The sequence below is a fragment of the Symphalangus syndactylus genome, chromosome 2 (genome assembly GCF_028878055.3).
Source record: "Symphalangus syndactylus isolate Jambi chromosome 2, NHGRI_mSymSyn1-v2.1_pri, whole genome shotgun sequence".
In the NCBI taxonomy this organism is placed as follows: Eukaryota; Metazoa; Chordata; class Mammalia; order Primates; family Hylobatidae; genus Symphalangus; species Symphalangus syndactylus.
The window spans coordinates 115,713,823-115,778,973 of NC_072424.2; the positions used below are offsets into that span (position 1 = coordinate 115,713,823).

General features: G+C 39.4%; 1 protein-coding gene and 1 long non-coding RNA gene across 4 annotated transcripts; one reads left to right on the top strand and one right to left on the bottom strand.

Moving 5' to 3' along the window:
* Positions 1-17,150: 17,150 nt before the first annotated feature.
* On the top strand, positions 17,151-54,823 carry LOC129474213 (uncharacterized). 3 transcript variants are annotated; one of them, XR_008654487.2, is made up of 4 exons: positions 28,131-28,211; positions 42,087-42,304; positions 51,462-51,563; positions 54,160-54,823. XR_008654487.2 is itself a non-coding variant. In XM_055265251.2 (3 exons), exons 1-3 carry the CDS (start codon positions 17,262-17,264, stop codon positions 54,358-54,360), a joined length of 336 nt encoding a protein of 111 aa, XP_055121226.2. In that variant the 5' UTR covers positions 17,151-17,261; the 3' UTR covers positions 54,361-54,823. The 3 variants fall into 3 exon arrangements, 1 of the variants encoding a protein (XP_055121226.2); XM_055265251.2 differs by lacking the exons at positions 28,131-28,211; positions 42,087-42,304 and adding an exon at positions 17,151-17,294; XR_008654488.2 differs by lacking the exon at positions 42,087-42,304.
* LOC129474219 (uncharacterized) lies at positions 44,509-60,724 on the bottom strand. Its single transcript, XR_010116896.1, has 3 exons — positions 60,541-60,724; positions 48,694-48,843; positions 44,509-48,144 (listed from the first exon to the last, which is right to left on the bottom strand). It is a non-coding gene; the product is annotated as an uncharacterized lncRNA (long non-coding RNA).
* Positions 60,725-65,151: the final 4,427 nt, after the last annotated feature.

Below are 65,151 nucleotides of genomic sequence, written 5' to 3' on the forward strand. Positions count from 1 at the left end.
CCAAAATATCTCACTCTCCTCCCACCCAAATTTATTTTTTATGTTCCCTTTTAACAACATTTATTGAGTGCCTCATATATTGCAAGCATTGGAGATGCAAAAGTAAATAGGACACATCCATGCCTTGAAGAGCTCTCATTCAGGGAAACAAAAGTAAATGTAGCTGGGCGCAGTGGTTCATGCCTGTAATATTAGCACTTTGGAAGGCCGAGGCGGGAGGATCACGTGAAATTAGGAGTTCGAGACCAGCCTGACCAACATGGTGAAATCCAGTCTCTATTAAAAATATAAAACTTAGCCAGTTGTGGTGGTGCAGGCCTGTAATCCCAGCTACTCAGGAGGCTGAGGCACCAGAATCTCTTGAACCCAAGAGGCGGAGTCTGCAGTGAACTGAGATTGTGCCACCGCACTCCACCCTGGGCAACACAGCCAGACTCTGTCTCAAAAAAAAAAAATAATAACAATAAAATAAATGTAAAAAAGATAAAATCATGGGGAAAATATGATAATCAGTTGAAACTGGACTGGGGGAAAACAATACCATGTTAGAAATTCTAAGCAGGAAAGGATTTTTTATAGGAAATGTGATGCTAAGATAACCGATAGACTTGCTGGGCAAGAGAAGCTCAGAATAAATTGCTGATGATTTTCGAAAGTATGAAAACTCAGGAATTACATTTGATGACATTTTCTTCCTGCCTACATCCACTACCTACAGCTGTCATGAGAAGATAATGGTTTCTCCTCCTTTGCTTTCCAAATCTCTGGTGATTTTTTCTTGGAGGTGAGCTGTAAACAAGAACTCTGCTAGAAACACAGGTCAGGCAATATTGTTTCCAGGCTTTCAGCCCTAACAGAGGAAGGGAAGCTGGGAAGTGCTCTTGAAGGTGGTGGCAACTAACACTGCCATGTACTATGTATATTGGGGTGGGTGACTTCTCTACTCTGAAGTAGCCAAGCCAACTTTCAGTCTGCAGAAAGGCTATAGGATGCATATTCCAAAATAGCTAGAAGATATTTGAAATGTTCCTAGCACAAAGAAATGATAACTATATGAGGTCACAGATATCTTAATTATTCTGACTGGGTCACTACACGTCATACACATGTATCAAAATATCACACATATCACATATATATGTGCAATTATGTTTCAAAATAACAATTAAATTCTTTTAAAAAAGAGATCCTATACAGAGCTTTCCCTTTGATAGGTATGTGCCTAGCTAAGAAACATATTCTCACATTGCTCAAAGGTCCTTTACATCTACTGATTTTTTTTTTTTTTTTTTTTTTTGAGACAAAGTCCCACTCTGCCCGCCCAGGCTGGAGTGTGGTGGTGTGATCTCAGCTCACTGCAACCTCTGCCTCCTGGGTTCAAGCAATTCTCCTGTCTCAGCCTCCCAAGTAGCTGGGATTACAGGCATGTGCTACCATGGCTGGCTAATTTTTTTGTATTTTGGGTACAGACAGGGTTTCACCATGTGGCCAGCGTGGTCTCAAACTCCTGACCTCAAGTAATCTGTCTGCCTTGGCCTCCCAAAGTGCTGGGATTATAGACATGAGCCACCATGCTTGGCCCTACATCTACTGATTTTTATCCTTCTAACTACATAGGATGTAATATTTGTGTGTTTTGAGTAATTATTTGGGGGTTAAAGTGTCATCCTAGGAGGTCTAACACATAATCCTTCATGCCAAAGAGTTGACTGCTTCCTGAAATGAATTATAACGTCTGTTCAAAGTGAGGGTTAGCCACCCCACCCCCCAGAGTAAAGAACACTAAAATAAGAGATAAGGTCTGAGTTCACATCCTAAAGAGACCATTTATTAAACATAAATACATCATTAGGCTTCTTAAAGACAGTTTCCTCTTTAGTGAAACAGAAATTTAACAAGCCTCCCCTCCTATCTCAAAGTATTTTGAGATTCAAAACTAGAATGGGAAAATATATATAAAGATATTTTTGTAAATCATAAATGTTGTAAAGGTCAGAACCCAAGAAGGCTTACCTGGAAAGTTTGCAGGATCTTGGCGAGGGAGACACGAGGACAGGAAAAGAAGCCAGAATTACTGGGGACTAACCTGCCTGTAGAACTGGAACCTGAGGTGGATAGCTAGATTTTCAAGCTATAGTGTCAAAAGGGATATAGTAAGCTTGACATGGTAACAGTATCTAAGAGGTCCAATCTGGGGCAAAACAGACTCTCCAGCCAATGGTGAATTTTGGAATCGGGCATTTGGCAGGGTTGACTGAGATCTAGTTGTTTGGATTGATATCTCAACAGCAGATCAAAGTCCAGACAGTAATATCCCCCACATAGTAGCTTGGCATGGAGTAGGCAATCAATATATTTTTATTGACTTGACCTACTGATAAACAGAATAAATGGACACATATCTGGCAATAAGATACCATGTTGTCAAGACCCCAGAGAAGCTGAGTGCAGTTCATGACCTGGCTCCAGGCCCAGATAGAGATTTCAGTGTTAACCAGGGCAAGGTGCCCAGTGACATGGACAGAGCAAGCTCAGTGAAGGCCAGGAAAAAGAGAAAGGATACAGCTCAAGGGGTTCAAAGACATTGAAGCTCACCCCAGACACAATGGCCTTGGATCCAGCACAAATTCAAGATTGTACCTATGAGTAGGGTTAGAGCACCTGATGTACTTCAAGGCTAGGTCAGGCTAGCTGTGTCAGGACCAGGATGGAGCTAAGAATGAAGATGGCCGGTGCCCAAAGCTTAACAGGAAGTGAAAATGTGTATTAATATATTATTCACTGAGTTTTTAAACGTTAACTATTCACCCAAAAAATTAAAATTTTTATTTGGGATGCAAAGGAGTTTAATTTGCATTTGTTTTAATAATCAGCTTAATAGGTACTAAAATTTCTGTTTTTAAAGAATATTTAATGGCATGGGAAATTCTAATGAAGTAATCAAAGAGTTGGTAAATAGCATATGCTACTATGGTCAGAATTCTTTGTGTGCATATTACTTGTATACAGATACAGATAAAGAGGAAACTGGACATATCTTGCAGAGACTGATAAAAAGTTGTAGAAGGAAATATACCAAAATATATTTAACAATATTTTCTGGATGGTAACCCCTATAAATTATTTCTGCTTTGTTCTTTGTAATATTGGGTGTTTTTACAATTCCTGACAATAAGTTTACATTACTTTTATAATATTTTTTAAAAGATTTTCTGAAAACCTATCTGTTATAGTATCTCTACAATTCACAGAGAAAGAAGGAATACTCCACAGCTCATTCTATGAATTCAATATGACCTCGCTACCAAAATTAGACAAGAATGGAATGAGAAAGGAAAATTACAAGCCAAACTCTGCCATCGATGTATATATACAGGCCCAAATCAGCCATCAAGTTTTTCTTTTTTTTTCAACATAAAAGAAACAAACTCTTGGAAAACCAAATCTAACTGTCTTTAGAAAGATAGTACACTAAGAGCTAGCTGTCTTCATCCTACAAGAACAATTTATCATAAATAATAGTTTCGTACTGGCATAAGAACAGACAAATTTTCAGTGAGATAGAATGGAGAGGCCAGTTAACAGGGTGTAGATGACATCTCAACAGTCTTGACTTGGATTTCCTTGCTCACCAGTGAGACTATCACTTCATATGACACACTTATACATGGACATTTGTCACATGTTGGGGGTGACATAGCTGAGCAGTAGAGAAAGGAAGGAATCTTTAAAAAGTACAGTTGGAAAACTGATTATAAATATAGATAAAATTGAATTTGGATTCCTAGCTCCTAGTATGCTTAAAAATCAATTACAGACACAGTAAGGAATACATATGTCAAAAAAAAACTTTATGAGAGGAATACATATGGGTGAATAGTTTTCTGACTTGAGGATAGAAAAGAATTCCTTAAACAAGACCAAATATGATATCCTAAAAGAACATATTGACAAATGTGTTAAACAACTACACTACGCTCCAGGTCCTCCTTCCAAAATCCTAAACCCAAATCTCATCACATTTTTCAGTGAAATAAAAATACCTTCTGTTTCCAGCAAACATCCTCCATAAAAGGCTTTGAAGTTACTAATATAATTAGCAAAAAATTCAGTACAGTATCTATTTTTAAAAAGCAGTATTAAATTATAAGAACTATTTGTCCATTTACCCTAGTTCCTTGGAAGGCCGTGTGGAAGAATCAAATGTGCAAAAGTTAAAGCCCACAATTTTCTTCTTGAAGTAAATGTTAGCATTGTTAAGAAATGACTGAGGCCAATTTTCTTTTTTAACAGTGAGAACAACTTGTAACTAGAAGTCAGAATCTCTATTCAAGTATTTTACACAGTGCTTCTGTGAATTGCATATAGTGGATAGGATCATATTGATCTGTGATGTCAAAATCCAGGGCAGAGGCTTCACAGAGGAAGTAAAAGGAGATAAGATGACTACTCACCACTGCTCTGGGCACCAAGGCCCAACCTCTCCTTCTCAGAGGAGAGCAGCTGTCCGGGTACCTTTTAGCCCCAGCTCACATCTGAGGCTCCTTATTCCTAGGTGAGAAAGCAGCTTTGGCGCACTTTCTAGAACGCTCTATCATGTGTTAGAGAATGATAATGGTGAATTTCACAGAGAGTTGTGCTTGGAGGATTCCTTCATTCTCTGCTGGGAGAGACAAGCACCCCCAGTAGTTGGCTTTAAAATTTTTAAACATCTATCTATCATCTATCATCTATCTATCTATCATCTATCTATCTATCTATCTATCTATCTATCTATCTATCTATCTATCTATCTATCATCTATCTATCTATCTATCATCATCTATCTACCTATCTATCTATCATCTATCTATCTACCTATCTATCTATCTATCGATCGATCGATATTTTCACCATGTAGCCCAGGCTGGTCTTGGACTCCTGAGTTCAAGAAATTGGCCCACCTCGGCCTCCCAAATTGTTGGCATGAGCCACTGTACCTGGCCCCAGGTAGTACTTTTTACACTTGTATTGTCCAAGTTTTAGCATGAAGTGTTGCTTTTTCTCTGGTGGTCTGGAAGAGTTCACCCTGCCTGTTAGTGTGAATTTTACCTACTAGAAGTGTGTCTCCAACAGACATCATCCTGAGAATGTCAGTGGGGGACTCAGAAACGAGGGGGCATCTCCTTGTCAATGGGGCATCTCATAGTCATCAATGCCACTAGCGGTTAACAGGAGTACCTCTGGATGTGCATGCTGTTTTAGGTAGGCCTTTTCAGGTTTTGAAAACACACAAAGCAAGTGAGGGGACTGGAAATTGAATTTATTCTTAGATCCTTGTCTCAGAAATGTAAGCACAGGGCAAGAAAGTCAGCACAGTGCCCTGGAGTCCTATCTGATCTCCGGGTTTTGGGGACACCTCCCAGAAGGTACAGGTGCCACAGATACCCCTGCAAGACTCAGTGGAAAAACTCTCACCACTATTCTTATGCCCAAGGGGCCACACTGTGAGTGTCTCCATCTCCTCAATCACACAGGTCTTCTCATTGCATGCCTAGATAAGGCAGTTACATTGAAACTATTGCATCACCTTGATGCAGTCATGTATGATTAACTAGATATGCTGGAAAGAGAGAGGAAGGAAAGGAGGCTGGTTACCGAGTTTAAGGAGTGTCATTTATGGTAAAACACATTTTTCCTACAATAAAATCAATCATAGGTGGTGGCAATTGCTACAACATGCTGCTTTAGTATTGGTTTGATTTCTCCATTTCTAGATAGTGTTTCCCATTAAGTTGTTTTTTTTTTTTAATCAGCCTCAAAGAAATCTTAAAATAAAGTTTTGACTGAGGGCGGGTGAAGGGGACATGGAGTATGATAGTCACTTTTGTTCCAGTGTTAATTTTCAAAAACTCCGGATGTCTAATATTGAAAGCCAGTCCAGAGCGCTCAGTGTTAAAGAACTCGCTCCCTACCCACCCCCCCGCCACCCCAACTGTGGGGCTGAATCACACGAGGAAGGAAAGTCTGGCTCACTGCTTTATTAATTCACTACTGTGATTTCTTTCTCTGTTACTAAAGGGGACTGGGCGGGGGGTGGTAAATTGAGTGGGCAGCCAGGAAATGTGATATTTTTCTTGGTTCCTTGTGATTGGAGGAAATTCTGTCTTCTCCTTTTGGTTCAAAAGTTTTAGCAACATAGCCTTTGGTTTTGTTTTGTTTTTCTGTGAAGTAATTTGACTTCTCAGTGGAAGCTACCCCAAGCCCACCTCTCTGGGGTTGTAAAACCCGCTCGCTTTGATATAATTTCATTAAATGAAGTCATCCAGATGGTGTGCCCATATAAAACCCTGACCTTCAAAGGTCTCTGCCTGTCTCTAGGTCCTTGGGTAATTTGAAGTGTCACTTCTTGGCCATGTCTGCTCAGACCTGTCACCTTAAATCTCCTCTTTGAACTTTATCTTACTTTTCTCCTTAATCTTCTTTTGATGGGAGGTGAACATTAATAGGAACGATCTTCAATGCCAGTTCTCTGAAGACCCATAGTAATTCTCAGTAATCAAGCCTGATGTGATGGACAAAATACACATTATGTGTAAATGTCCCATGCAAAATGTGAGAAAGTTTAGATGATGTACAGCAGTTATTTTTAGTCCTTCGAATAAAACATACTCCTCACATACAAACTCCTCACATTTGAGAGCAATATTATAAATAATGCAGCATTCATTTAATATAACCTCAGTATATTTCATTTCAAAAGACCAACTGTAATTTCTATTTCTGTTTATTTTTAAAGAACTCTTCACTGTTGTAATATTATATTTTAATCATAATAACAATGACCCATATATATTACATACTTAATATATGACAGTCCATAAGCTAGGGTTTATAAAAAACATATATGATCAAATTTCATCCTAACAATACATTATGAGTTAAGTATTATCCCCATTTGACAAACAAGAAAACTGGGTCTCAGAAATGTGCACAGTCATGTTTGAAAATCCTAACTCTCTATCTCAAAAACCCATCCTATGCTGTCTCTCAGAGAAATGTGTAGACTGCTCAAACTGGTTCTAATAAAGTTTTCCCTCATTTTGAATGTTTCTGTTCTGTAATGAAAAACTGTAAATAAATAATACAAAAAGCATATCTATAACCTAAGTATAAGGTCTAAGAATAATTATAAAATGAATACTTGCATACCCACCACTGAGCTTAAGAAATCAGACATTAGCAACACCTTTGAAGCCTCGTGTACCTTTCTCCCAATCTATCCATCTTCCCCAGTCCAGAGACATGATTTAGTGCATGTGAGTGAGCCACCTGCCCAGTTAGAAAGTTGGCTTCTTGAGAAAAAAACTGGGTTTATCATTTCTTCATTTTTCTTTTTAGTTTTACCACATAGGCATTTATCCCTAAATACTGTACTATTTGATTTTGCTTGGCTATGAACTTTATATACTCTTTTGTAACTTGCTCTTTTCATTTGGTACCACCTACGTTGATGACTATAGTGTATAGTTCTTAATCTTCACTGCTATACAGTAGTCAACTGTATGAATATACCACACTTATTTACCTATTATCCCATTTGCCTGGATCTGTGTCACTTCAGGTTTTTGCTGTTACAAATCAAATAGATATTCTCATCCAAGTCTCCTGGTACACACATGCTAAAATTTCTTTTGGGTGTATATCCAGGAATAAAATTGGCAGATTGAAGGGTGTGTGAAGTTCAGTCTTACATAACCGTGTCAATTATTTTTTTATATTTTGAAAAAAATTTTTCCCATCGGTTTTCTACTGTTCTGTTTGCTGCTCATTTTCTTACTAATTTGTAGGCTGCCTTTATATATTTTTATTACTCTTTTTATTGACATACATGTTGCAAATATCTTCTCCAAATTTTCAGCTGACTTTTCAGAGAAAGTCTTAAGTTTAACATTGTCAAATTTTAATTTTTTTTCCTTTATGAGTAAAAACCTTATTTAAGAAATCTTTTTATTTCCAGAGGTGTTATTCACCTAAAATGTTTTGTTTTGGTTTACATATTTAAATGTTTAATATCTCTGAAATTGATTTGGGGATATGGTAAGAATAGGCAGGAATTTGATTTTATTTTTTCCATGAATTCAGGGGAGCCACAGTCTGAAGCCAGACCACGTGGGCTCTATAATTAAAATATTACAATCTTCTCCATAACATTCTTGCTCCTCTCTTGAAAAAGGTTTTTCTATGTATCTTATGTTTTTAATTGCTTTTGTGACTATTGTCTTTTTTTTCTTCAATTTGGTTTCTTTTTCTAACTTGTTTGCTTTTGTGACTGCTGCCTTTAAAAAATATTTTTTTATTTCTTTTTCTTTCGTTTTTTTTTTTTTAAATAGATAGGGTCTCGCCATATTGAGCAGGTCAAACCTCTGACCTCAAGCCATCCTTTTGCCTCAGCCTCCCAAGTAGCTGAGATTATAGGCTGGTTTCTTTTTTAACTTGTTTGCTGTTATATAAAAATGCAATTGACTTTTATGTAAATATTTGTGTTTTAATATGTATAGATTCTTTTGGGTTCTTCATAAACACAATTATTTCATCTGAAGGGTGACCGTCAAGATGTGTGTGTGTGTGTGTGTGTGTGTTTAAAGATACATTAAAGACCCAAACAGTATTCATTATTCTGTTATTTTACCACTTAAAAATCAATTTTATTTTATAGATTTATTTCATTTCTCTGTCAATATATATAAATTTTGATCTGTTTTCTCATTTAAGTAATATTTATTTGTTCAGAAAACTTAGAGAATAGACATAAGAAAATCAAAATGCCCATAATCCCATCACACAATTAATTAGAATTCAATAACATAGTTTTAAATTACTTACCATGTGATCTAAATACATACTTATTTCCTATTTTCGAAGACTTTGCTTTCTGGTGAATAACTACTGTAAATGTTTTGATATTTTACTCATTTGGGCTTTTTAAAACAATACATATTTTTAACACGAACAGGTCGTATTGTACATGCGGTTATGCAACCTAATATTTTCACAAACGATATATGTAACCATTTCTTTGATATTACTTAAAATTCTCCTGCCACATTATTTTTGATGAATGCATTGTATATTTCATTGTATGTATTATAATTAATTAGTTTTATTGCATATGTGCTGTATTCAATATTTTGCTATTATAAATAGTTATGACTTTCTATCATCCTATGATGATCCCCTCAGAATAAGTTTCTGGAAGTAGAATGCAAAATTTTACATTTTTTAAATAGCATTGCCAAATTATCTTCCAGAGATTTTGTTCCAATCTGAACTCCCACCAACTGTGTATCTGATCCATTCTGTAATCATTTTCTCTCTTTCTCGCTGTCTCTCTCTCTCTCTCTATCACACACACAGACACACAGACACACACACACACATAAACCCCAGGACTCTAAACTTGAATCATTAAATGGAACCAAAAACTTCCTAAAAGTTTCACTAAAACTACCTAGGAAAACTTTGCAAAATTACCCACCCTAGAAATTGCAGTGCTAGCTCCTACTGAGTTTTTTTTTTTTTTTTTTAAGTTTATTTATTTTCTAGGTACTTCTCAACAAGATGACTGGTGTATAATGCTTTATTTTCATTTCTTTATAGGGTAGAGATAAGCTATTTCTTTTAATTTTACTATGTCTGATAGAATTCCTTCATGTATGTATCGCTTTGTTTCTAAATATAAGCATGACAGGCTCAGAGCTGTCCGTGGTCACGTAGGGGTTTTTGGAAATAATTTTAGCTTCGGGCATACCCCTGAACGTGGGCAGCGCCTACACATTGTCATCTCAGCCCCCTCTTACCCTTTTGGGAAGTCCTGATACCCTCATGAGGAGGTTTTTTTTCTGCTTCATTCTCAAATCAACGTGGGGTTTCCTTATATCTTTGGCCCAACTTTAACTTACACAATTTTAATGGGCAGCATTACACTGAGAATGCATGTTGTAGAATATTGGTTCTTACCTCTGGCTACAAATTTATTCACTTAGGGAATTTAAAAAAAAATATCCATGTCTGAGCCTTGTCCCTGAGATTCAGATTTAATTTGCCTAAGACATCACCTCTGATCGTGGATGGGTGTCTTAATGTGGATTCCATGGTCTACCACTCTAGATGATCAAAATGACCTCTCCAAAGAAAAACGAGGCTGGATAAAGACAGGAACTGAGTGCAAGAGAGGAGACCCATGAAGCAGGAGTGAAAGTCTCTCTCCTTTTGTGGTTTTAAAGTAGAAGAAGGTTAAATCGTGTCAGTTTATGAAAAGTAGAGGATGTGAGAATTTCATCATTTCATCACCATCTTTGGTATCTCCAATTCTGCTCAGTAATCTGCTTAACAAATCATGAATATTTTCAATAAAAGGTATAAGATCCTGGTTTATTACCTGTCCTTTTCCTTTAAAGAAAGGAGGGAAAGAGTAGAGGGGGAGAGGAGAGGGAGGGACAACACAAGAAAATGAAAAGTACAAAAAGGAGGGAAAGGAGAGAAAGTGCAAGAGAAGCCAGGCGAGGGAACAGGCAGGCACACGAGGAGGTGAGCAGTGCCATGGCAGAGAGGAGCCCTGTGAGGGGCAGGTAGGGATGCCAGTTAGGCACTTGTTGAGTGGGAAATTTATGGGATAGAAAGAGGTCAAAGCAGAGGAAGGCAGACAGAAGAAGAAGAAGAGGTACACGGGACACCAATATCCGGGGCTCACTTCCAACAGAAAAATTAAGCAAAATGTAGGAAATCAAGAATACAGCCTTCCCATTTGCTCAGATGCTCCTGCTCTGACAGTGCAAGTTGATCTCGAAAGATCGGGTAATTCAATCCCAACTCTCAACAAGACGGCAACTACTGAAGACATCATAGGCAGACATGCTATAACTCTCCCCAGCGATCTATTATTTATCTACAATTCAGTTCCTTCCTCAATTCTTTTCTTCTTCAATAAAAGCTATTAGGGGCGGGGTTGAGATCAGAAAATCCTGCTTCTACCAGTTGGCATTTTTCTTAATCCTTCTATATGAATTAAGAATGTTTTTATTGGCATATACAGAAAAATTCATGTTTTCAGTGGTAATGTTCACAAGAAGTCTGGAGGTAGTCCCTTCCAGGGTCCTTTAGAGGATTGCATAACCTCTAAGTGTTGCTTTTTGTCCTTGTGATTTTGCTCGATGGTTGTAAGGTTTTGTCCTCAATTCAGCATCTCAAGCTGGAATCAAGGGCAAGGGAAAGGTTCTATCCTTTTAATCAGAAAGCAAAATAACTTTCCCAAATGTCCTCCTGCAAATCTACTTAATGCCTCATTCAGCAGAAATGGGTGAAATGGCCATCCTCAGCTCCAGGGGAGGGTGGGAAAGAGACTGCGTGACTGTTCTGCTTGCCTCCTGGGAGGAGGGAAAGGAGGAAGGGACTGAGGATGGCTTGGGGGAAGCCAAACCACAGTGACTTGCAAACCCTCGTCCCAGTTTTGGCTGAGGTCCCTTTCTGTGCTCTTCTGTGTTCCTCTTCCCTTTAGGACTTCAAGCACAATTTCCAAAGTATAATCCATTTATAGAAACACAAACCCAGGGAATTTCTACCTTCTAAAATAAGGCCAACACATCCATACATATTTATATTATTTTTTCTTACAATACTATACCATGTTTTTCCAGAGATATTACTTAGCTTATAGGGTTCTAGGTTCCTTGTCTCTGCCTTAGCATCTACCACTTTAAAACTTCTAGTTTCAAGTATAATGTAGCCATAGCTGTTGTTGCGGCACCTATAAATGAATTGTTTGGGGATTATTCATTGTTTTCACCAGTTGAACTATGTAGCTACAAATACTATAACTTTTTCAAAGTCTCCCCCCAACCCAATCATCTTATTCTTTTGTTTTGTTGGAGACAAAGTCTTGCTCTGTCACCCAGGCTGGACTACAGTAGAGCTATCATCGCTCACTGCAGCCTCAAACTTCTGGGCTCAGGAGATCCTCTTGTCTCACACTTGAGTAGCTGGGACTACAGGCATGCGTCACCACCCCCAGCTAATTTGTACTTATGTATTTTGTAGACAGGACCTCACTATGTTGCCCAGGCTGGTCTTGAACTGCTGGCCTTAAGCAATCCTCCCATCTCAGCCTCCGAAAATGCTAGGATTACAAATGTGAACTACCACACCCAGCCAATTGTCCTTTTAGCAACAGGATATTTTCTATTCCCATTTTATTTTCCTATAAGTAAACAAAGGCTTAGTTGTTTTCATTCTTAAAAAGTGCTCTTTACCAGCACTCAATGCTTATTGCCCACTCACAAGTCTCCCATGACCCTCATGGGGGGCTGTGAGCCCCTAACTGTGTTCCCCTGATTTCCCACCTCCATTGTTCAGACACTTCTGTTAGAGACTCCACCGTGAACCCCACAGTGCAAGCATGCTGCATTCACCTCTTAATCCTCAATGCCCAGCACAGCCTCCACATTAGAGGGCAACCTCTGTGTAGGCACTGGACAATGCTGATTGAACCGAAATGAAGTTAAAGGATGTGAAATGCCCCATCTGGCCATATGACTTTCAGCTGGCTGCAGCTGAAACACTCAGACCAGGTGCTATCTGCAGTGCGAGTCCCCCCGCTACGCTTCAGACAGCCACAGTCTCTCACCAGGCTGTTCTTCAGAAAAAAACCCTTCTCCCTTCAAGCCAAGCAGAAAAACAAGCAGATTTAGGAAATGAATGAAAGTGAAGATTGATGGCTAAAGCTTCGTTCCTTTTTGGCATCTTCACCATTTGTTCGTGCTGGGGAAACACCTTCATGCTACAAAGCAGGTCCATTGGCAGAAGGACAGTCAGAGAATGTGTTAGGGAAACAACAGAATCCTGGGGCCAAATTGTCTCCATCCTGCCCCTTGAGCTCTTCTTCTCTGGTGGCCATGCTTTTCATTTTAATTCATTTCCTGTTTAGGGATTCTTCCTGGGCAGGCCCTGAGGGTGTACTGATGAATTTATCCAACAGGCACGATTGCTTCCTTTTTTGTCTGTCTACTATAACCTCCATCATGTTTAACTCTCTTAATTAAGCTCTTTGAAATCAAATTGAACTACATCCAAAAGCAGTCTTGCATTTATCAGTATAATTGAAAATTTTACCTCTTGCTAAAAGACTTGATTAATCCCATTCAAGTTTATGATCACCCCTCGGTGCATCTCTTTAGCATTTATATTCCCAATGCCCCCCTTCAACTTGTCAGTGTGAGTGAGTGATCTCCCCAGTTAAAAGGTAGGCTTCCTGAGAAAAGGAATGTATTGTGTTCTGTACTTATAAAAAATCATTCTGCTTCACAATATTGTGCCCCCACTAACGTGCTCACACTTACATTGATATATCCAAGCAGTGGTCTAGCACTGGATTTTAAATGCCTCTGGCATAGACCAGTCTTGACCTAGAAAGACATTCTTGGTTCAGTATAAGGTCACTTGTAGTCTTAGTGCTGAACTCATATAATGGTCCACATGCTGTAAGTACTAACTGCCTGTGAGAACATAAAAAGATATGTGTATACATCAGGTCAGATGATGAAATACATTAGTTTTTTGTTTTTAAATTTTAGATTAAGCTGGTACATGTGCAGGTTTGTTACATGGATGTATTGTGTGACGCTGAGATTTGGGCTTTTAATGATCCTGTCACCCAAGTAGCCAAAATAGTATGCAATGGGTAATTTTTAAACCCTTGCCACCTTCCAATCTCCCTGCTTTTGGAGTCCCCAGTGTCTGTTGTTCCCATCTTTGTGCCCATGTGTACCCAATGTTTAACTCTTACTTATAAGTGAGAACATGTGGTATTTGATTTTCTGTTTCTGCATTAATTCGCCTAGGATAATGGCCTCTAGCTGCACCCATGTTGCTGCAAAGGACATGATTTCATTCTTTTTTTGTGGCTATGTAGTATTCCATGATGTATATGTACCACATTTTCTTCATCCAATCCACTTTTGATAAGCACATGCATTAATTCCATGTCTTTGATGTTGTGAATAGTGCTGTGATAAACATACAAGTGCAGTTGTCTCTTTGGTAGAACAATTGATTTTCCTTTGGGTATATAGCCAGTAATGGGATTGTTGGGTCAAATGGTAATTCTATTTTTGGTTCTTTGAGAAATCTCCAAACGGCCTTCCATGAGGGCTGAACTAATTTGCCTTCCAAACAACATTGTATAAGCATTCCTTTATCTCTGCAACCTCATCAACATCTGTTATTTTTTGACTTCTTAATAGTAGCCGTTCTGACTGGTATGAGATGGCATCTCATGTGATGTTGATTTGCATCTTTCTGATTATAAGTGATGTTGAGCTTTTCTTCATGTTTCTTGGTCACTTGTATTTCTTCATCTGAGAAGTGTCTGTTCATGTCCTTTGCCCACTTTTTAATGGGGTTATTTGGGTTTTTTTTGTTGATTTATTTGTGTTCCTTAGATTCTGGATATTAGCTCTTTATTGGATGCATAGTATGCAAATATTTTATCTCATTCTGTAGATTGTCTGTTTACTCTGTTCATAGTTTCTTTTGCTGTGCAGAAATGCTTTAGTTTAATTAAGTCCCATTTGTCTATTTTTTTATTGTGTTGTACTGGGGTCTTCATCATAAATCCTTTGCCTAGGCCAATGTCTGGAAGAGTATTACCTAAGTTTTCTTCTAGGATTTTTATAGTGTGAGGTCTTACATTTAAGTCTTTAATCCATCTTAAGTTAATTTTTGTATATAGTGTGAGGTAGGGGTCCATTTTCATTCTTCTGCATATGACTAGCCAATTGTCCAAGCACCATTTGTTGGATAGGGTATTCTTTAGCTGTGCAGCTTTATTTCAAGAGTCTCTGTTCTATTCCATTGGTCTATAGGTCTATTTTTGTACCAGTACCATGCTGTTTTGGTTACTGTGGCCTTGTAGTATAGTTTAAAGTTGGGTAATGTGATGCCTCCAGCTTTGTTCTTTTTGCTTAGGATTACCCTGGCTATTCAGGCTCTTTTTTGGTTACATATGAATTTAGGAATAGGTTTTTCTGATTCTGTGAAAAATGATGTTGGTAATTTGATGGAAATAACATTGAATATGTAGATTACTTTATCTTAACAATATTGAATCTTACAAACCATGAGCATGGAATGCTTTTTTATTATTATTATTATACTTTAAGTTTTAGGGTACATGTGCACAATGTACAGGTTTGTTACATATGTATACATGTGTGGGGACTGTTGTGGGGTGGGGGGAGGGGGGAGGGATAGCATTAGGAGATATACCTAATGCTAAATGATGAGTTAATGGGTGCAGTACACCAACATGGAATGCTTTTTTTTTTGTTTGTGTCATCTATGATTTCTTTCAGCAGTGATGGAATCTTTCAGCAGTTCTCCTCATAGAGATGTTTCACCTCCTTGGTTAGATGTATTCTTAGCTGTGTGTTTGTGTGTGTGTGTGTGTGTGCGTGTGTGTGTGTGCGTGTGTGTGTGTGTGTATTGTAAATGGGACTGCATTCTTGATTTGATTCTCAGTTTGAACATTATTGGCATATAGAAATGCTACTGATTTTTGTACGTTGATTTTGTATCCTGAGACTTTGCTGAAGTCATTTATCATGTCTAAAAGTCCTTTGGCAGAATCTTTAGGGTTTTCAAGGTATTGAATCATATTGTCAGTGAAGAGAGATAATTTAACTTCCTCTTTTTTTATCTGGATGTCTTTTCTTTTCTTTCTCTTCTCTGATTACTCTGGGTAGGACTTCCGAAATTCATCTGAATGTGTACTCTACTGGGTATTGAAGATGACCACAGAGAAAAGGAAAGCTTTTTTGAGATTTAATGTAACAATTGGATCCTTTTTCCCTTAGTATATATTTCTCTTCTTTGTTTTTGATGTGTTCCCTGGCACTAATGTGGTGCTTATGAATTCATTGAACTGAGTGACTTCTAAGTGACGATGCCAGGATTTGAGACAGCCAATAGAGGGCCTTTTTCTCTAAAGTAGCAGTTCCCATTTCACCAATCTAGCTTCTTTACTGAGGTTCTGTGGGCAGTTCCAGTGGTTCTCTAAGTAAATATATATAGTCTGAGAAAACTGTACTTAATGATTAGAGAAGCCAGAATTGGAGGGGAAGTTTAAGCAGTCATTGTGCTGGGGGTCCCTTTATACACAGTAACAGGCTGGGCAAGAGATAGGATGAAAGAGAAGGACTCTTTTATGATAAGAGGTTCCCAAGGCAATTTTTTTTTTTTTTTTTGAGACAGTCTCACTGTCACACAGGCTGGAGTGCAGTGGCATGATGTCGGCTCACTACAACCTCCGCCTCCAAGGTTCAAGGGATTCTCATGCCTCAGCCTCCTGTGTAGCTGGGATTGCAGGCATGTGCCATCATGTCCGGCCAATTTTCGTGTTTTTTAGTAGACGCAGGGTTTCACCACGTTGGCCAGGCTGGTCTCGAACTCCTGGCCTCAAGTGATCCACACACCTCGGCCTCCCAATGTGATTGGATTACAGCCATGAGCCATCACGCCCAGTCCCAGATATTTTTAAGTGGATACATTCAACACCTTTTTTCAGCCCCATAGTTTCTTGCCAGCCTCTATTATAGAGTCTAGAACACCTGAAAGCAGCCATGTAACACAATGAGATGTAAAGGAAAGTTTGTGAGAGGGTGTATTAGTCCATTTTCACACTGCTAACAAAGTCATACCTGAGACTGGGTAATTTATAAAGGAAAGAGGTTTAATTGACTCACAGTTCAGCGTGGCTGGAGGGGCCTCAGGAAACTTATAATCACAGTGGAAGGGGAGGCAAACATGTCCTTCTTCACATGGTGGCAGAAAGGAGGAGTGCTGAGTAAAAGGGGGAAAAATCCCTTATAAAATCATCAAATCTTGAGAGAATTCACTCACTATCACAAGAACAGCATGAGGGTAATTGCCCCATGATTCAATCACCTCCCACTGGGTTCTTCCCACGACGTGTGGGGATTATGGGAACTACAATTCAAGATGAGATCTGGGTAGAGACACAGCCAACCGTGTCAGAGGGTCTCTGTCTCTTTCCAGATAAAATAAATAGAAGGTGGCATATGCCACTCTCTTCCCCTTCTTTCTGTGTAGAGTATAGCTGTGATGAATTGACCAACCATTTTTTCCAGCATGAACCAACAAGCATGAGGACAGAAGGGTAGCCCACTAAGAATTATGGAACTCAACGTGAGAGAGAGCAAGTATCTCTGATGATGTTGCTGGACTGGATTCCCTACCTCCAGGTACTTGTTAGGTAACATACTTCAATGCATCTTTGTTATTGAAACAGCATCTCATTCACAACATTTTGAGGGTCTGCACAAGTGTTTGTGGTCTCTTCTTGAATTACTTAATTGCATACAATGTAGCTTATTGGATAAATCAAGCCCTGTATTTCTGTTATACAGTGTGGATCTCAATATTCTAGTATCCCTTAAAATAGCTATTTAATTTCAAAATAAATTTTGCCCAGAAATGGACATGGATTTTTAGAGTGAAAGATTAGACTTTACAAATCCATTCCAAAAAGCATCTTTGTTTTAACTTGAAAGAGTGCATAGTGTTGTAGAAAGATTATGGTTTTGGGAGTCAGACTCAAGACACACCTAACTTCAATCTCACCTCTGTCACTTAGTACATAATTAAATTAGGTAGGATATTTAATCCTCTAAGCCTCTACTTCCTCAAGTTTAAAATGATGGAAGTACCAATCTTGAAAACAAGTATGAGGATTAAAAATAATGTACATCAGCTGGGCACAATGGTTCACGCCTGTAATCCCAGCACTTTGGGAGGCCAAAGTGACTTGAGGTCAGGAGTTCAAGCCCAGGCTGGCCAACATAGAGAAACCCTGTCTCTACTAAAAAAAAACAAAAATTAGCCAGGAATGGTGGCATACATCTGTAATCCCAGCTACTTAGGAGGCTGAGGCAGGAGAATCCTTTGAACCCAGGAGGTGAAGGTTGCAGTGAGCCAAGATCACACCACTGCATTCCAGTCTTGGCAACAGAGCGAGACTCTGTCTCAAAAAAATATATATATATACATAAAATGTTCTGGTACACAAGCAACATTCAAGAAATCAATGTAGACACAGATCTTAGACTTTTCACAAAAATTAACTCAAAATGGATCATCGACCTAAATGCAAAACACAAAACTATAAAACTCCTAGAAGAAAACATAAGAGAAAATCTAACAGACCTTCAAATTGACAATTACTTTTTAGACACAACACCAATAGCAGGACCTTTAAAAGAAAACATTGATAAGTTAGATGTTATAAAAATTAAAAACTCCTGCTCTGTCAAAGATACTATTAAGAACAGGAAAAGAAAATCCACAGATTGAGAGAAAATCTTTGCAAAACACATATCTGATAAAGGACTGGTGTCCAAAATATACAAAGAATTCTTAAAACTACACTAAGAAAATAAACAATATAAATTTTTTAATAGGCAAAATGTCTGGACACCTCACCAAAGAAGATATACAGATGACAAAGAAACATATAAAAAGATGCTCAGTATCTTATGTCACCAAGGAATTGCAAATTAAAACCACACTGAGATACCACTACACACCTGTTAGCATGGCCAAAATCCAGAACACTGACAATACCAAATACTAGCAATGATGTGGAGCAACGGAACCCTCATTCATTGCTGATGAGAATGCAAAATGGCAAGGCTCCTTTGGAAGAGAGTGTTCAGTTTCTTAGAAAACTAAACTACTCTTACCATACAATCTAGCAATTGCGCTTCTTGATATTTACTCAAATAAGCTGAAATTTTATTTCCACACAAACCCTGCACACAAATGTTTATAGAAGTTGTATTCATCATAATTGCCAAAATTTTGAGGCAACCAAGATGTCCTTCAATAGTGAAGGGATCCTTCCTTCCTTCCTTCCTTCCTTCCTTCCTTCCTTCCTTCCTTCCTTCCTTCTTTTCTTCCTTCTGTGGCCCACGCTGGCGTACACTCGGCTCGCTGCAGACTCCCTGCCTCCGCCTCCGGTTATTCTCCTGCCCTGGCCTGCGGGCTCCCTGGGATTACCGGCGCACGCCAACACCCCTCCCTGGTTTTTCTCCTTTGGCTGGAGGCGCGGTTTCGCCATGTCGGCCAGGCTGGTCTCCAGCTCCTGACCTCGAGTGGTCTGCCCGCCTCGGCCTCCCGAGGTGCTGGGACTGCGGACGGAGTCTCGCTCACTCGGTGCTCGGTGTTGCCCGGGCTGGAGTGCGGTGGCGTGGTCTTGGCTCGCTGCAGCCTCCGCCTCCCAGCCGCCTGCCTTGGCCTCCCAGGGTGCTGGGATTGCAGCCTCTGCCCGGCCGCCGCCCCGTCTGGGAAGTGGCGAGCGTCTCTGCCTGGCCGCCCATCGTCTGGGAAGTGAGGAGCGCCTCTGCCCGGCCACCCATCGTCTGGGATGTGAGGAGCGCCTCTGCCTGGCCGCCCCGTCTGGGAAGTGAGGAGCCCCTCTGCCCGGCCGCCACCCCGTCTAGGAAGTGAGGAGCGTCTCTGCCCAGCTGCCCCGTCTGGGAAGTAAGGAGCACCTCTGCCTGGCCACCCCGTCTGGGATGTGGGGAGCGCCTCTGCCCGGCCGCCCCGTCTGGGAGGTCTACCACAGAGGCCAGAAGCAATGTGGGGGCTGGACGTGGTGGCTTACACCTGTAGTCCCAGTACTCTGGGAGGCCGAGGCGGGTTGATCACTTGAGGCTAGGAGTTCGAGACCAGCCTGGCCAACATGGCGAAACATATGAAAAATACAACAGACAAACCAACCAACCAAGAGACAACAAAACAGGTCTATCCTGGAGTCATACTCTAATTTTTTCTATTTTCCTCCCTTTCTGATCCTTTATCCCACTTTCTTTTTCTTCCTCTTCCTTCTTCTTCTTTGTCAAATAGAGGATTGAGTTATTATCATTGATCCATACAAAGTCCCTCTCTCATTTATTTTCTTTAATTCTCACCCCCCATTTCTATTCCCCATCTTCCCATGTGCAACCTTCCTAAGATGTTTGATATGCATCTTTTTGTTTGTATGTACTTTTAGAAAATGTTTATTGTTTTGTGTGCAAAAAAAAATTAATAATAAAAAAATCAATTCCAAATAAACTGTGGTACATCCAGACAATGGAATATTATTCAGTACTAAGAAGAAATGAACCACCAAGCCATGAAAAAACAGAGGACCTTAAATGCATATTAAAAGTGAAAGAAGCCAATCTGAAAAGGCTACATACTGTATGATTCCAACCTGATATTCTGGAAAATTCACAACTATAAGGACATAAAAAGGTCAATGGTTGTTAGGAGTTGGGGGGAGGGAGAGAGCAACTGGCAGAGCACAGGAGATTTTTAAGGAAGTGAAAGTATTCTGTATGACATTATAATGGAGGATACATGTCATTATACATTTATCAAAATCCATAGAATGTACAACACGAAGAGTCAACTCTAATGTAATCTATGGACTTTTGGTGGCAATGATGTGTCTGTGCAGGTTCACTGATTGTAACAAACTTACCACTCTGGTGTGGGATATTGATATTGGGGGAGACTGTGTATGTGCTGGGGTAGAGGGTATATGCTAACTCTGTACTTGCTGTTCAACTTTGCTGTGAACCTAAAACTGCTTTAAAAAATAAACTATACTTTTTAAAAATAAAAAAAAAATAGTGAGTGGATAAACAAAATGTGGTATATCCATATAATGAAATATTATTTAATGCTAAGACTAAATGAACTACCAAGTCACAAAGACTTGGAAGAAGCTCAAGTGCATACTGCTAAGTGAAAGAAGCCAATTTGAAAAGACTACATGCTATATGATTCCAACTAAATGACATTCTGGAAAAGGCAAAACTATGGAGACAGTAAAAAGGCTAGTAGTTGCCAAGGATTTGGGGGGAGGAAGGGAGGGAAGAATATGAGAAGCTCAAAGGATTTTAGGGACAAGAAACTACTTTTTATGATACTATAATGGTGGAGACATGACATTATAAATTTGTCACAACCCATAGAATTTACAACACAAACAGTGAACTCTCATGTAAACTACGGACTTTAGTTAATAATAATAATATAGCAGTAGTAACTTCTGTAGTCAGCTAAGGGGGCCCATTATGTCAGGGTTTCTCATTCTTGGCATTATTGACATTTTGGGCCAGATATTTTTTGGTTGGGGGAGTTGTCCTGAGCATTGTAGGACGTTTAGCAGTATCTCTGATTTCTCCAGACTAGAAAATGCTCACTCCCCATCCCCACCCACTCCCATCTCCATTCTGTGACAACCAAAAATGTCTCCAGACATTGTCAAATGCACCTAGGAGGAGCAAAACCACCCCCACCATGAGAATCACTGCATTATGTGCTTTTGAAGAAAAGCAAAAGGGCCCGAAAGATCTTAAAATCTGTACCTCTGTCACATTAGACCAGAGTTTCTAAACTCAAAATGGGAAATGTACGTCACTAGAAATAAGTTATGTCTGCTGGGATTCTTCATTATGTGATTTTGGCCTTGGGCCTTGAGACCAAAATATGCTGGGTATATATCCTGGTTTGGCATTATTTGAAAGCCAGAAATCTGATCAATCGCTGCATTTCTTTCCTTTTCTTTTCTTTGTTTTATTTTCTTTCTTTCTTCCTTTTTCTTTTTCTCTTTCTTTCTTTCTTTCTTTCTTTCTGTCTCTCTGCCTGTCTCTACTTTTCAAAGTTGCTGTTCAAACTGATCCAAATAAAACTAAAACCATATGGCCAGAGTGGGGGTATGATGCCCATCTATTTTCCCTCATTCCTTTCGAAATAAGCACAGGAGCCAAGCATGGCAAATCCCTTTGCTGGAAGATCATTTTTAGCCTGGTTGTTTTGTGTTGTGTTGTTTGAATAATTGCTTAGGACATTTTGATACTTCATGGCATTTTCCTCCCAAGAAAAAAGTTTTCAGATTGATAATATTTTTCTTCACTAATCTCAGTCTTAGCCACTAAACCACAATCAAAGGGTCTAGAATAAAGAAAAAGACCCTGTTATTTGTTATTTTTTAAGCAAAAAGGGGATTTTGTGTATATGCCTTAATTGGGCTGGGTACCCTAAGAGTGACTATCTTACTGAAGTTTGAAAGCTGGGAGTTTCCAGGATATATGTGCTAAACTTGATTTGCCTGTGTGTGTTTTTGTTAGGTACCAGCCAAAATATTTTATTTATTTGTTTATTTATGTAAAGAATGAGAGATTTCTGCTTAGGCCTCTGTCCAGGGGAATTCATGGTTCAATAAAGACTAACAGCCCCAACAAGGCTACAGCTTTCACCAGTTCGTTTCTCCCTGGGTTCTTTATCAAAAGAAAACAGACCTTCTGAGAATGAACTTCCAGTGGATCATTCCATTTTTTACCAAAACATCTTAGCAGAGCTAAAAGATAGTCTAGCTGGTTTGGGAGGCAGAAAAAAGGATAGGCTAAGGGTAAAAAGGAACATGTGTGATGTGGTGCCTAGTGGGACTTATCCTCAGAAAAGACCTGGATCTCTGTGCTGTCGTGCAGGCCCACCCCTAACACTGCAGAGCTTCCCTGGGGCTTGAAGAGCGTTGCTTGTTGAGTGGATGTCTAGGTTTATGGGTTATATACTAGGCCCGCACTGGGCAGCAAATTCCAAGCAACAAAGGCAACCGTGTGTTCGTCAATAGATTCCTATTTTTTTGTGTGTTTGTGAAACACTGGACTCTCTAAAGTGCAGGGCCTAGATGACTCTGACACTAAAAAAATACATACCATCAGTAACCTAAATCACCAAAGGCCTCCTGCTCAGAGATCTCTATGAAGGTGGCAAATGCCCAATGCTGGCAGAGCATCAGATTCACCTGGGAGCTTTTTGATGCTACAGACATTCAATTTCTCCAGTTCCTCTTCATCAGATCTCTAGGGATAGGGGCTCAAGCATAAAAATCAGCGTGAGGTTGGAAGCCAAGGTTACACAGGCTACTTGAAAGCAGTAGTTAAAGAAGGCCACCCAACCGTGTGTCCTATTTGGACACCTGTGAGTGACAGAAGTGCATGTCATGTGCTGTCCTTGGTGGGACACCACGCAGACAACAAACAGGACCTTTCTTCTCTAGTTCTCTTTGGATGGTCAATTGTCCCAAACTTTCCAACTTATTCATCTTGTTACTCTCTATAAAACTCTGAGCACAGTCAGCCTCCCGTTTGTGTTTAATCAATTAACCAATTAAGGCAGTAGATACTAATACCTTATTTCACTCTCCAGGTCCCTAGCTCAGCCTTCTCCTTCAGAACCTAAATAAATATTCAAAGAAGTAACACAAGTTTGAGATTTCTGAGGGATCTCAAATAACCTATAGGGAAAAAAGTTTTCATAATGACTCATATAAAAGCTGGAGGGCCCAGTCTGAAAGTGACCTTTTCAAGAGCAGGTGAGGACATTCAGGAATTAAAAGGTCCTTCTATGTAAACAAACATTTTATGTGAAGAAAGGTTTAAAATTGCATTGTAGAGGACCCACTTACTACTGAATTAGAGAAATGACATATTAAGCAAGGCATCTTTGGCCTAGACTAGGAAAGAATTAAAGGTGCTATCTAGGGCTGACAGCAGAGCCAGAGGCATAGCTTCTTAAAACGTGTAACTCTCAGCCCTGCTGCAATGCATTCTGGCCTCTTGGGTTCATAACTCATCCCCATGGACAATTGCTTGATGCTATCATGTAGAACACGTGGGGTTCTAGGATTCATTACTGGGCAAACTCTACCTCTGGCAGAGTCCAGTCAACAGGACCTATGCAAGCGAGCATCTGAGGGGGCTCAACTGCAAAATTTCATTGTAAAAATCATCTCAAAGGTCAAACTGTAGTCAAATGGGTAAGTTATGGCTCTGCCACTCAATAACCCTGAGTGACTTTGAGTGAATAAATTCATTCATTCATTTATGTCCTTATAAAGTAGCTGTTATGTGCCAGAAGGGTGTCAATCACTGGGGATATAGCAGTAATCAAAACAGAGAACCCCAAGCCCATGCCTGGTAGGGAAAGAGATGTTAAACCAAACACCAAAATACATGTAGAAATACAACTTATGATAATAACTGAGAAGGAATGGTGTAACACGGGGGTCCCTCCTTCAGACCGAAGGGTCAGGGAGGACCTGTCGAAGTAATTAAACTGAAACTTAAAGGATGATTAGGAATTAGACAAAATGGTATGGGAAGAGGGCTTCAGACTTTAATAACAGCAGGTGTGTGAGCTGGTGTTCGAGGGAAAGAGTGTTTAGAGAAGTGGGTATGGGAGTTACGAATATGGTACTTGCCCCATAATGATGAAAATGATGGCCCAAGGGATGCAAACCAGGCATGAAGGGAAATGAAAGAGGGAGGTGCTGAAAAAGAAAAAAAGCGAGTGAGTACATTGGTGGTCTGACCAAGGCTGCTGAGACTGGAGAACAGTTTCAGCGAGGGACCTCAAGCCTGTGCACTTTCTCATTGGAGAAGTTCTTATTTGAAGCAGCAGTAGCAGTGACGTCCAGCGGGTGGCCGCTGGAGTGGATGGCTGAGGTGGAGTGCAGAAAACATGTACTGGCAGTGAGGGGGTCCCAGGAAAGAGCTCATTCAGTGGGCTCTATGTTGAATGTGCCCCTGAATATTCACATTTCTTTTTTTTTTTTTTTTTTTTTTTTTTTGAGACGGAGTCTCGCTCTGTCGCCCAGGCTGGAGTGCAGTGGCGCAATCTCTGCTCACTGCAAGCTCCGCCTCCCGGGTTCACGCCATTCTCCTGCCTCAGCCTCTCCGAGTAGCTGGGACTACAGGCGCCCGCCACCACGCCCGGCTAATTTTTTGTATTTTTAGTAGAGACGGGGTTTCACCGTGGTCTCGATCTCCTGACCTTGTGATCCGCCCGCCTCGGCCTCCCAAAGTGCTGGGATTACAAGCGTGAGCCACCGCGCCTGGCCGAATATTCACATTTCTAAGAAAAATGAAGACTGGTCCAGGTGCTAAAGTTTTTAATGAATGACAGGAAGTGACCAGGAGGCTTGCAGACAATCTCCTCTCTTCCCTGGGGAACCCCTCAGATTTTTGCTATAGGCAATAACAATATTCAGTTTTCTTAACTCTTTCAACGTGATGAAAAACACACTAGGCTTAAAATCAGAAGACCTAGGTTCAAGTTCTGGCCTGGTGACCCTCTCGATGTGCCCCCTTTTTTTGGACGTGTCACTCTGAGCCTTTAGGTCTGGGTTTCCTCATCTGTGAATTATATAAATGACTCTCAAAGGGTGGTGGGAAGTGGGACGGGGAAGACATGCCTCCTTAGGGAAGTCCACCAGAATTTCGAGGGCAGTGGTTTTCAACCCACCTTGCATGTGAGAATCACCTGGGGAACTTAAAAAAATTATAAGCCACCCATGAGATTCTGAATTTGGCCTGGGTTGGCCAGGTTTGCGAATTTTTTGAAAGGTCCCCCGGTGATTCTGATGGGCAGCTTGGGAACCACTGCTCAAGGGAAACATATGTCATTTGAGATGATCTCCAACTTACACCACTAGAATATAAGCCTCGTTTTTCTGTTTTGTTCGCAGAAATTACCTGAGTGCCCAGACTAGCTGACATAGCGTAGGCATTCAACAAATTGTGTTTGCATTTTACTCTGATTATAAAGCAGATCAGAGCACCATGCCCCAGGGACACGATGAAGTCAAAATTGTCACTGAAAGTCTTATTCAACTACTTAATTCTTTGGTCAATCCTGGCCATAGACATGTGGATGACCCTGTAGCCCCAAGCAAAATTCTAAAAGATTAAGTAAGATTCATTTATATATAATGAACCTCCTTCAGAATGTTCCACACATGTACATACGCATGGCCTCAACCTCGCAAGGGGTCTGCATCCAGGGGATTTATTCATTAGACCCCCAGGGAGATTGCGGCCCCTTTTCCTCTCTGTTCCCATTGCACCTTGACTCAGTTTTGCCCCTCAGCAATCACAGAGTGTAGAGATTGTCTGTTTAAAAATCTCCCTATGATGCCCCTGTTTACAAGAAATTCCCTGAAGACAGAGAGTCTTCTATTTTCCTTCTAATTCCAGCACTTATTGATAATGACAATGATAATGATGATGATGTCCCTGGCTTTGAACCAATATTTTATCACTTAATGAATACATTTGAATACTGTCTGGGACACACTGGGGATTTTCCTCTGCTGTATTTCCCTTCCAGTAGAGAAAGAACCAGGATTAGACCACAGAGCCCCATCAGAAATTTACTTGGTGGCTGGTGGTGGGGTCACTTAGATGCTGATATTTCCCTGGGATGAAGGTAAGAAGGAAGGGGTGAAAGGCAGCTTGGTGGACTCTGGCCCATGAAGACTAGCTGATGGGCTCAGGTTATTGCCCTTTTCCCAGCCTGCTTCGGGGAGGTCAGGGAACAAAAAGCACCATGATGACTTTGGAAAGAAGGAGAGGTCTTACAGGGTCAGAGGGGTATATTAGCTGCAAATTTTTCCACTATGTGGCCTCCTAGAAATAACTGGAGTATGGGAATTAAAAAACTCAGTCCTCAGCCTTCTTCTTAACCAGGTGAGTGACACTGGGCAAGCCACTTAACCACTCAATGGCTAAAAGTTGTCACTCTAATCACGGTGCCATAGTGCAAATCAAAACTAGGTAATACATGTAAAATCTCTTCACAATAAAACCCTTTCCATGCTCTGTGAAGTGATATAGATAGCAAAGCACTGTTCCCATTGTGTTCTGGTCACTTAGGTGTCCTGGAGTTTGCTGCATCACCTATTTGGGCAGGGCCCTTGTGTGCAGCCCCAGGTCTAGCATAGAGCCTGGAAGTGAGCATTGTTGTGTGGGTTTGCAGCTTATGTTGCCTATCATTTTAGCTGTGAATGGTGCTTTTGTCTGTCTTGAATTCAGATAAGAGCCTCAGGGAAACAAGAACGTTCCAAGATACTGTGATCTATCCTTTCCCTCCACCAGCTGTAAGGTAATAATCAGAGGTTCCTTGAAAATGTTGATTTTCCTGCTGGACATCTGCTAAAACACTCCCACCTGTGAATGCCCAGGACAGATCTGAGAGGGGCCCTGAAGGGTTGTGCATCATCCACAGTGGCTTTTGCCTGTCCTATCCTTTGCAACTATTTCTCCACACCTCCTTTTGCACAAGACTGTAGCCTCTGTTTCTCTTCATTCATCATGATAAAATCCAAATTGCCCAATAGCTGCTACTGTGTAAGAACAGCTCTTCCTTCTTCAGAGAAACTTCCTGGACCATCTAGCTTTGGAGCTGGCTGAACTTTGACCTACCCCTTCCTACTCAAATCCTGTAAAGCATTTCATGTTCCTTCCCTAAATTAGAAAACTTCCTTAGAGTTTTCTCATGCCTGGCATTCTGGAGCAAACTATGTTAATGATGCGCTAGTAATTTTCCTAGAATCTGGGTCTAAGAGGCCCAGATTCTTTTTTTATGGCAGTGGGTGCTGGGATGGGGTATTTTGTATTTTCAGACTTCTCTTCCATTTTCTGTAGAAAAAAAAACATATTTCCTTCTGTCCTTGCTGTTGTAATCATTTAGATGGCTCTGGGTGGTCTATACCAAATTACTATAGCTTTGTTATAGAATCGACTTTGATGACTGATCAAGTCTTTAGCCTTGTTTTAGACAAGGCCGGGACTAGGATGAGGTTAGTGAAGCACTTGCCTTGAGCACAATATTTAAGGAGATGGCCAAAAACTCAGTAACCAAGATAACTAGTATTTTAATGTGTCTTTTAAAAATAGACACTAATGCAAAAAAAATCCATGATGAGCAAAATATGATAATTTTAAATAAACCTGAGGTCAATATTATTGAGTTTTCTTTTTGCTCCAGGCTGCAATGTAACCTGGCATAGCACTGGCCTGGGGTATCTGTTTCTGATAGGTTTCCTTCATCAGGGTCTTTTCTGATTTACCCAGACTGCTTCATTGCCTCTGTGGATCACGTACCTCCTGTGGGAGTTTCCCTAAGCCACAGCACCCTCAAAAGCCTTCAATGTGCTCTTCTCCTTCCTTTACCTGTGACTTCATCCTCATGTGTATAGCAGCAGCAACTAACATTTCTCACCCACATGCCAGGCTCTGAGCTAAGATCTTCACATTCATTGGTAGGTAACCTCACAATTTGCACAGGTACCAATTCAACAGGTCCTGGTATTATCCTGGTTTTATGTTTTATAGCTGAGAAAGCTTCAGAGCGATGCTATCACAGCCATAGGTGCCACAGCTAGTGCACAGCAGAGCCACCCTCACCCACCCCTCTGTATTGCTCCTCACAGTTTCAGTCCTCAGTCTTTTCTTTCTTCTCGCCATTCACGAATCCTATCAGTATTCACTTTCTAGGACCTGTCGACGTTTCTCTTTAAGAGCTTTCTGTTGGATTAGAAGCTCCACTGAAATTCATCTTGCTGAAATGCAAAGCTAGATGAAGGAAACTCAGAGAGAAAGCATTGATCCAAAGCAATTAATTCCCTCAATTTGCCAAATAAGAAACGGAGTCCTGGAAGGGTGATATAATTTGCCAGCCTTCCCTGTTGGTGACACGGCAGGATCACCTGCTCTGCCACTCTGCCTTTCCCCTCCCTTTCCACCAGACTCCAGCTCCTCTCCATACGTAGGAGCTGCCTGCGCACCAGATGTTTTCCTCTCAGGCCCCCAGCTGTGTGCTTTCTTCCCAAAACTGCTCCAATTTCCTCCCCTCCAAGCCCACTTCCTCCTACCCCCCAGACACAGACATTGCTGTCTTCTTTTGTGCTAGGGGTTTTGCTGATATTTGTAGGTGGCCCTCTGAAAAACATAAACAAAACTGGACCTGGCTCAGAATAAAGTGGTAAAGCTGGAGGGGAAGAGGGGATGGGGCCCAGCTTCGGAGAGAAAATTACCTCCAAACTTTAGACTGCTGGTTGGCTTCCAAGTACAGTTTTGGGTGCCGATCACCATCACTAAACCAAGCCCACCTCTTAGGGGAAGGGGTAATATTCAAAACACCTCTTTATCCTGACCTGCCAGGACCAGTTACCCTCCCCCGTGCCAGCTGTAGTTACAGCCCTCTGAGTCAAAAAAGGGGTTGGGCTTATAAGACTTCATTTATAAGCACCTAAATTCCCTTTCACTTACTCCCAGAAGCTCATTAATAGATCAGTTGGTCAACATCTTGGAATGTGCCTTGGAAAAGGATAGGATAGATGAAAGGAAAGTTTCCATGAGAGGAGAGGAATTTAAGGCCAAAGAGTAGCCTGAAATGGCCCAAGCTCTCATTAGAGATTGGCAGCCTCAGTTGTTGCATTGCTACACAAGGTTCCTAAATTCCACCAACAGTGAAAGGTAGTCAGAGGTTTACCCAAAAAGGCTGTCTGCTGGTCATGTTACTGCTTATTCTGGCAAATGATTAATACGTTGGGAAGAAAAAAAACCAAAAGATTTGTTATAAAACATTCTGCAGAAACTTGGGGCAGAGATTGCACCCAAAAAATCAGTGATTTCAAGTTAATGTTGATCAGGTAAAGGAGATATTTTGAAATCTGTGATGCAAAGCTACTACCACTGATTACAGAGTTTGACATCACTGCTCCAAGGGAGGAAACAGGAGATCAGTAGGAATTCTTTACCTTCCTTCCACTTTTCAAATGGGGGCGAAGAATTAGCTTCTATGAATCCTTTACAATTCATAGCAAGAAAGAGCTTTTCTCCTTGTCCTGGTCCAAATTAGCCACAGGCTGGAGTTACTGAGAGGAACAGCACATTGAAGTTGCACAGAAAGTTGTTTTCAGGGAGGATACAAAAAAACGGAAACTGAATTGGGCAGGCCACGTGCCTCCCTAAATCCAAAATTAAATCCACGATACATAATCTGCCTGCCCTCTCACATTGCACTGTGCTGGGTGGCCAGACATACCAAGGGGTTCCTGCTGAACTGGAAGTGGGCTGTCATCTTAGCCTCCGTGAAAAGCTCATCTTTGAAAACTCATCTTTCCTTATGGGACTACTACATTTTAAAAGGATTTTTTTCTTCTAAATGCAATACGTTGATTTTTACTTTTTAAACAAAAATGTTCATTATTGAATTTTTTTAGTTGATTCTATTTTTGCAGTTTGTGTAATTGATATCCTAGGTGACATGGAGATTCCTGTGGCTGCCTGGCTCCAGGCAGTGGCTCCCAGAAGCTAGCGAGCAGAGCACACTGCCCAGAGCTGGGATATCAATATCCTTAGTGAAAACCACAAAATAGGCAATTTGAAAAGTAGAGAGAAACCCGAAGAGGAAAAAAGGTCCCTTGCCATTTTACTACTTTCAGCATTTTAATTAAAATGTATTTTTGTCAATGCAATGGTTGTTTCAGACGTTTTAAGAAAACATCTTGATTCCAAACCCCAGGGTAAATTAAGTCAATAAACTTTTGAAGACTTGTGCCATGCTGCAGATGGACTTTAAAAGCCATTGGGGGGTGGGGGCAATGGGGGTTTCTAAATACAATAAACTTCCCAAAAAGGCAATCTCAAGCCTAACTGAAGTCATACTATTTTTGAAAGTGGAAATCCCCCTTTTCACCACACAACCCCGTGGTCGAGCCATCTAAGAATTCAACTTCTGTGCCAGTGATAGGACAAAGCTCATACTCTGCCGAATGCCACAGTCACTCCTCTTCCTTCCTGCCACCCACAGGGTCAGCAACAAGCACTATCAGTTAAACGTGACACCTGGTATCTGCGGGCTGCCTCCGGTGGGAGCCAAATCCCACGTGTTGGTGTGGTTCCCACTAAAATAGATGTTTTCCTTTGAATCGTTTCTTTTCAACCTTCATTTCAGTTCTGTGCTAGTTTCTGGACTTTTGCCAACACCTCTTCATAAAACAGCTTATATTTGCTTTGAAAAACAAGAAAGGTTTGCATTTTGGAAAATATACTTCATACTTCATACTTCTAACCTTTACCATGGCCTGAAGGAAAAATGAAGCAGTTTCTTTCGTAAATTTTAAATATAGGAAAGATAACGGTCACTTTATAAAGAAAGCCAAACTTGTCCACATCCTTACACTCTTCCTCAAAGCTCATTTCCACATTCAATTTGGGTCGGGCTTTGTTTAGAGTGCCAATGAGCCTGCCTGGGCCACTTCTGCATTCTTGATGTTTGCAGCATTCACTGTAGAAACTGGCATTAGGACAGGCCTCTGCCACCCACAGCAATGCTCCTGCCACTTCCCTCCACTGTGCAGCCCCAAAGTGACAGAGGCTGAGGATCCCCAGCAAAGCAAACTGCTTCTGTCATCTGCTTTCGGGCAATTTTGAGACACCTTTCCTTGGCTTATTTCCACTGCTAAGCCCTGACACAATATAATATTTCAAAAGCCCCTAAGTGCTGAGAGAATACTCAAAATCACATTTTACAAAACCGAAGACAGAGGCCTCCCCCTGCTTATTAATGCTCATCATGATAATTCTTTACTTTGTCATAGTCTATGTATTTCTGTTGTTGTTAGTTTGTGTTGTTGATTTGTTCAGCCAAGGATCAAGCAACAGAGTGCAAGTGAGGCCACCCAGCGAGGGGGAGAAGGTGCAGCCTTTCAATCTACAGTGTACTTCTAAACATTCACTCTTTTTCTGATTATATAGTTAATTCACGTTTACGTGAGAAATTTTGGGAAAATTTGCAGAACATTAAGAAGAAAAAAATTATTGCTCTAGATCATCTCCCCAAAATTGCACCTCAATATTTTGGGAAATATTCTTCTAGCATTTTTTTCTATGCCTTTAAATATTCATCACCAGCACCCCCCGCCCCTCTCCCGCCCCACTCCTCCAGTTGGGATCAAGTTAAATATACTGTTTTATAACAGTATGTCTAGCACACTATTATGGTGTAGTGTAATTAGTTTTCTATCATTTAATTTGATCCATCTTTTGTTTCATTTGTTGTTATAAAAACCCAGAGTAATAGCCAGAGCAGATGTTATTAGCCCCATTTCACAGATTAAGAAAATGATCACACCTGTAATCTCAGCACTTTGGGAGGCCAAGGCAGGCAGATGAAGAGGTCAAGAGATCGAGATCATCCTGGCCAACATGGTGAAACCCCATCTCTATCAAAAATACAAAAATTAGCTGGGCATGGTGGTGCATGCCTGTAGTCCCAGCTACTCGGGAGGCTGAGACAGGAGAATTGCTTGAACTCGGGACGCAGAGGTTGCAGTGACCCGAGATTGTGCCACTGCGCTCCAGCCTGGTGACAGACCGTGACTCCATCTCAAAAAAAAAAAAAGAAAAAAAAAGAAAATGAGACACAGAAGTGCCTATACTAAAGTCATAGCATGGTTAAGCTTAGGTCGCCCAACTGCCGATAAAGTGCTCTTTGTCTACATCAAATTAAAGGGGCAGAAAAGCACAATGTAGGGGTCTTCAATATTCCTTTGCAAGAATAAGAGGCATTAATGATAGGTCATTGACATAATGACTCCTTAGAGAAGAAAAAAATAATATTTTACTATTATAGCAATAATGGCACTGATTTACAAATGACAGAAAATACAATGTTTTCAGGAATTTAAAAATATTTGGGAAATGTTGGTGAATATATGAAATTTTCATTCATTGCTGGTGGGAGTGCAAATTGATACAACCACTTTAGAAAACTGGTAAAACATAATGAACATCCTAACACACAGCATTACCATTCCTTGGTATACAACACACAGCATTACTCAACACACAGCATTATCAATCCTTGGTATATACCTAAGAGCAGAGCAAGGTTCAACAAACTATGGTGTACAGGTCAAATCTGGTCTTTGTAAATAGCACTTTATTGAAACACAGCTACATCCATTTGTTATGTCTTCTCTAGAGCTACTTTGGCACTACAATGGAATAATTACGACAGACAGAAACCACATGACCTGTAGATCCTAAAGTATTTACTCTTTGACCTTTTACAGCAGAAATGTGCCACTCTCTCTGCCTGGGAGGATAAATGCATATATTCACAAAGCAGTATGTTAAAGAATGTTTATAACAGTTTTACACACAATTGCCAAAAACTGAAACCCACCCAAATGTCTGTCAACAGTAGAACAAATAAATTTTGGTATAGTTATACAATGGAATACTATACAATGATGACAAGGAACAAACTATTGCTTTTTTTTTTTTTGAGATGGAGTTTCGCTCTTGTCCCCCAGGCTGGAGTGCAGTGGCGCAATCTCAGCTCACTGCAACCTCCATCTCCTAAGTTCAAGCGATCCCAAAGTGCTGTGATTATAGGCATGACCCACCGTGCCCAGCCTTTTTTTTTTGGAGGGGGGGGATGGAGTCTCACTCTGTTGCCCAGGCTGGAGTGCAGTGGCACAATCTTGGCTCACTGCAACCTCCACCACCTGGGTTCAAGTGATTCTCCTGCCTCAGCCTCCCGAGTAGCTGGGATTACAGGCACCTGCCACTACACCCATCTAATTTTTTGTATTTTTAGTAGAGGTGGGGTTTCACCATGTTGGCCAGGCTGGTCTCGAACTCCTCACCTCGTGATTCGCCCGCCTCAGCCTCCCAAAGTGCTCGGATTACAGGATGAGCCATCGTGCCCGGCCAAACTATGGCTGTCTACAGAAGTGATATATTTCACAAACATAATGTTATACAAAGAGTACCTACAAAATGATTCCATTTATATAAAGTCTAAAGACCAGTCAAAAATTAACATATGGTGATCCAAATTAGAATATTGGCTACCTTGGGGTGGTTATTGACTGAAAGGAGGCATGAGAGAGAGGCTTCTGGGGTGCTGGCAGTGGAAATCTGGATGGTAAATAGGGCATGTTTATTTTAAAATCCAACAAACTCTATACTAAAAAGTACGTTATACCTCAAAAGAAATCTAGAAAACTTGTGAAGTATGAGAAATGGTCAGAAGAGATAGTAAAGGAATACAGAAAAATCTATCGTAATGTTGTCAGGTGTAATTATTACCACTATATTATTATAGACGTCTCTGATTGGACAGAATAATGTAATAGCTTTTTTGTTAGCAAAATTAATGCCACAATATTAATGCAGTAACAGAAGTTCACACTAACAAGAGATAAGTCTGTTGCCCTCATAAGGGTTCCTCACTGAACAATATGAAGGACCTAAAGGAGGTGGCAAAATCTTTAGGCTCTGAAGCTGCCAGAAGATTCTGAGGGTAGGCAGAAGAGTAGAAAAAAGCTCCAAGGAGACAAGACAGGGGACCAGATAAGGAGATTCAGTGATTCCACTCAAGCTACTCTTATTGCAGGTAGACTCTGTATGGATTGCTGACCGATTTCATGGGAAAAAAAAAGGAAGTAGTTTGCCAAAAGTCTCTGGACTCTATGAGCGTGACTAATTGACCAAAAGTAAGACTATCTTTTTGATAATTGACAGATCAACACACCCTCCTAGATGTTACAGACACAGATCCCATTAACTGAATAAATAAATGAAGAAAATATGCAGAAAGGAAACTGCTAACCTTGGAAGGGAAAGGAGCAATCTCCATCCACTCTTGTTTCACTGACATCTTTATATTTGTATTCAACCACTTTGTTATTTTTCCTTATTTATGTTTATACCAGCTGTTTCCTCTGCCTGGAACATTATTCCCCTGTGCATCCTCATAGCCACTCCCTATTTTCTTCAAGTCTTAGCTCAGATTTCACTTTTTCAGTCCAGACCTATACAGACTCCCTATCTGAAGTTGCTGCCCACACTCTCATATCAATATTACAGGTTTTCCCTGGCCTGCTGTATTTTTTCCATCGTACGTATCACTTCCTTATACTCTATGCGCTGTACTTATTTATTATGGCTATTGTCTATCTGTCCTGCAATAAACTGTGAACTCCATAGGAGCAGAGACTTATTTTACAGATGTAAGTCTGTATCCCTGGCACAAGGTAGGCGTGCAGTAAATATTTGTTTTGTGAATAAGTGAATGAAGATGGTAGTCACCATCCTCTCTGGCACTATTTAGAATTACTGTGGTCTGCAGAGTCTTTCCAAAAAGATTGCAATTATTTGTACTCCCAACTACCAGTATATGAGCCTGCTTTATTTTCCCATATTCTTATTAGCATTACATATTATCAGTCTTTTTCATCGTGCACTATTTGTTGGGTGCAAATATACCTCATTGTTTTTTAAATTTCATATGTTTATTAATCATTTGCATGTTCACTTCTAGGAATTGCCTGTTTATGTCATTTGGCCACTTTTATTTTGGATTGTCTTTTGTTTATCTTGAGGGGCTGTTTTATAAACTGCCAATACTTTGTCTATCAGATGTAATCTAAATACTTTATTCCACTGTCTTTTAAACATTTGACTTGAAGCATTTAGACATGTTTCTGTTCAAAGAAATGTAAGAATATGAATTTTCCCTTTTATTATTCAGAAGACATAAAAGATGTTTCTTTGTGATGCTTTTTTGCAGTAAAGGACTATTTTCAAGGGTTAAGGCTCCTAATCAAATTGCAGCTGTACTTAGTAGCAAGTTGTGTACAGAATCCTACCTTTCAGGAACAAGGAAAAAGAAAGATAATTGCTAGGCTAGGTTTAAATAATGTGACTTATAGCAGAATTCTTTATAAGTCAGTGATAAGTAACAAAGTTTATTTTTCTTTTTCTTTGGTTTTAGTAAAACAAAAAACCCAACTGGTCCCCAGGGTAATCAAGCCATGATTCTGTGAGCAAAGAATAATGATTTCATAAAATAATACATTCCATTTATATAACAATTTATAGTTTTCCAAGTACTTTCATAAATATTATCATATTTGATCCTCAAAAACAAAACCATTTTTCAGGAAGGTAAACCAGAAGTTCATAAAAGCTAACTCTGGTGACTGGGATTCCATGTTGATTCTGTGACAGAGCCAGGCCCCCTGCCTTCTATGGAGGATTTCTATTACTTAACTAAATTAATTAGGCTTTCAATAAACAAAAATGTTAAAGTAAGAAAATGATATTCAAGTATTAAGTTGAACAGGTTAGGCCTTAAAATGTATTTATTCTTTTTGTTCTAATAAAAATGTTAAGATCATATCTATCTCCTCCTGTCTTACAAAAACAGACAGACATCTATCTACCTGTAGTTTATTCTTGCCCCAGGTCAGTGCTGACAATTCATAGAATACAAGTCAGCAGGGTCAAGAGAAAGGCTTCTCGCAAATATTTCTCTGTGATTTTAGTGTCTGTGATCTGTATGTGGGCTGCAGTACAAATTTTTAAGGTAGGGGTCATTTATACAATCTGAAACACTTTGGGCTCACCTATCTTTATTAACCAAGCTTAATTCCAGATCTGCCCATGTGTTCCTGACTCAGCTGGCCCCTGCCATTTTTAATTAATCCCGTTCAGGCCTGGTATATTTAATCTTTTATGCCACCTGTTTCCAAATACTCTGTCAAGGCCTGGCTGGGTTACTGCTCCATTCAAGCCTTCCTATTTTTGCGTCTCAATTCTGGATTGCTGTGTTTCAGAGTTTGGTTTCACTGAGTCATGAACTGGGCAGCACCTCCAACTTTCCTCTTATTTCAAATAATTCTGGCCTTGGGCACTTCCTTGCTATTTAGCCTGAGGCATGAGAAGACCTTGGTCTGCCAAATAAGAGAGCTGGCCAGCAAGGCTGAGTATCAACCTCAGTCTGGAAACCAACTTGCATCAGCATTGCCTCGTTCCAATGAGCAAAGAGCCTCAGGAAGTCTGGGGAAAAGTTTCAGAGAACTGTGGTGTTCTTCTCGTGCCAGATGTGATGATAGGACTTTGGCTTGGGACCACATGTGGAGCTTATTCACTCAAACTTGTTATAGAATATCTATTTTTCTACCAGTAATGCCCTGCCAACAAAATAAAAATAAACACATGCAGAGGTAGTCTTCAGGTGCCTACAGTTACTTTCTATTAAAACAGGCTCTTCTTGCATAACCTGTTTTTCTTCTGGAGGAAATTTTTTAAGCCATATATTTCTTTTCTTAATTTTAATTTTATTTTTATTTTTAAATAGAGATGGGGTCTCGTTATATTGCCCAAGCTGGTCTCAAACTCCTGGCCTGAAGTCATCCCCCCACCTAGACCTCCCAAAGAGCTGGGATTACAAGCATAAGCCACCACCTCTGTTCATAACCCATATATTTCTGAATTGTAGCTTAACTCAATACAACCACAGCAGAAATGTTGGGGGGGTAGCAAGAATGTTGAAAATAATATTGTAGTCTAAACATGAACTTCATAGCTTATACCATTACAGCTTTCTTCAAACTAGATCACTGTCATCTGTAAACAATAAACAAGACTGTTTACTCAGAACTTATTGTCAAAAGCGGGAGCCCTATCTGTTTAATTTTTTTCACCTAATATTTGCCTAGGACTTAGAGATATTATGTGATGACATTATTCAAATATTCAGTCCTAGGACCTTAGACTTTGTCAATTTGATGAACAGACTTCTTATATTAGGAAAAAAAAAAGGAATTTATATTTTTTTCTCTCCTTACAAAATAATTCCCTCCCAATGTCCTTTTTTTCTCAGCTTTATTGAGGTGCAATTGACAAATAAAAATTGCATATGTTTACAGTTTACATGATGTTTTGATATATGTATACATTGTGAAGTGGTTATCACTATCAAGCTAATTAACATATCCATCACCTTGCATAGTTAACTATTTGTGTCTATGTGACAAGCATGTATAAGATCTACTCTCTAAGCAAATGTCAAGTATACATTACATTATTATCACCTATAGCTGTCATGCTGTATAGCAGATCCCCAGAATTTATTCATCCTGCCAGAGACTTTGTAGCCTTTGAAAAATACCTCCCACTTCCACCACACCCTGGCAACCACCATCCTACTCTCCGAGTTTGCCTTTTTTTAGATAAATACATGAAATTATACAGTATTTGTCTTTCTGTGCCTGACCTATTTCTTTCAGCATAACGTCCTCCAGGTTCATCCATGTTACCACAAATAACAGGATTCCCTTTGTTTGATGGGCTAAATAATATTACTCTGTGTGTGTGTGTGTGTGTGTGTCTGTCACATTTTCTTTATCCATTCATTCACCAATGGATGTTTACATTAATTCCGTATCTTGGCTATTGTGAATAATGATGCAATGAATATGGGAGAGCAAACACCTCTTCAACATACTGATTTCATTTCCTTTGGACGTGTACTCAGAAGTGGGATTGCTGGCTCACATGATACTTCTATATTTAATTTTTCTAGGGACCTCCATAATGGCTATACCAATTTATGATTTATGTTCCCATCAACAGTGTACTAGAGTTCTTTTTCTTCACAGCCTCACCACCAATTGTTACATTTTGTCTTTTTGATAATGGTCATTTTAACATATGTAAGGTGAGATCTCCTTGGGATTTTGGTTTGCATTTCCCTGATGATTAGTAATGTTGAGCTTTTTTTAATTACATATGTTGGACGTTTGTATGTCTTCTTTTGAGAAATGTCTATTAAGGTCCTTTGCCTATGTTTTAATTGGGTTATTTGTGTTCTTGTTATTGAGTTGATTGAGTTCATTTTATATTTTGGATATTAACCCAAAACCATATAAATCATTTGCAAATATTTTCTCCCATTTTTGTGGGTTTTCTCTTCTCTCTGTTGATTATGTTCTTCATTGTGCAGAAGCTTTTTAGTCTGGTGCAATTGCATTTGTCTGTTTTTGCTTTTGTTGCCTATACTTTTGGGGTCATATTCAAATAATCATAGCCGAGCCCATCAATGTCAAGAAGCTTTTTTCCTGTGTTTTATTCTAGTGGTTTTACAATTTCAGCTCTCATGTTTAAATCTTTAATCCATTTTGAGATAAATGCCTAATTTCATTCTTCTCCATGTGGACATCTAGTTTTCCCAACATCATTTATTGAAGAGACTGTCATTTGCCTATTGTGTGTTTTTGGACCTTTGTTGAAGATCATTGACCTTACATGTATGGATTTTTTTCTGGGCTCTATTCTGTTCCACTAACCTATATGCCTGTTTTTGTGCCAATACTATTGTAATCCTAATTTTATTCTTCTCCATGTGGACATCTAGTTTTCCCAACACCATATATTGAAGAGACTGTCATTTGCCTATTGTGTGTTTTTGGACCTTTGTTGAAGATCATTGACCATAAATGTGTGGATTTTTTTCTGGGCTTTATTCTGTTCCACTAACCTATATGCCTGTTTTTGTGCCAATACTATACTCTTTTGATTACAATAGCTTTGTAGTATATTTTGAAATGAGGTAATGTGATGCCTCTAGATTTGCTCTTTTTGCTCAAGACTGTTTTGGCTATTTGTGGTCTTTTGTGGTTCCATATGAAATTTAGGATTGTTTTTTCTATTTCTGTGATAAACATCATTGGAATTTTAATAGAGATTACATTAAATCTATAGATCACTTTGGGTAGTATGGACATTTAAACAATATTCATTCTTTCAATCCATGAACACAGGAAATCTCCAATTTTTTTCTTCAATTTCTTTCATAGAAGTTTTGTTGTTTTCAATATACAAATCTTTTATCTCTTTGGTTAAATTCATTCTCAAATATTTTTATGCTATTGTAAATGGGATTGTTTTCTAGATTTTTTTGGATGTTCATTGTTAGTAGCAGAAATGCTACTAATTTTTGTATGTTGATTTTGTGTCCTACAACCTTACCAAATTTATTTATTTTAACAGTTTTCGGGATTTTTTTTTGGTGTAGTCATTGAGGTTTTCTATATATAAGATCATGTGATCTGTTTTCTATATATAAGGTCATGTGATCATGTGATTTTACTTTTTCCTTTATGATTTGAAGTTTTCTATTTCTTTTTCTTGCCTAATAGCTCTGGCTAGTACTTCTAACGCTACCTTGAATAGAAGTGTTGAGAGTGAGTATCCTTATCTTATTCCTAATCTTAGAGGAAAAGTTTTCAAATTTTCACCAATGAGTGTGATGTTATCTGTGGACTTGTCATGTGGACTAGTCATGTATGGCATTTATTATGTTGAAGTACATTCCTTCCATATCTACATTGTTAAGAGTTTTAATCATGAAAGGATGTTGAATTTGGTCAAATGTGGGTTTTTCACATCTATAGAGATAACTATATTATTTTTATTATAAAAATGGTATTTTTATTATTCAATCTGTTAATGTGGTGTATCACATATATTGATTTGTGTATGTTGAGCCATCCTTGTATCTTAGGAATAAATCACACTTGATCATGGTGTATGATCTTTTAATATGCTGTTGAATATGGCTTGCTAGTATTTTATTGAGGATTTTTACATCATTGTTCATCTTGGCTTATAATTTTTTTCTTGTGATGTCTTTTTCCAGCTTTAGTATCAGGATAATGCTGACTTTGTAAAGTAAGTTTGAAGGTGTTCCCTCCTCTTTAGTTTTTTGGAAGAGTTTGAGAAGGATTGGCATTAATTCTTTGATAGATTTCACCAGTGAAGACATCAGGTCCTGGATTGTTCTTCACTAAAAGGTTTTCTAATACAGATTCAATCTCCTTACTTGTTTTTTTCTGTACAGATTTTCTATTTCTTCATCATTTAGTATTGGTAAATTGTATGTTTCTAGGAATATATCCATTTTTTCTAGATTATCCAATTGTTGGTATATAATTATTAATAGTAATCTCTTATGACTCTTTGTATTTCTGTGATATCATTGTAATATCTCCTTTTTATGTAAAATTTAATTTACTTGAATTTTCTCTTTTCAGTTAATTTAACTAGTTTCTTAATTTTGTTTATTATTTCCAAAAACCAACTCTAAGTATCTTTGAATTTTTCTCTTGATTTTCTAGCTGCTATTTCACTTACTTCTGCTCTGGTATTTATTATTTCCTTCTTTCTGCTGACTTTGGACTTAGTTTGTTCTCCTTTTTCTAGTTCCTTGAAGTGTAAGTTTAGATTATTTATTTGAGATCTTTTTTCTTCCTTTATGTAGGCATTTATTACTATAAACTTCTCTCTTCAGCTCTTTCTGTTTCTGTTGCTATGTTGTGTTTCCATTTTCATTTGTCTCAACATTTTAAAAAATATTTTCTTGGACCCATTTGTTGCTCAGGAGTATGCTGTTCAATTTTCATATATTTGTGGATTTTCCAATTTTCCTCCTATAATTGACTTCTAGTTTCATACTATTGTAGTTAGAAAATATATCTGATAAGATTTTAATTTTCTTAGATTTGTTTTGTGGCCTAATATATAATTTATCCTAGAGACTGTTCTATGTGCACTTGAAAAGAACTTGTATTCTACTGCTGTTGGGTGGAATGTTCTGCACATGTATATTAGGTTTATTTGGCCTATAACATTCTTCAAGTCTGCTGTTTTCTTTTTGATTTTCTGCCTGGATGATCTATCCATTGTTGAAAGTCAGGTACTGAAGTCCCGTACTATTATTTTGTTGTTGTCTATTTTTCCTTTCAGTTCTTTTAGTACTTACTTAATATATGAATATTTAGGTGCTCCATTGATGGGTGCATATATATGTACAATTGTTATATCCTCTTGATGAATCTGTCTCTTTATTATTATATGGTAACCTTCTTTGACTCTTGTGACGGTCTTTGACTTAAAGTAGATTGTATCTCATGTAAGTATAGACACTCCTGCTCTTTTTTTTGGTTGCCATTTTCATGCAATATTTTTTTCCCATCTCCTTACTTTCAGCCTGTGTGTGTTTTTAAAGCTAAAGTGAGTCTCTTGTATGCAGCATATAGTGAGGTCTTTTTTTAAAAAATCCATCAGCCACTTTATGGCTTTATATTTGAGAATTTGACCCATTTACATTTAAAGTAATTATTGATAGGCAAGAACTTATTATGGCCACTTTAATTGTTTTCTCACTGTTTTGTAGTTCCTTTGTTCCATTCTACCTCTATTGTCCTCTTTTATAATGTAATGATTTTTGGTGGTAGTTTGCTTCCTTTCTCTTTATCTTTTGTGTATCTATTACAGCTTTTTGGGGGAATGCTTACCATGAAGCTTACATAAAGCATCTTGTAGTTACAACAGTCTATTTTAAGCAGAAAACAACTCAACTTCAGCTGCATGTGGGAGTTCATTGCCACTGGACCTGCTTTACAAGAAATGCTAAAGGGCGTTCTGCAAGTTGAAATGAAAAGATGCTAAATAACAACATGAAAACATACGAAAGTATAAAGCTCACTAGAAAAGTAAGTAGTCAAATTTAGAAACATTCTACACTTTAACTTTCCTTCCCCATATTTTAAGTTATTGATGTCACAATTTACCTCTATTGTGTATCATGTATCATTAATAAATTATTATAGCTATAGTTATTTTTAATACTTTTGTCTTTTAACTTTTATATTGGAGTTAAAAGTTATTTATGCACCTACATTACAATATCAGAGTATCCTGAATTTGACTGTATTCTTATTTTACAGTGAGTTTTATACTTTCATATGTTTTCACATTGTTAGCTTTTTTGTTTGTTTGTTTCCACTTGAAGAACTCCCTATAGCATTTCTTTTTCTTTTTCTTTTTCTTTTTTTTTTGAGGCAGTCTCACTCTGTTGCCCAGGCTGGAGTGCAGTCGAGCAATCTCGGCTCACTGCAAACTCTGCTCCCGGGGTTCATGCCATTCTCCTGCCTCAGCCTCCCGGGTAGCTGGGACTACAGGCACCCACCACCATGCCCAGCTAATTTTTTTGTATTTTTAGTAGAGACAGGGTTATACTGTGTTAGTCAGGATGGTCTCAATCTCCTGACCTCGTGATCTGCCTGCCTCGGCCTCCCAAAGTGCTGGGATTATAGGCGTGAGCCACCGCACCCGGCCCCCTATAGCATTTCTTATAAGAAAGGATATAGCTAATATCCCCAGGTGGTCTCCTTGCCTCCTCCATCCCACCTTGCCCCCTAAACTCTAGCATACATTATATGAGGCTGACCCCTTGTGTTCTGCTATGGGATATGTAAAGTGAAGACAAAGAATTCAAGAGGCTACATGCAATTCCTGATCCTACCTGAAACTAACTCTGCTTCAAACTCTGTAATAAGTTTTCTGGTATTTGCTTAGTACTTCCTAGTTTTGCATCGTGCAATAGCCTGTTCAATCATCCACAGAAATTGGGTAAATGCCTTTTAACTTTTTCTGTCTTCATCAAAATGGACTATAGAACTTGAAGCTGTTGGCTTTGTGTGCTCACCAAACAGTCATCAGTTTTACAACTGAGACATTTTAGTGGTTTAGGGGGACTCCTCCCACATCTTCTCTAAACCCTATTTTAGAAAAGGCAACTATAGGGGAATTCTGGTTATAACACCTCCCCCACACACATGCTTCCCCCTGTACCCCTCTTCAGGAAGCTGCCCATGTACTAGATCTAAAAACCTCAGACAAGTCTGAGAAACTCCTGATCCAACATGCTGCCCAGGTTTCAAAGGGTTCTTATAAATCAGATTATGGCAGAAATTTCCAGGCACTTTTTGGAGTGTTTTGGCATAAACAAAATCACTAATAAATATTAGATCATCCTATAGTGTCTTTACTTTCCCAGTTGTGCCTATCCTGCACTTGAAAGAAATGACCCAAGGTTTCTGGACCCAGTAAAGATACTCCTAAGACAATATGAGAAGCCAGAATCCCTTGGCAGACTTTTCGTTGAAGAGAGTTCAGAAAGCAAGGAAATGACAAGTCCTAACGAGTTGTTGGGAGAAAATGGACCATAATATGAATACAAAAATAAACGATATAGTTCTACATGGAGAATTCTTGCATACATTCATATTCAGGAGATTTAGGTGGGGAATGGAGTGTTCTGTTTAATCATTAGTTAGAATATAGTTTATTCATTAGAATATTGGTTTGGCTGCAGTTACAATGAGACTCAAAATAACAGCGGCTTTAAAAACACACACTTTATTTGCCTGTAATACAAAAACACAGGTTGGCAATTCAGGCTGGTAAATTAGCCCCACAATCTTGAGGGTCTTCTTTTTGTTGCTCTCTCATCCTCAACAACTGGTTTCCACCTGAAAGTCCATAATGGCTGGCTTAACACCTATCATCCTGCCAGCTTCCCAGCCAACAAGGAGAGCACAGGGGATGAGATGGCACATCCCTTAGCTTTAAGAGCACAGCCAACAGTATACATATTACCTTTATTCAGAGTCCACTGGCCAGAACTGAGTCCATACCTATACCTATCTGCAATGAGTGCTGCAAAATAGAAGCTTTAGCTGGGCAACCATAAATTCTCTTATGAGAAGAAGAGAATGGGTCTTTGAGGGCAATTATTAGTTCTTCCACAGCCTACTTTCCAAGGATTAGAATATAATATCTAGAATTAATATAGAAAGCGGTTCTATAATTAACTACCAATCCCTTCTCACCAAAGAATTGGCAAAAAGCATAGTCTGGAGTAACTCCACTTTTATTATTATGATTGCATATATTTTTTTCTTAATCTTCCTCTGTGGCCCACATGTTTTACATGCCACATTGGTCTACGAAGGTATCATCATTTCTTTACAAACATTTTACATACTTTTATACTAATTTCACATACTTTTTAGTCTCTGGGCCTAAAGTTTCTAAATATTGTAATTTAACAGAAGACTTTTCATTAACATTTCTATAGGTATTGATAATTTTGATGTGTATTGAAGAGACCAAACAATGTGTAAACTTTAAGGAGGCAATTTGGGGAAGCAGAAATATTGTCAAGTTTAGATCAGATTTTTCTTTATATCAAGTCCCAGCTCAACTTTTTACTAATTACTTACTCTTAGACAAGTTAATTTACTTTTCTGAGCCACATATTTATTGGTTTTAAGTAGGGGGTGGGCTAAAATATATCCTTGCAAGTTTATTATAAGGATTAAATGATTCATTCCATAACAAATGTCTAGCAAAGTGCCTGCTACATAGCAGATGCTTAGTAAATGGCTTAGTAGCAGTGCCTGCTACATAAGCAGATGCTTAGTAAAAGTAAATAAATGGCTTTATACACTTGCTAACTTCTTTATACACTTCACAAAATTCCTGCCACACTCCATCTGCAAGTGATCTTCCCCCTTCTCTGCTCTGTGTTGTGAAAAGTTGAAGACAGCCCTGATGTTTTGGTGAGTCAAGCACCATTTTAAAGTGGTGTACTGCCTAAAGAATTCTTTCCCAGAGTGCAGAAATCATTTGCTCTACGAAATCTTTGTCATCCTTTACAGTTCCTCCTCCAGTGTTCCAGGAGAGTTGGAGTTTACTATTTATTTTTTGCTGTTTAATTTGTTTTATAAATTAATATTTTGGTACTTAGTTATTTCACCCGAACCATGTGTGCTATATGTGCTTAAGGTCTGATAATCTTTATTTACCAATTTAAATCATTTGTAAACCTAAGAAGAATTTCAGGCAGCTTAAAAAGTTACATCTAGTACAGTAAACTTTTTAAAAATAGAAGATAAAATTAGAAAAATGAAACAAATGGAAAAAAAGAATAGGACATAAATGAAGCCAGTGGTGAAATGAGTGCCCAAATGCACACACCCTCAGAGATTGTAGATGCCTCCCTTTGTCATCAGATTAGAAACTGGGTGTCACAGTGTATTTTGCTAGGATTGTCGTAACAAAAGATCACAAATTTGTTGTCTCACAGTTCTGGAGGCCAGAAGTCCAACATCAAGATGCTGGCAGGGTTGGTTCCTTCTGAGGCCTGTGAGGGAAGGATCTGTCCCAGGCCTCTCCCCTTTGGCCTGTAGATGACCACCTTTATGTTCACATGGTGTTCTGCCGGAATGTGCCTGTGTCCAAATTACCAGTTGTGTCAGATTAGGGCCCATCCCAATGACCTCACTTTAACTTGATTACTTCTGTAATGTCTGCATCTCCAAATAAGGTCACACCCTAAGGTACTAGAGGTTAGGACTTCAACATACATATTATGGGGAGACACAGTTCAACCCATTGCTTTCAACAGAGCAAACTCAGAGCTCGTTGTTTTGTTCTATTTTGTGTTTTATGAGTTTTTTTATTTTTCAAAATCTTGCTTCAGGACTTGACAGGGGTTTAGCAAGATCATTTAAATATTAATTACTGTATAAAGGACCAGAGAGAGGCCCCGGTCATGTGGGCTTTGGGATCACAAGGATTCTGCTAGAAGGCAGCTTGCTGCCCCTTGGACTAATTACACTCTAAGAGCCACTGGAAGTGGAGGCTTTTTCAGTTCTCCTATTCTACATCTCTTTAGTCCTCTATAATTAACATAAACTATACGCTCTTCCATAATGTTTTCTAGCACTCTCTGGAGTTCTCAATTGCTTTTGTATTCTGGTAGTTTCATTGTAGGTTTGTTGAGTGCATAACCAAAATATCTATAGAATCTGGGTAAATGTCCTTTCACACCACTGACAGAAATGTCAGCCAAGAATCTGTCTGGAAACCTATGAGAAAGAAAAAGATTTTCACCTTTCTAAATTTTTAATACAAATAACAGTACACAACAATCTGATCTTTATGGCAGTAATGTCTGAACATTTCTTAAGAAAGCAAGAAGGTGTGGAAATCAAAATTTTAGAGACAGAAGACTTTAAATGCCTTCTCCTTCTCAGGGTAGAGAATTGAAGCCAGAAAGATGAAGTCTTCTGGCTCCCAAACCAACATTCCTTTTATTAGGCTTTTTTTTTTTTTTTAAATCAGACTCAAATACCACCTATAGACTGCAGACTGCACGTGAGGATTTAGTACAGGTGCCCTTTACCTGAACCCCCTAACCCCAAGTGTGTTTCTGAATTCAAGAATTGTTTGGGCCGGGCACAGTGGCTCATGCCCATAATCCCAGCACTTTGGGAGGCCGAGGCGGGCAGATCATGAGGTCAGGAGATTGAGACTATCCTGGCTAACATGGTGAAGCCCCGTCTCTACAAAAAAAAAATACAAAAAATTAGCCAGGCGTGGTGGCATGCGCCTGTAGTCCCAGCTACTCAGGAGGCTGATGCAGGAGAATCGCTTGAATCCAGGGGGGCGGAGGTTTCAGTGAACTGAGATCGCGCCACTGCGCTCCAGCCTGGGCTACAGAGCGAGACTCCGTCTCAAAAAAAAAAAAAAAAAGAATTCTTTGGATTTTGGAAAGACAGTTCAGCACAGTGTACATACCATACATCCCTTAACATTCCCAGTAGGGTCAGGGAGAGCTACTTCTAATCAAACACACTAATATTTCTGCAGCAAAATGTGTGAATGTCCACATTATGTGCAAAAAATAAGGATCATTTATAGTGTGATGTCACATCATCGATCAGATTTTGCCACCAAAATGAGTTATGAAAACCTAGCAGTTTTCAGTTTTCAGTACTCTTTAGATTTCAGGATTAAGGATAAAAGATTGTTCACTCTCCTTAAGCTACAAGTGAGATTCTCAAGCTGTGTTTTGCAGAACTACTTAAGAGTGCCCCAGCCCAGAAGCACTGAATCAGATTCTTTGGGGTGTGGCCTGGGAATTGGAATTTTTGACGAACAACCCAGCTGATACTGATGCAGACGCTGGGGAAACACTTGGAGAAACACTGCCTAGGGCGTAGTGCTATGGCATGGGAAACAGACGGGAACCTCAGCTGGGCTATTTTCATCACATGCCTCTCCCCAAACCTCCCTTTGACATCACTTTGACCCTGCAAGTCAAGTTTCACAGAATTTTTCTATGACATTTTGATGGAGGTGGGTGTCCAAAGGACAGGAATATACACAGATCAAAGGGACAGGAGAGAAAAACAAAACAGAAAAAGGCAGATAGAATTACTATTCTAAACTCAAGCTACAGTCTGGTCATCAGATTATGTCACATGTATTCATTCACTATCTACTGAGTATGCGTTATCAGTCAGACACTGGTGCAGGTAGTTGGACAATCACAAAATAATTCTAGACCAAGTAATTTTCCCTTTTGGTAATTCTTGTTTCTCTCTATACCACTTGTTGTTTTGGGTTTTGTTTTGTTTTTTGAGGAGTGGGCATCAGCCACCGAAGCACATTGAGTCCTTCCAGGCGGTAGCTCCATCTGCTGGAATAGAAGGAAACTAATCAGTGTCCCATTGTTTCATATAGATGAGCTTTCGCATGTACTAAATCACAATTCACTATTTGACCAGGTCACTTGTGCTAATGGAAGTTGTTTGTCAGCTATAGGTAAGCAGAGGAGAGAATTACCCACATAACCCCATCAGAGAGCATTAGACTAATCTACATGGTTGAGAAGGCTTTAGTGTTAAATAGGTTAACACCCAGTGAAATTTCCCTAATATAGCCTGTGCTGGATGGAGATGCACTGACCTTCCTCGCAAGAGCCTTTCCCTGAACTTGGGCTCCTGAGAGAAGCTCTGAACATGGCTATCCCTGCCTTTCCATCTTGGCAGTAGGTAATGAGCTAGGCATGGGAGCTCAGAATACCACCAAAAGCCCTTTAGGGGCTATCCAGGCTTAGCATTCTGTCTGAATGTCCTCAAGTTGCTTTGTTGACCATTTATTTACCCTCTCCTCTATCTCCTCTAGCCCTGTTCATTTTCTCTACAGTACCCATTTCCCCCTAAATTCACTCTTTGGTTTTACTCACCAAAGCTTATACTCACACCCCTCTTCATCTGGGCGTCTGTTTCTCTAGGTTTCTTTTTACATGGGTTTGCATATGGAGATCTGGTTATCTCTGCGGAGGTTTCTATGTTGATATCTGTTTGGAGGTCTCTCTATAGGTAGGTGTATATCCCTGTGGGAGGGAGTAGAGGTGATAAGGTAGTGTTTATGTTTAGATATATCAGTGCTCACATGTGGGAACATAACATGCTATTTTCAGCCTGGCTGGCTTCTATGGAAAATGGAGGATTTGGATAAGTGGAGGGGAGGAAAGAAGCTGAGAAGGAAGGAGGGAACATTTGTAGAGGTGGAAATGAGTGTGACCAATAAGGGATCTATGAAAAAAACAGACTAGAGAAGCCTCCTCACCAGTGTCAATCCACAAGAGCAGAGACTTTGTTCTCTGGAGTCTCCTTGGAGGCTTGAAGGGGGCCTGAGACACAGCAAGCACTCAATATGTGTTGGATGAACAAATGTTATTGCGATGGTTACTGTTACATAAAAGTGCATCCTATAGGCATCTAGAGTTTTGTAAGTTGCAGGGTGTTTAGGAATATTTGTGGTGTCAGAAGTAGGTTGGAGAAGGAGGGAGGAATCAAAGCTGGCCCTGAAAGTCAGACTGAGGAGCTTGAGGTGGAAGGGACCGTTGCATAACTGAGGTTGCAGGGGGCAGGGCACTCTGTAGGACTCCTCACAAACGTTGCATCGGCAGTCACAGCTCAGTTCCTTACTAACTGGGTGCTGTGGGACAAGCTTCCCTTCTCATGTCCCTGGATTCTTCTCTTCTGCCTGTCTCAGAAATGTCTAGGCTCCACAGGGCTCAGAACAGAGGCACCTTCTCTTCTCTATGTATATTTTCTCCTGCAGGCCAATGGTTCCAAACACCGTGTATATGCAGATAATCCCATATTTTTACCTCTAGCCAGATCCCTCATCAAGATTCAAGTATTCAACTGTCTAATTGACCTTTTGATTTGGATCATCTTTTTTTTACATGGCCAAAATAGAACTCTTGATTGAATGTCCCATTTCTCTTTCTCAACACCTGTTTCTACTACTCTGGTCCTCCTAAATCTGTTATTGGCACTGTCATTCACCTAGTTGCTTAAGCTAGAAACATCTTTCTGGCTCCTCCCTTCTCCTCGCTTTCCTCTACAGCTCTCAGCTAAAAAATAGGCCCCACCTGTCCCCTTGTATCCATCTCCACTTGCTCCTTTGGTCCAAACTCTGTCATCTCCTGCTTCAACTACTGCAATAGGTGCCTATTTAGTATCCCAGGTTTATCTCATACACCCTTATAAGCCTTTCACCACAATAAAGCCAGAGGGATATTTAAATTTTTAATTTAGATCAGTCACTCGCTGCTCAGGTTTCACTGTATTCAGCTTTGCCATTGCATGAGAATAAAACTCCAAACTGCTGGCCATGGTGGATGGGGACCTCCACGTTCTAGGCCACACCCCTCCTCCCCATCCTCATCCTCCCCAGTGTCCCTGCCCCTACTTTTCTTCAGCCCCTGCCTGTCTTTAAGTCTCTTAAGTATGCCAGCTCCTTCCTGCTCAGAGGCCTTGGCACTCCCCTCAGGCCTTTTCAGGGTTGAATCCTCCTCATCCCTGCGTCTCAGCTTAAAGGTCACCTTGCTCCAGATGCCTTCATGAATTACTCTACCTAAAGCAGGCCAAGCCACCTATTACTCCCGCTCACAAGACTTTACTGTTTACTTCGCAGGAGTCTTCACGGTTTGTAATCCTTTCATTTGTTGCCTTGGTTTTCCCCACTAGGTTGTAAGTTTCGTAAGAGTGAGGACTTTATCTTCAGTACTGGTGAATCTCAAGCTTCTAGAAGAGTTCCTGGCACAGACTAGACACTCAGTAAACATTTACTGAACATAGGAATGAGCCTCCATAAGCCTCATTTTCTTATTCTATGACCTAAGGATAAAAATACAACCTGCCTTATAGAGTGGTTATGAGGATTAAATGAGAAAATAGAACTTAATAAATGCTAGCCATTATTATTATTACATTATTAGTAGTAGTATTGTATTAGTAAGACTAAGTATACTTAGTCTTACTAATATTAATACTATTCTACCACATTACTACTAATACTATAGTAATAGTTTTTAGTAGTTAATTTCCACTACCTTATACGGATTGTTGAAAAGAATAATACTACTACTACAGTAGTAGTATTATATGGTAGTCAAAATTAACTATAATTTACAAATAAGTAAACAAAGATCAGAAATATAAATAGCCTACTCATGATCACTTACCTTGCATACATTACAGCTTAAATTTTAAGAGTAAAGGGTTGCAAATCAATACAGATCTTAAGCCTGAATGATTGGAGGGAAGGTATTACCAATGGCATAAATAGGGTTTTTGAATGGAGGTGACTCTAAAAAAAATGAACTCATGTTGTGCTGAGTGAATAGCTGGATATTCCTGGGAAGATGCCTCACAGACTATCGGAGATACAGAACTTTTACTCAGATGAGAGGTGAGCAGTTGGAGATTTGAGCATTAGATGAATATAATATCTCAGTTGTGATCATAATACCATACCTGGAACACACACACACACACACACACACACACACACACACACACTCTCTCTCTCTCTCTTTGGGACCAAAACAGTTGCTGCTCTTTGCTCCTCAAATAGGCCTTTCCCTCTCTCTAATCTCTCACCTTCTTATTCACCCAACCCCCTAGCTGACATTTCCTTCCATCTTTTCCATCCTAGACCTTCCCCTGCAACACCCCATGTGCATTTTGGAGGCTCACTATGCAGTCCTTAAGAATGGAATTAACTTCAGGACCTTCAAGCAAGTCTTTACCAGCTCATGTAGGATCAGATTCAGGTGTCATGAACTTTTCAGAATAGGACAAATAAACAAAGTATCACAAAAACTCTTTCTCTTATATTTGTCTCTAAAAATAGCTAAAATTTATATAGCATTGATATGCCAAGTGCTAAGTATTACGCATATGTTAACCAATTTGTTCTTTATAACAACCCTATGAGGTAGGTGGTATTGTTTTCTCTATATTATAGTGGAAATTGAGACACAAAATAGTTAAGAAATACGCTGAATGTTACAAAACTGTTATGCTATGATTGGTTTGAAAACAACTGGGGTAGACTGGGTATGATGGCTCATGCCTGTCATCTTAGCACTTTTGGAGGCCAAGGCACATAGATCACTTGAGGCCAGGAGTTCAAGTGCCCAAGTTCACCAGCCTGGCCAACATGGCGAAACCCCGTCTCTACTAAAAATACAGAAATTAGCTGGGAGTGGTGATGTGCACCTGTATTCCTAGCTACTCAGGAGGCTGAGGCACGAGAATTGCTTGAACCCAGGAGGCAGAGGTTGCAGTGAGCTGAGATCTCTGCACTCTAGCCTGGGCAACTTCATCTCAAAAAAAAAAAGAAAAAAAAAGAGAGAAAAGGAAAGAAAAAGAAAAGAAACTGGAGTAGATTTGGAGGAAATAGAGAGGAAACCTATAAGGAGGTTGCAGTTAGAGAAAAGAACACTTATAACTAAGATCCCAAAGGAAAAATAATCCCCTGGGATCTGCAACTCTTAGATCACCTCAAAATATAAAACGTTAAATATTAAAAATGAGAATGTCATGTCACCTCTAAAGTTCAGTGACATTTGGTGAAAAGAATAGTAGCCAAAACTTTTTAGTCTGGTCACTAGACATAGCTCTGCCAACAACCAGGTAAGAGATTTTAGGCAAGTTCCTCTCTAATCTCTGGGGCTCAGTTTCCTCCTTTGTACTAGAAAGGGACTTGACTAGTTAACTTCTGAGGGCTTTTATACTTGAATTACTACATCAGTTTATTAGGCTGCGTAGCTGTGTACATCACCAGCCTGCAAACATAGTCTTCTTTAAGCACGAGTTTCTTCATGTTACTTCCCGACCCCAAAACACTTTTTGATGCTTTCTCTGGCCTTTGTGCTCCCATCCCCCAAATGGCTGTGACAATCTTGATATTAGAAATAGCCATCTTGTGGGGAAAAACCTCAAGCTTCCCATTTGTTTTCTAGTATTAACTAACAGAAGAATTTACTGGTAATCCACTTAAAGAGATGAAGCCTTATTAAAACCAAAAACAAGTGGCTCATGGGAAAGCTTTTGTGCACTTGAGCATAACTCCTCATTTGTGTCAGCCAAAGGTTGTCCTGACTTATATTGTCATGCATTTTAACCAAACTAAGGTATCACATCATCATTACAAGTTTCACAATTTGTATCCCGGAGTTGTCTTGTTCTTTTTTCTCTTACCAAAAAAATTGAGTTTAAGGAAAAACTTTAATCTGAAAAGTAAGCGGACTCACTTAGCACAGTGTCAGCTGACCTACTTGTTTCAGTTTAAATGAAACCAACTTTTGCTCTTAATTCTCCCTTCTTCTTTCCTCTCCCCTACTTTCACCTACTTCCTGGAAAATGTCATTCAGGTCAGAGTTCTTAGATGCAATGTGAGATGGTTTCTATCTTCCCAACCAGGTGATTTAGCACCTGGGCCTGCATGTTGCTATAGCTGCAATGTTTAGACATGGGTTTGCAAGTGAGTAGGGTCTAAAAACAGAGTCTTGTTGATAGTGTACATGCCACAGAATTTTTGAATTGCTTAGTTACCATTGAGCTTGGTTATAAGTAGAAACCACTTATTTAAAAAAGAAAAAAAGAACCACCATTTGCAAATGAGATCTACTGAAAGGCAAATAAAGCCTCATCTAAAAGTGTGGCTATTATCAGTAACAGCAATTATGATGATTTATGCTGCTTGGTACATTTCCACATAGGCTTCATATGCATTTTTAATAATAATTCTCAAAACCATGGAGGGGGGGGACAGGCATTCTTTCATTCACTCATTCATTCAATCAGTTGTCCTAGCTTGTGAGAAGGACAAATGGCCAGACCGCTTTTTGAGACAATGAACAGGTAGTTAGAGAAAAGGTCGGGTATTTGCAGGGCTGATTGCATCCTGGGACTCAGAAGGTCAAGAAGTGATACACCAGGAGCTCAAGAATTGCAACTATAATTTATGCAAATGATTCACACTAGAGTTAATAGTACAAGTTACAGAAACCCGACAGCTGGACAGGAAGAGGCTATTTTAGAGTCAAGCCAACATCTGGGCGTCACCTGGGATTCATCATTGCAATCTTACTAGAGCAGCACATTCCCACCTTGTCAAGAAGAAGGACCTACGTTTAACATTAAAATGTCTTGTGGACTCCCCACACGATAATTGTCATCTTCTTTATATCTGTTAATTGAGAAATATATAACAATAAAAATCTGTTCATTAAAAATATATAACGATAAAAATCAACTAGGAATCAGCAGAGATTTAACATAAATTTATATTTCACTAATTCTACCAGTGCTATGCCAGTTTTCAATTTATTACCTCTTTGTTCCAGGTTTCTTCAGCAGCTGCTCTGCAAACATGCATTGGACCCTTTAAGCATTTCTCCTTTACAGTGAGCACAATGCTAAGCTTTGTCAGCAGATGCCAATGGAGCAGCACTGCAGAAGAAGGCAAGTTTCTCTTCCTGATTCTGGTGTGCTACTTTTCTTCTTCTTGCTCCAGCTGCATCATCCATCAGTGGTACTATGTATAAGACCATCCCACTGTGCCCTGCCCTACCACCTGCCCAGAGGCACAGTCCCTCACTGACTATTTGGCCTGATCCTGAGCCTGTGGCCACCTTCTCACAGCCCTGCAACACAGGCACTGTGTGCTCCAGGCCTCATGTCCCCAGCAGTGGCCTGACTGTGCACTCAGCCACAGCCTCAGTTTGCCTGTGCTCCAAGAAATTGCATCCTATTTGCCCAGCAGCTATGGACCAGCTCTAGTCCTGGAAAATAGCAGGCTTCTCTGACATCTAGTGGACTGCAAACACACCTTCTCCAGCAAGGCCGGAACCCCAGCCTTAGGGAGAGAACCCTCTTTCCAAGTTGTCTTTCCTTGGGTACTCTCCCTCAATCCTCGGATACCCTTGAAAGTTCTCTTTACATTGTTATGGTTATTCTTCTATCACTGTCGAATAATGTTTTATATTAAACTTCTCTTGCTTTACATTACTATGTGGTTTCTGTTTCTTGCTTGAACTCAGACTGATAGAAGTTCATTTGGAAAAACAGCAACACTTATGTGTATGAGATATTCAATCTACAGATAACATTTGGTATAAGAAAGCATTCTCAAATCCCTTGCTACTGATACCTGCAACCTTCTAGTGTCCATAGTCAGCAAGTCAGGAAACCCTGGACTACAAATGGACAGATTGGCAGGAAGAAAGAATCCTTGACATGAAAATGAAGCTATTTGGGGGATGAGGTGAACAGTGTAGGATGCAGGAAGCTTTGATTGCTAGGTGTTGAGTGGTCAGCCCTGCTCCCTCTTCATCCAGAATCTATGAAAGTCACAAAGATAAAGTCTGTCTTGGATTGAAGAGATGGGGAAGAGTAGACTGGGGCTATGTGCAGTCAGAATTGGCTCAAACACTAGACTGGGATGTAGCCTATGGATGGATAATGGGCTCTATCCCAGCCTATGGAGCCTATGGATGTAGCTAGGTTCCATCCCATTCCAGTGTCTGAGCCAATTCTGACTACATATAGCCCCAGTCTATATGTACTCCGAAGGGGGAGGGGAGGCAACAGCAAACCCAATAGTGAAGATCAGAGAACAGCTGGGAGATGAAGGGCAGAGCTGACATCAGCATTTATTAAGCACCTGTTTGACAGAAGAGTATATAAGGCAGGGGGACATTAGGTTAACTGCTCAAGAGCATCCAGTTTACAAATGGAATGTTCATGCTTAGAAAACAGGTCACCTGCTTCTTAAATAGGAATTCCTCTTTATCACACTGCTAATCTTCCCTGGGCTTACTATTAGGGGTAGGACAGAAGGTTTTTGTCATTTTCTACATTCCAGAACAGATTAAGGACTCACCTATTTATTGAAGATATTGATGAAATTGGGTTTTTTTTGAAATATCTGGATCTGGCTTTTGGAGGATTAGATTTGGGAGAACATTTTAACCTCTGATTTTCCACCAGATTGGGGCTTTTTAAGCTATTCCTTGGATCAATTTTGGTAATCTACAATTCTCCCCAAAAAAGATGTATTTCATCTAAATATCCAATTTATGTGCTTAATGTTGTAAGTAGTATTTAATTTCTAAGTATCTTCTATATCTGTGGCCAAACTGATTTTTTACAAAAAATGATAATGTTACTGTGTTTTCTTCCCTTTCTTTCTTTCTTTCTTCCCTTTCCATTTCTTCTGCGGTCACAGAAGCCGGGGGTTTACCTAAATTTTTCTATAGAACCAGCTCTGTGTTTTTCATGTCAATTCTATTCCATTGTTTTCCTTCTTTGTTTTCAATTTGATAGAAGGAGTGTTATGGGAGATCTCAGATGCAGAGATGTGTTAATTATACTCTCTTCTTTATGGCTCATATCACAATTATTCAGGACGAGACAGTCTAATTATTTTGATTATTTTGTCTTTTCACTCTACCATCATCTTCACTCCCATTCCCTTCTCCTGAATATACTTCTTACCGTCCTTGGGTCTGTGTGTATCTTAGGAAAAATATAATATGTTTTTAAATTTATTTTACTCAACTGCTTGATTTTAACATCTACGCACATTGTATGCTTATGTTAGTTTCCTATTGCTGCTATAATAACTTATTACAAACTTAGTGGCTTCAAAGAACAAAAAAAATTCTCTAAAACATAGCACATTTCTTTTATAACCTGTAAGTGGGAAAGTCTATTACCTAAAATCCAGAAGCCATAACAATGATTGTTACAGTGACTATACAAAAACCTACAAATCCTCCATGCCAACAGACACACACACAAACACAGACACATACACACACCCCTGTAGGCAAAGCAAAGAAACAAATGATAACCTGGGTTAGAAGTCATGAATATTTTGCTAAAATTCACAATTCCTATTACAAAGGGCTAATCTCTTACATAAAGAGCTCCTACAAATCAATAAGACCATCAACCCTGTAGAAAAATGAGCAAAGAATATGAACAGATTGTTCACACTAAAATAACTGCAAATGATTTTTAAACATGTGAAAAGATGATCAGTGTTGACTTACAAGAGGAATGCAAATTAAAAATACATGGAAATACTACTTTTCTTTCATTAGAAGGGCAAAAATCCAGAAGTTTGGTGACTATCTTGGCAAGACTGTGGGAAAAAAGGTAGGAATGTAAATAGTTACAAACCCTCTGGAGGGCAATGTGGCAAAATTACAATAATCTATCAAAAATGTAAGACTATATATGCTTTAACCAGGCACTTCTAGAAATTTATCCTAAAGATAAACTAACACATACACAATGACATATGTATATTTTGTGATCTATTTGGGAGAGTAAGATTGAAAACAATGTTAATGTCCATCAATAAAGATTCTTAGTTATGCCTCCACCAAAAAAACATAAATTATTCTCTTACAGTTCTGGAGGTCAGAAGTCCAAAATCAGTCTCACTGGGCTAAAGTCAAGGTGTCAGTGGAACTGGTCCTGTCTGGAGGTCCTGAGGCCACCCACATTCCTTGGCTCATGGCTGATTCCTTGCTTCACTACCACCTTTTACTTCCTTCATCACATCTTCCACTCCTGACTGTTGATCCTACTGCCTCCCTCTGATAAGGAGCCTTGTTATCACATTGGCCCACCCTAGGAACCCAGGATCACCACCCCCATCTCAAGTTCACCAAACTAATTGAAGCTGCAAAGGTTGTGGACATGTGGATGTAGCCATTTTTTGAGCACTGTTATCCAGCCTACCACAATGCTCATCCAGTCCATCTCTTCTAACAGCTGTGTGGCGTTCTGTGGCATACCTGCCCCATATTTTACTTATCCATGCCCTACAAATAAACGGCTGCTACCATGCACATCTCTTCTATAAATATCCTCTAACATGGTCCCTTAAGCATCTGTGTGAGACTGGGGAAAGAGGACACAAATTCCCAAGCCCCATCATCTGGAAGGGTGTCAACTACCTAGACTGCATAACAAAACAAATCCCGTGTAAAGATTGTTGCCAAGTTCACCCTTGTTTGGGGACTTGATAGCAATTTTCCCTTAAAAACCAAAATTCTACCCACTAGCCATGGGTTATACTGGGAAGAACTACTGCCAGCTTGTTGTATGCACACACTTGCCATTTCTCCAATTATTCCCAGGTTGCTCTCCAGACTGGCTGTATCATTTTACATTTTCACCTGCGGTGCAAGAAGATTGTAATTTTCGTCAAAACCCTGCTAATATATGGTAATATCAGATTTTCTCATTATTTACTATGACGGGGATAAAAAGGTTTCCCATTTTTATTGAGGCACTATTTGTTTTTGTTTTTGTTTTTGGTGGTGGTTTTAAGGAGCAGAGAGTTTAATAGGCAAGAAAGAAGGAAGAAGCTCCCCCATACAGAGACCGAGGGAGAGGCAGTTCCAAAGCCAAGTGAGAAAACCCTGTGTGCCTCGGAAAAGTGGCTGCTTATACGAGGTGGCTGGAGGAGGTGGTGTCTGATTTGCATAGGGCTCAGGGGATTGGTTTGACCGGGCATGTCACTCACATAGCCCGTGGAAAAAACTGGACCTCCCACCTAGTCTTTTAATATGCAAATGTAGGGCGCCACGCTGTTCTACACAGGGAGATACATGGGGGCGGCCATGTTGCCAGGCACGTGTGAGGCCAAGGGCAAGAAGAAGAGGGCGGGAATCGCCAGGTTCGGGTGGACCCAGTTTCTAATGGACTTCATTTGCATATCAATGCTTGCCAGCCAGCTCTAAGAGCCAGGGCTTTCCTGTGAAGCACTGATTATTATGTGGTTGACCATCTATTGATGTGCTTGCCTGCTATCCATGCCGCTTCCTACTTTTTGGAATCTGCTCCTCATTTTCTCATTTTCTTCCAGAGTGTTTCACTTGGTGTGGTGATAGTTGATATTGTTGTTCATTTGAAGAAGTTCCTTGTATTTTTTTTTTTTTTTTTTTGAGACGGCGTCTTGCTCTTTCTCCCAGTCTGGAGTGCAGTGGCGCGATCTCAGCTCACTGCAAGCTCCGCCTCCCGGGTTCACACCATTCTCGTGCCTCAGCCTCCCGAGTAGCTGGGACTACAGGCGCCGACCACCACGCCCGGCTAATTTTTTTGTGTTTTTAGTAGAGACGGGGTTTCACCGTGTTAGTCAGGATGGTCTCGATCTCCTGACCTCGTGATCCGCCTGCGTCAGCCTCCCAAAGTGCTTGGATTACAGGCATGAGCCACCGAGAAGTTCCTTCTATTTTCTAGATATTACTTGTTAGTTATAAATATTGCAAATATCTTAATATATTGTGTATGCCTTAACTTTTTTGAGAATCTTTTACTTAACAGACATCTTTCATTTTGATGTATTCAAACTTATTAACTTTTACCTTCAAGTTTGTGTACTTGCTTTTAAATTCATTAATTTTCACATTTATTTTTATTTGTTTCTTCTTCCTATTGTTTGTTGTTTTTTTTCCTCTAGAATCCTCAGTTAAATGCCTAGTTGTTTTATGCTCATCTTTTAGTTTTTAAAATTTACACAGTAAATGTGGGCTACATTAATATTATTGCTTTGGTGACAAATATTTTCGAACCTAACAAAATTTTATTTTAAAATTTAATATTTTTAACTCCAAATCTTTGACCAAGGTATTTTTCTTTCCCTCTTTGTAAAATTTTTTTATTTTTAATTTTTATGGGTACATAGGTATGTATGTTTATGGGGTACATGAGATATTTTGATACAGGCAGACAATGTATAATAATCACCTCCTGGTAAATGGGGCATCCATCACCTCAACCATTCATCATTCCTTTGTGTTACGAACATTCCAATTGTACTCCTTCAGTTATTCTAAAATGTACATGAATTATTCCTTACTGTAGTCACCCTATTGTGTTATCAAATACTAGATTCCTATTCTTTGTATCTATTTTTGTACTCATTAACAAAAAATGTTTCTGCTTTGAACTGTTTTCCATCTACTACTTTGCAGATGTTGTTTGCTTTTAAAAATAGATTTTATAACTGGGCTAAAATAAATAATATTGCTAGAAATCACAGTCTACATCATATAAAGAAGAAAAGTAGGTCCTTCATAGCAAGCAAAAAAACCAAAATACCCTGAAGTACAAACCAACCCCACCCATTCTTTCCTACTCTAATTTTTCCTTTCTTTTCCACCCTAATTTTTCCTTTCTTTCTCTGTACTGCTAAATATTTAACATCTGGAATTGTTTGAGGTTTTTGGCTTTATTTTTTATGTATTTTTTATCATTATCATTATTCTGTGAGAACACAAGGTTATTTAATATTAAATAGCTATGAGTAGAGAGGAAACTCGAAAGTCATTTTCTTAATTCATTACTGTCATACATTTCTTAATTATTGCAATGAGGATGAACCCATTTATACTGAACCTATACTTCAGCCAATGCCATAGATACAAATTGCAACTTAAGAGAGCAAAAGAAATATAAAGGCTTAACCACATCTTGTTAAGTTGTTCATTCAACAAATATTTATTAAGGGCTTATCGTGTGCACTATTCTGACCACCAGGAATATAGCAGTTAACAAAGTAGACAAGATCCACGTTCATCTCTCCACCAAAGCTTTTTAGGAAGAAAAGCTGCAATAAAGAAATAAACAAAAATAAAAGTAATTTTAGATATGGGTATATCCCAGAAAGAAGCTAAGACATGGTGACCTGAGAGCCAAGCACTTACCCAACAAGAAGCCAGCAATGTGGAGGTCATCTGGAGGAGCAAGAGTGGAGGCCACAGCAAATGCAAATGACCTCAGCAAGGCCCTTCTCTTTATCCAAAATGCAACAAGAATCAGGCTTATTAGAGTCAATTGCTGGAAATGAAAGAGAAACTATGTTTCTAAAATGGTTCCTCACAAAATTTCACAAATAGGAATTGACTGTAACACTATGCAGTCAGGAGGGGAGTCATGATGGGAGAAGTAACCCAATTCTGGAAAAATAACAATGTTTATGGATTGCTTTTTTAAAAAAAAAAATAGGTGCAAATATTCGTAAGGATTGATTTCTCAACCTGTAAGGACCATTTCTCCTGAGAAAAGGTTGACATGGCCCTGCTCTCAACACACGAATTAAAGTATCACAGGGCAGCATTTTCTTCCACTCCCAAACTTTCCATCCAGCTAGAGGGCTTGCTTCTCACTCCTTTACCCTTCAATGTCCAGCCCAGTTCATTCCAGGCTTTCACAGTCCAGGATCTTTCCCTAGAAGTCTGGGCCTCTCTTCTCTTTCTTATCCAAACCATCTATTCCCACTCAACCCAACATCCTCTTAATTTGTATTCTCACAGCTAGACCATCAGCAAAGCAGAGGGCCCTCCAGAGACTAAGGTCACCCATTAGAAGACAGGAGTTATAAATGAGAACAAACTGTATCCTTTACAACTGTATCTCCAATTGTGCTTTGCTATTTTATTATTTCCAATAACAGCCATCTCTCTTTGTGGTTAAGATTTCAGAAACTACATAAGTAGCATGTATTACAGTAACTTAATGGTAGGAACAAATGTCTGTACAAATTTTGTTTACTGAAATGGTTCTGAAGCTCATTCATTCTGCATTTCCTGGACTGACCTTACAAGTTACTTATTGCAATATATGGTTTGTTTCATGGTGCTTCTTAATGTTTTGTATTTTAAATGACTGCTAGTCTGAAGAAATATGGGATAGAAGCTCACATTTACAGTAGCCTCTAAAAACAGAAAATACCCAGATAAAAAAGTTAATAAGAAATGTGCAAATGTATATAAGGAAAATGTAAAAGTGCTCCTGAAGAATACAATTACAAAGCTGAATGAATATGAAGATATTTGTTCAATATCAAGGACAGAAAACTCAATCATAAGAAGGTGTCAATTCTCCCTGGGTGATCTTTCCCTTGTGATAAAATACATACAGCATAACATTTACTATCTTAACCATTTTAAGTGGACAGTTCAGTGGGATCAAATACATTGTCAGTGTTGTGCAGCCATCAGCACTCTCCATCTCTGGCCTTCTTCCATCTTGTAAAACTGAAACTCCATCCCCATTGAACAATAATTTCCTGTTCCCCTCCCCCTAGCTCCTGGCAGCCGCCATTCTACATTGTGTCTCTGTGAATCTGACCACTCTGGGCACCTCATCTAAGTGGAATCCTACAGTATTTGTCCTTTTGCAACTGGCTTATTTCACTTAGCATAGTGACCTCAACATTCATCCGTGTTGTAACATATGTCATAATTTCCTTCCTCTTTAAGTCTCAATGACTTTTAAGTGTAGCGTGATCCTAATAAAAACATACATATGTTAGGCTGATGTGGAAAAATAAGCAACTAATAAAAAGAGCTCCAAAGTGTTGGAGTCCCACCTAAGGTAGCTGTTATTTATCATGTACTCATTTATCCTCGCCTTACCCTATTCCAGATACCACTTTACAAAACAGGCAGGTATTGCTTTCCACTTTTTTTTTTTTTAAGATGGAGTCTCACTCTGTCACCAGGCTGGAGTACAGTGTCCCAATCTAGGCTCACTGCAACATCCGCCTTCCGGGTTCAAGCACTTCTCCTACCTCAGCCTTCTGAGTAGCTACAGGAGCCCTTCACCATGCCTGGCTAATTTTTGTACTTTTAGTAGAGACAGGGTTTCACCATATTGGCCAGGATGGTCTCAATCTCTTGACCTAATGATCCGCCCACCTCAGCCTCCCAAAGCGCTGGGATTACAGGTGTGAGCCACCATGCTCGGCCTCCACTTTTTTATGTAAAAAGAAACTGAGGCCAAGAGAATTCTGTAAATTCCCAAGTTAATATCCCAAGTACTGCAAGTAATAAAATCAGATTTGAAATCCAGGTATATGTCATGCCTAAGCCCTCCTCTACTCCTCAATTCACAATTATACTATCTTCAGTTCCCCCTCACAGATCAAGAAAGATTTCTCTCTCTTGCCTGTCCAATATTGTTAGGGAACTATTACTGTGGAAATCAATCTGATTAACTAAATGCACTCTAGGGATAGTGGCTAACAAAGACTTACTAATAGCTATCATAATAGCTAAGGTTTATTGAGTGCTCACATACTACGCACTGAGCAAAAGGCTATATTTATGCAATATTTTTACCTTTACCACATTTTTGAGAAATAGACATTATTATTATCCTCATTTTAAGAGGTCAGTTAGTCTTAAAGAGTTGGATGTTCTCAGGCAAGTTAGGAAGGTGGTAAATGCTGGATGGAGCCAGGCAGCTCACACAAGCCTGGTATGTAGCCATAATACAACCCTGCATCCCTCATTTGTACCTCCAAAGGCACTTGTAACTAAAGATTATAGTTTCAGAAAGCACAGCTTTAATCACAAGAAATAAATCTGTACTAGAGACCTTCTAGCCTCCAGCTGGGAGATATTATGACGCACAAAGGGGTCTTCTTAGTACTTCTTTGGGTATTTCAGATATGCATACTTTCTGTTGGGCTAGTCTTGGTTTCCCCGAAATCAGACCTAAGTCATGTTCCTACAGTGAACCAAAATAAAACTTTCTTTCCTTTTAGGTCTCAGAGGTTCATTGTCAAATGTCTCTGAAGAAATCATATCCACAATCCAGATAAGTTACCCCTCCATAGTACCTGGTTAGTAGGTAACTTCCAGAGCTAGCTATTCATCTTTTTCAGCCTCAAACTATTTCTTCCAGCTCTAACTTTCTGAAGGTGGTTTTCCTTGTCAGTCAGGAAGGGGATGTTGAAATAATCCCAGGCAAACATTTTGTCAAGAATTTTACATAATTCTTTAAGTTCATAAAATGTTCTGCTCCCTCCCCAAAGCAGGAGGGAGTTAAATCATTTGAGAAAGAATATTTAGTGGAATGGCCACCAGGGTGCATTTTTATTTTACTAGAATTCAACTATACTTACCCTGCAAAAAGAAAGGAGGTGGTGGGGGAATAATTTATGTTCTTTTATATGGTCTGGATTTGCATCCCCACTCAAATCTTATGTCAAATTGTAATCCCCAATATTGGAGGTGGGGCCTGGTGTGAGGTGACTGGATCGTGGAGGTGGATTCACCTCTTTGGTGCGGTTCTCATGAGATCTAGTTGTTTAAAAGTGTGTGGCACCTCCTCCCCACCTTCCTCCTGCTCCAGCCATGTAAGACATGCCTGCTTCCCCTTCACCTCTGCCGTGATTGTAAATTTCTCGAGGCCTCCCCAGCCATGCTTCCTGTAGAGGCTGTGGAACTGTGAGCCAATTAAACCTTTTTTCTTTATAGATTACCCAGTCTCAGGTATTTCTTTATAGCAGTACAAGAACAGGCTAATATATTCTCTATTTCTCTTCTCTCGTTTCAAACTAAACTTATTCTCTGTCATCAGAGAGAACCCTGAAATTCAAAGAGACACAAAAACATTAGTTTTGGCTGTTGTGCTTTGATAGGCCCAGCTATATTGCTAACGGTAGTTCTTGTAAGCAACTACTGTTACTTGAAGGGTCATTTTGACTATCTACTATTTTTGCCTTTTTAGTGTATTTAGAACAGGCCATTCTTTTTTTTTGTTTTTTCTTTTTGTGTGTGTAGTTTTATGGGAACATAGCCACAACCAACTTTGTCTACGTATCACCCATGGCTGCTTTCACACTACAACAACAGTGTTAGTAGTTAGGACAGATACCATATGGCCTACAAAGCCAAAACTCTTTCTGTTTGGCCCTTTACCAAAAAACTTTGCCAATCTCTGCTTCAGAACTTTATTCCCTAAAAGACATGACCCTACTCTAGTAGTTAAGAATTTTAATGGTGAAGTCAGAGCAAAAATTCCAACTAGAGTCCAGTGCCATAACTTCGTTGGCTGTGCCCTAATCCAAGTTTCTTAACCTCTTCTATATCTTTGGGTTTTTTTTTGTTTTTTTGTTCTATTTTGTTTTTAATCTGTAAAACATTATCTGTAACAATAGCACTTACTTGTAAGGTTGTGAGAATTCAGTAACTATAACATATAAAGCACAAACTGTGTAGTACTTGAAAAGAAGCAAGTCTTTAACAGGTATTAGTTATTATCAATATTATTATTGATATTATGGGTGTTTTTATTAAGATTTACAGGCATGTTAGCATAATTAAGAATCTGAGAATTTTTAGAATAGAAATTTTACTTTGTTCAATCCAACTTTGCCCAAATTTCTGTGACCAGAGAATGCCTTTTCAGTACTTCTTAGAACCCTTCAAAGACACCACCTTCTCTTAAATCAAAAATAAGAACAGTCTGTCTCCCTCCAGGCCACTGCCTCTCCTTTCTCTGCCCTTCCCTTCCATCTCTTGGCC

Coding starts and splice junctions, on each gene's coding strand:
- LOC129474213 (XM_055265251.2), top strand. CDS start 17,262: ATGATGTTGCTGGACTGGATTCCCTACCTCCAG. Junction 17,295..51,461: donor ACTGGATTCCCTACCTCCAG/GTACTTGTTAGG, acceptor TTTCCATCCTAG/ACCTTCCCCTGCAACACCCC. Junction 51,564..54,159: donor GCAAGTCTTTACCAGCTCAT/GTAGGATCAGAT, acceptor TCTTTGTTCCAG/GTTTCTTCAGCAGCTGCTCT.